The sequence below is a fragment of the Rutilus rutilus genome (assembly GCF_951802725.1).
Source record: "Rutilus rutilus genome assembly, chromosome: 1".
Taxonomy (NCBI): domain Eukaryota; kingdom Metazoa; phylum Chordata; class Actinopteri; order Cypriniformes; family Leuciscidae; genus Rutilus; species Rutilus rutilus.
Window position 1 is genome coordinate 15,789,653 of NC_140209.1, and position 58,571 is coordinate 15,848,223.

At 39.1% G+C, this 58,571-nt stretch overlaps 1 protein-coding gene across 6 annotated transcripts; it reads right to left on the bottom strand.

Annotated features, from left to right (window-relative positions):
- Positions 1-33,389: 33,389 nt before the first annotated feature.
- LOC311290936 (uncharacterized protein) lies at positions 33,390-58,188 on the bottom strand. 6 transcript variants are annotated; one of them, XM_084409728.1, is made up of 5 exons: positions 58,031-58,129; positions 48,403-48,698; positions 36,802-38,755; positions 34,790-35,141; positions 33,390-33,889 (listed from the first exon to the last, which is right to left on the bottom strand). In XM_084409728.1, the coding sequence occupies exons 2-4, from the start codon at positions 48,458-48,460 to the stop codon at positions 35,123-35,125; spliced, it is 2,031 nt and encodes a 676-aa protein (XP_084265854.1). In that variant the 5' UTR covers positions 48,461-48,698; positions 58,031-58,129; the 3' UTR covers positions 33,390-33,889; positions 34,790-35,122. The 6 variants fall into 6 exon arrangements, with proteins under 6 accessions (XP_084265854.1, XP_084265851.1, XP_084265855.1 ...); XM_084409725.1 differs by lacking the exon at positions 34,790-35,141 and having other exon boundaries at positions 58,031-58,188; XM_084409729.1 differs by lacking the exon at positions 34,790-35,141 and having other exon boundaries at positions 36,802-38,691; positions 48,399-48,698.
- Between the last annotated feature and the right edge of the window lie 383 nt (positions 58,189-58,571).

Here is a 58,571-nt window from a genome sequence, read left to right on the forward strand (position 1 = left end):
GCACATCAACTGACCACAGGGGTTCCTCAGGGTTCAGTTCTTGGTCCCCTCCTCTTCCCAATCTACACCACATCACTGGAACACATCATACAGGCACACGGTTTCTCCTACCACTGCTATACTGATGACACACAGCTCTTCCTGCACGTATCTCAAGCATGGGATAGCACGTATCTCTCTCGGCACGTATCTCTCGGCATGGATGAAGGAACATCACCTGCAGCTCAACCTGGCAAAGACTGAGCTTCTTGTCCTCCCTGTCAATCCGTCTCTACAACACAACTTCACTATCCAGCTAGATTCATCATCAATCACCCCATCAAGGTCGGTCAGAAATCTTGGGAGTAATATTTGATGACCAGCTGACCTTCACAGATCACATTTCAAAGACAGCTCGATCATGCAGGTTTGCACTGCACAACATCAGGAAGATCAGGCCTTTCCTAACTGAGCATGCAACACAACTTCTCGTCCAGGCCCTGGTCATTTCTAGGCTTGATTACTGCAATGCTCTTCTGACTGGACTTCCATCATGTGCAACTAAACCTCTACAGATGATCCAGAATGCTGCAGCTCGTCTTGTCTTCAACGAGCCCAAGAGGGCCCACGTCACTCCTCTGTTCATCTCTCTGCACTGGCTACCGCACGCATCAAGTTCAAGCCATTGACGCTTGCTTACAGATCTATCACAGGCTCAGCTCCCTCCTACCTTCACTCACTCCTACGAGCCTACATCCCTACCAGAAGCCTACGATCAGTCAATGAATGACGGCTCGTGGTACCATCACAGCGAGCCACAAAATCACTCTCCAGAACATTCTCATTCACAGTTCCATGCTGGTGGAATGATCTCCTCACCCTCATCCGTTGTTAGGGAATGCAGAATCCCTAACAACATTTAAAAGATAGCTGAAAACCCATCTCTTCCATGAGCACTTAACCTCATAAAAAAAATACTTCTTGCATTGTTTTTGCTTCTTCACGATGACTTGCTTAATTTAGTCCTCTTTTGTAAGACGCTTTGGATAAAGGCGTCTGCTAAATGTAATTGTATCTTCAGTACGGATGGTCTTTAGTCTCAAATTTTTCTGATAATTAGAAGCTTGATCCTGTAAGAGTGTATCTGGACTATGACAGTAATTAACACACATCTACACACATTTACAACCACCAACACTCACTGAAATCTCTGACCAAGATCAACTAATATTGATAATCCTTTTTTTTTTAAAGGTACACTGTGTAGGAATTTCTCCCATCTAGCGGTGAAAATATATTTTGCATTCAAACGAATAGTGCTCTCCAGTGCCTCGCTTTTTCAAATGCGTGTTGCAACTATGGTAGCCGTTATGTACCAAGAAGCTATGCCAACATGTCTTCCAATAGCACTTCATCGAGTTTAACTATACATGTTCTACTGTTATGCTGCCTATATAATGAATTACACAACCAAGCAATGAAAAAAAGCTTGTGATTTAGTCCGTAACATTGACTTACCCGTCGAGAAGAAAGCAGGCAACTTCAGCGTCCCTTTCAAAGTTTTTCTCCTTCATTAGCCCTTTCCACCTGGGAAAAGCTATCCCGATATTTACCCTCGTTTTTTTTTATTTGCCGGTCACGTTTCCTTTTAAATTAATTGTTTTGCTTTCTTGGTGACAAGGATTTCTTCTCCTGTGGCTCTGCATAACTATGGTCCTGCATTATGAAGTACCATGCAGTGCAGCCTTTCAAATTTGCCAGGGAAGTGACTTCTCGCTGATCTCCTCCCCCGTTTCAGCTGGTTTCAGTCACGTGATGCTGGCTCTGAACGAAAACTAGGGCTGTGACGCTGGCAGTCTTTTAACACGGTGGTGGTAATTGACCAACTACCGGCGGTGGTGCGGTAGATTGTTTAAAAAAAAAAAGATATATATATATATATATGTATATGTGTGGGTGTGTGTGTGTGTGTGTGTGTGTGTGTGTGTGTGTGTGTGTGTGTGTGTGTGTGTGTGTGTGTGTTTGAGTAAAAAAAGTGTTTATTTGAGCAATTCTGTCAATGAAACAACACACTAAAGCCTGTAAAGCATTGAAACACACAGCAGTAAATACTGGTAACTTAAATAATATAGGGTAATAAAGTTAAATCTATTTTTTTTTTTAAACGTTCGTTTTATATTTCACACAAAGACGCATGATATAGCCTACAGCTCTGTGCTTTGAGAGGGATGTGAGACACAAGCAGGAAAGAGACGCCATCGATCTCTTTTCTGATAAAGGTATGAAGAGCAAATTTTATCTTCCACAAGGGCAAGGCATTTAGGCTATGTTTGATATTGCGCTGCCAGAGAAAGCGAAACTAAAATCACCCGCGTGTGTGAAACGCGCTTTACAAATAAACTTGACGCACCTTACCATGTCTAATAACAAGCACAAACTGTGTTAAAAAGAATTTGACGTGCAAGTAAAAATGTAGCCTATCTGTCCTACAGCATTTTTCTACTTTACCACAGTAAAGGATATGAATATAATAGGCCTATTAAAAGCGAACCAATGAAGAAACGTTTATAATCCCCTTAGAAAATAGGTTAGACGTGAGTGAAGATTTTTGAAAAGAAACAAGAGATTCCATGCAGGGATGAGTCACGACTTTTGAATATTTGATTAGTTTATTTAATTATAGAATATCGAATAGGTTGTGCGATTATTCTCTAAAATAAAATCACCATGTTTTCGGTGCTGTTGCGGTGGTGACCTATAGAGTTCATGTAACCAGAGGGTGACACTGTCAATAACGCACATAACAGTCACAAAGAACCGGCAAAAGTTATGATTATGAATGTGTCAAATATAGCAAAGATACATTATAATTATTTATTAAAAAAGTGTTTTCTGTGTCAGTGTCGGCTGCTAAGATTAAGTTGACGATGCTGACTCGTGATCTTCGCAGTGAACGCGCCTATAGAGAGAAATGCACACTTCATACGGATTAGCCTACATAAGCAGAGAGTAGGCTAATTGGTTTATTTTCGTTTAAAATTGTTTTGTTTAAAAGTAGACAATTCAAGCTTTATACATGGAATAACTAATGGAATATTGTTAAATTCACTGATAATCAGGTGGCCAGATCGCAAAACAGAATTCAAAGCAGACAAAGCTTAAATTAATGGGCTTGCACACAACTCTCTGATTCGTCATGAATCCAAACGTTTCCATGGCTGCAATGTAACATTTAATTCCTAACCTATTATATATTTTGTAAACAAAGCTTTGTGCTTCACTCGTGTCATAATATTCATGTAAAACACAATTTTTACAACACAATTCACAATTTCACATACAAAAAAATTGTTTTGGCGGACCACCGCCGGTGCTACTTAGCGGTTAACAAGTTTACCGGCACAGCTCTAACGAGAACACGTTGTGGAAACGCGTTGAGCTAGGCTAGTGCTTTTTGGCCCTCTCTGCTATTATAATTTTTCAAAATGGCAGAACGACATGGAAGCTTCCTTGGATTCACCCGTTCAATGTAAATAAAGATAAGAAAGGATAAGTCAGATATAGGCAGAGGTAATTTTACACCAATGAGGACACATTTATGAATAAAGACATTGTTTTAGCTAATAAAATACTTAAAAAAAAAACTACACAGTGTACCTTTAAATAATGTGATGATGTGATTTCAGTGCCATTTTCTTAGATGCTTAAATGTTTTGGCATGATAAAGTAATGGAAATGTTTCTTTCTCTCTCAATGAAATAGATCCAAATGAAGCCATAATAAATGAATAAACTGATCTATATATACACTTAACTTGCTAATTTAGAATTAATTACTCCTCAGCTTTATTGAAATCTAGACGTCATCTAGAGCAGTGGTTCCCAAACCTGTCCTGCCGGCACCCCAACACTGCACATTTTCTTTGTCTCCCTAATCAAACACACCTGATTCAACTCATCAGCTCATTAACCCATGTGATAATGAGCTGATGAGTTGAATCAGGTGAATTTTAATATGTACAATGTAATTGATGTATAGTTTAATATCTTCTTGTTAATATGTTCTTTCTATCTTTTTTGTCTTTTATTTTTCAGTTTACAGCTAATCACTGTTAACTCTTATTTTCTAATTTGTATTCTGATGACATTGAACACATTGTTAATACATTTTGTATACAAAGTCATCTCTGTTCTTTTTGCAATAAAAAAAGTGCTTACTTCCTCGTTATCATGCATCACATGAAAAAAAAAAAGAGGAGTAAAATGAGTCTCTGATCCAAAAACCACAATAGATGGCACTAATTCATCACATAACCTTCACCATACCTCGAGATTGGCATGGGGAACTGTCCATAAGATCATCTCTCTGCAAATCAAACCAGCTATTAGGCTAACTGAAATAAAACCATGCCAATCTCTAGGTATGTTGATTTGGAGACCTCTCTCAATCAGGACTCTGAGGTAGTCAGTCAGGTCAAACCCAGCCAAGTCCATTTTTACTGCTGCTAGATCCTATGTATGATCTGTAGTTCTGTAACACTCAGAGGTGTCAAGTAACGAAGTACAAATACTTTGTTACCTTACTTAAGTAGACATTTTGGCTATCTATACTTTACTGGAGTAATTATTTTTCAGACAACTTTTTACTTCTACTCCTTACATTTTGACGCAATTATCTGTACTTTCTACTCCTTACATTTTAAAAATAGCCTCGTTACTCCTATTTAATTTCGGCTTGTTTTCATTCCGGCTTGTCGTCGTTAAAAAAAAACAATAAAAAATTGGCCAATTACACAAACGGTTTAGATCTGATTCCCGACAAAGAGAGAGAGAGAGAATTATTTAATTTTTCCTTACATTACTTTTACTTTTACTTTTATACTTTAACCCTTGTGTGGTGTTCATATTTTTGTTACTCAGCCAGTGTTTGTGGGTCTGGTGGACCCGCTGCATTTTTGAGTTTTTAATTCAACACAATCAAAAATGTTATGTTAAAATACTCAACAGATGTTTACTTCATCCCAATTACAAGCAATATAAACAGCATATATGGTCAATATTTTCTCTTTACCTTTGTTAGATCACATTTAAGAATTGCAACCTTGTGTGGGAATGGAAGGAGTAGAAGCACAAAACTCACTCTTGCACTCTTTCACACTTACACATAATCTCTCTCTCACACGCACACACACACCCACAACACACACACACACACACACACACACACACAGACACACACAAAACACACACCCACACACACACACTCACTTGGATATGTGGTGTACGGTCACTCTCCATAGGCATAATGGTTTTTCTAATGTACAAACTGTATGATATATCCCCCTACACTAAAGGGGGTCGCACACCGGACGCGCAGCTCAGCGCCGCGCCGCGCAGCGCCACGTCTTTTAAATTCGAACACATTATTCTCTATGAGAGTACACACACCAGCGGCGCCTTTCGGCATCTGTCCGCGGCGCCCAGCAATGGCTCAGGACCGTGTTCAAAATCCATATAAAAGAACATACACACACTAACAGCAGGCCCTGACAGTAGGAGGACAGAGTAAAGGTACACAGGACCTACAATTTCCACTTTTATTAGCCAGTGGACCCGAACATCCTGTGTGTAATATAAATGTGTAGGGGGGGTGTACAGTGTGTTTTCATTAAAAATGTGTTCTGATATATATTCCTCACAGAAAATGTTTTAGCAATTCAGAAAAACTGTAATAAGAACTTCTGACGACTTCAGATGAATGACTGAAATAAAGTAAATCTGGTTAGCAATAAGTGAAGCTGGTAATGATGTTTGTGGAGTTGTTTAATTCTACTCTGCTGAGATCTTCACAGATTTAATGTCTTCCTTTATCTTCAGTTGATTTAATATTTTTTTTTCTGTTCTTCTTGTTTCTCTTTCCTTCAGTGATTCTGCTTGTTAACAGCAGGTGTTCATCAGTGTCTGAATTAACTCACTTGTTTTTATTCACTCAAGTGAATGAGGGTATAGGGTGTGATTTGGAACACATCCTCGGAGTGTTGAGTTTGAGCTGTTAATTCATGGTATATTGCTGTAGGCTACTTTCTCGAAAATGACACATCACCCAGAATGCATTGTTTTCTACGGTATATTGCTGTTTTAACGGAAAACAGCATGCTACTGTCAGAATTTGGCCCTTTTTACAACAATTTTTACAGTGTAGATTCCTGAACACTTCAGTACCAGCCCTGCTCCAACACACCTGCCTTTCATTTTCAAGTAAACTCAACTCACAAAGCTAGTTATTATCGGTAGTGATGTTCCGTATGACACTGAAGCTTTGATGCGCGTATCACGCAAGCAAAACAATTTCTAGTGAAGCCCCGTATCGGGGTGTGCATTGGTTTAGTAGAGTCACGTGATCGATGACAAACGAAGCCTCACTTTCTCTCCAGTCACGTCCGTGTTTCGCTTTGGGTGTCAGAAGGCTCGAATTCCAGATCGAGTCATTGTTGCCTCAGTCTGGTTGATGGGTTTGTGAGGAGAGTGCTGTACTTTGAAAGTTAATCAATATATTACATTTAAATAAGCAAAATTTATTTTTCACTACTTAGGCTGTTATTTTTGTTGTTGTGTCTTTTTGTTTTTGTAAAATATTTGTGCTTTTTTGTGATTTTAGGTAATTTGGTGTTGGTATTTGGGTTTAGGGTGGGATTAGGGGAGAGGGGATAGGGTGTTGGTGTCTGGTGAAGGGTTTGTATTTAGAGCAATGGCAATAGCCAAAAATGTGTTGTGTGTTGTGGTTGCTTCATCTGCCAGAGCTTCTAACACAGGCTTCTGGCTACTTTATTTTAAATAAGCACCAGATGGCACTGTTCTCGACACTCTCGAAGCTTTGAATCTTTTCCCGGAACAGTTAGGGGAAAGCCTCAGTGATTCATGAGGCTTCATTTCCCCATCCCTAATTACCGGTGGAACAGCATTGTGATGGAAACAAGTAAAACATGTAAACTGACACATTCCTTTTGCACGTTTTCTTCTGACACACATAACTCTTTGTTCCTTTTTGAGAGATTTTGTGAGATTTTGAGTCCAACTTGGTATCCACTTTATAAATAACATTTCTGAAAAGATTATGTCCACATAGGATGTTTACTGTTACTAGTCTTTAATGGCATTAAACACAAAATATGCCAGACTGTTAGCAGGAAATTGCAGACAGATTCATAAACACAAATTTTCAACGCTAGAAATAAAAGGTACATTATTCACGATAAGAATAGATCTGGTTATAATAATCATGATTTTAAAACCATTTGAGTATTTGATTAAAATCTGCTGATAAAATGCATAAGTATTTAGTATTTCAGGTGTATAAAGCTCATCATTCAGCAACAGAATTAGATGATAGGTTTTGTAACACCACTGTGGTTTGTTCATTATATAAATAACAGCATGTGTACAGCAAACACTTTGCTATTGAAGGATATATTTTACTATGGCAACAAGTGATCTGCGAACTTGAGCAAAAATGAGCGGCATCATTTATTAAAAGAAACTAAAACTGTAAAGAGCATATTATTGCAACACCAGTACATATACATAGTAGTGGGTGTGTGAGATTCAAGCATGACTGAGGAAGTGTGGTTGAGGAATCGGCTTATTATATAAGGCTGTTCTTTCACCAACAAGAAAATACTGTTGTGAACTTCAAAGGTAATACATTTTTCTAATGTCAAATAATAATTTGTTTTTATGCAATGATCTTGTGTTAATGAATTTTATTAACAGTTTTCCTCAAGGCATCCAAAGACAGACATTTAAAACATTTACTTATAAAACTTAAAAACTAAGACTGAATGTGTCCTGTGTCTGTTTGTATGTGAATCAGAGCCAGAACCAGGACACGAATTGGCATATATATTCTGTTTTAAAATAAAAATGTTGATTCCTCTAATCAATTCCTTTGTGTGCATTTTAATGTTTTATTTAAAAAAAAAACACAAAAGAGAAAGTTTATGTGGTACATTTAAAGAGTGTACACATAAAGCTGCCTCTCATGTAGTGCACAAATACTAAATTGAATTCTTCTTGGACTTGAACGGATAAATACACATAGACTTATGTCAAAATATATTCCTTAAAACAGTCAGTTTTGTCTCAAGTGAATGTAAACAGTTAATAAATAAAAAAACGTATCAGGTAACATACTGTAAAGTAGATTATGGATAGGAACTACACAATTAACAGTAAATTACTGAACATTTCAGAACAATTTTTACAGTGTACATTTTATAAAATCTAATACAAATATAAGACTTGAAGTTTTACATGTCAAACAAATGGTTTAAAATCTTTACACTAGAAGAGTTTCGTTTTATCCTGAACTAGCTGCAATAGTTAAATGTTTACAGTCATTCAGTACAAAGTATTGTAGAGAAAGACAAACACAACACAAAAAGCACAGTGTATCTTTTCATGGTGAGTAAAATTTAAGGAAATCATATATTTGGATAGACTTATTTAGATAATAACATAAGATGGTGGTTTGTATTTATGTTTATAAAATGACTTGACACATTAATGTTTTAAGTTTTTAATCCAGGAAAATGTATTTGAAAAAAATTGTCTGAAGTTTAAAATCATTGGTTACCCGCACGCCAATCACATAACGTTTGGTAATGGCGTGTGTTATGCGCAGGCTCAGCTGCATCAAACTTCCACTGTAAACACATGTATGATGCGAAAGCAAAATCATCGAGTGAAATACCGGAGTGAACATGGCTGTGCGCGACTTTTGCAGATTATGTGAAGTAAATCTACGCATCCACGGTACAATCTGCGTCTACGTCACGGCTCTCAGCCCGCCCTCAGTTCGTTGATTGGCCGGTTCTTTTCAGGCCGGAGGAAAACAGAAAGGCATTGCATTGCATTGCATTGGCGCCGCGGATGGCTGCCTCGGTGTTGAGCTCTCCAGTTGTTACACTGTTTTTGTTAGTTTGTCCTGTTTTATGTTTGTCATTCGCTATCAGTTATACCAGGGACGAACTGCTGAACATTCGGCAGTGCACACCAACTGATCACCAACCAGTTTTTGATTCTTCTGGCGTTTTGCGGAACATTGTCGTCGGTTGTGCCGCTGCACTGTGGAAACAGTATAAGACGCGCAGGTGTGGGAAGCGAGCCGGCACACTCGTTAAGCTCAGGCAGCGCGGATTCAGAACGGCGCTGCCTAGCATCCATCTGGCGAATGTCCGCTCTCTCCCTAACAAAATGGACGAACTACTTCTGCTCTCACGCAAAAACAAGGACTTTACCAACTCTGCTGCTCTGTGTTTCACGGAAACCTGGCTGAACGAAGCCATTCCGGACAGCGCGTTACATCTACCGGACTTTCAGCTGTTCAGAGCGGATCGCGATATGGAGTCAACGGGGAAAACGCGCGGTGGTGGGACATGCTTTTACATCAACAGAAGGTGGTGTACTGATGTAACTGTGTTAAGGAAGATGTGCTGTCCTGATGTGGAAGTGCTTTTCATTAACTGTAAGCCGTTCTACTCGCCGCGGGAGTTTTCCTCGCTCGTTCTCATCAGTGTTTACATTCCACCGCAAGCACACGTGAGTACGGCGCTGCAACAGCTGGCTGATCTGATCACAGAAACAGAACAACAACACCCGGACTCTGTTCTTATCATTCTCGGAGACTTTAATCAGGCAAAACTCACACGTGAACTGCCTAAATTCAAACAGCACATTACATGCCCCACCAGAGACAATAATATTTTGGACCATTGCTACACCACAACAAAGGATGCATATCGCTCCGTCGCCAGAGCAGCTCTAGGACTTTCCGATCACTGCCTGGTTCATCTTCTACCAACTTACAGGCAAAAACTTAAAACTGCTAAGCCAGTAATAAGGACTGTAAAGAGATGGACCAACGACACAGAGCAGGTTTTACAAGCCTGTTTTGAATGCACTGACTGGAGTGTTTTTGAAGCTGCTGCCAGCGATCTGGACGAGCTCACAGAGACTGTAACATCATACATCAGTTTCTGTGAGGATTTATGCATCCCTACCAGGACTTACTTATCATTCAACAATGATAAACCATGGTTCACACCAAAACTCAGACAGCTTCGTCAGGTCAAAGAAGATGCCTACAGGAGTGGGGATAGGATCTTGTATAATCAGGCCAGGAACACATTGACAAAGGAGATTGAAGTGGCTAAGAAGAGCTATGCCAAAAAGCTGGAAAACCAGTTTTCCTCCAACGACCCTGCATCAGTGTGGAAAGGCCTGAAAGACATTACCAACTACAAGACACCATCCCCCAGCATCGACAGCAATAAGCATCTTGCGAACGAGCTGAATGTCTTTTACTGTAGATTTGAGACCCCCGATCAGACACCCCATACCCGCCCTGACCATCTCTCTACACAGCCATCAACACCTCCAGCCATCCCCCTCCCCTCCCCCCCTGCACTTCAGATCAGTGAGGATAATGTGCGTCAGATCTTCAGGAAACAGAAGAGAAGGAAAGCACCAGGCCCAGACGGTGTTTCACCAGCCTGTCTGAAAACCTGCGCTGACCAGCTGGCCTCTATCTTCTCACTGATCTTCAACAGATCACTGGAGCAGTGCAAAGTCCCTTTCTGCTTTAAACGCTCCACCATCATCCCAATCCCGAAGAAACCAAAGATCACAGGACTCAATGACTACAGACCTGTTGCCTTAACATCTGTGGCCATGAAGTCATTCGAAAGACTGGTGTTAGCATATCTGAAGGACATCACTGGACCCTTGCTGGACCCCCTGCAGTTTGCCTACAGAGCAAACCGGTCTGTGGATGATGCGGTCAATATGGGACTGCATTACACCCTACAACATCTGGACAAACCAGGGACCTATGCAAGGATTCTGTTCGTGGACTTTAGTTCTGCCTTCAACACCATCGTCCCATCACTGCTCCAGACCAAACTGACCCAGCTCTCTGTCCCTAGCTCCGTCTGTCAATGGATCACAAGCTTTCTGACAGACAGACAACAGCTAGTCAGAATGGGCAAAATCACGTCCGACAGCCGCACCATCAGCACCGGTGCTCCACAGGGATGTGTTCTCTCACCACTGCTCTTCTCCCTGTACACAAATGACTGCACCTCTAAAGACACCTCTGTCAAGCTCCTGAAGTTTGCGGACGACACTACTGTTATCGGACTCATCCGGAACGGTGACGAGTCTGCGTACAGACAGGAGGTGGAGCAGCTGGCTCTTTGGTGCAGTTATAACAACCTGGAGCTGAACACGCTCAAAACAGTGGAGATGATCGTGGACTTCAGGAGAAACCCCCCTGCACTCCCTTCACTCACCATCATGGACAGCACTGTGACTGCAGTAGAGTCATTCAGGTTCCTGGGCACCACCATCTCTCAGGATCTGAAGTGGGACACTCACATAGACTCTATTGTGAAGAAAGCCCAACAGAGACTGTACTTCCTGCGTCAGCTGAGGAAATTCAACCTGCCACAGGAGCTGCTCGTACAGTTCTACTCAGCTGTCATCCAGTCCATCCTCTGCACTTCCATCACCGTCTGGTTCGGCTCTGCTACCAAAACCGACCTCCGTAGACTACAGCGGATAGTTCGGACTGCTGAGCGAATCACTGGCACTACCCTTCCCACACTCAAAGTACTGCACTCATCCAGAGTGAGTAAAAGGGCTCGCAAAATCACTCTGGACCCGTCACACCCAGCACACTTTCTGTTTGAACTGTTACCGTCTGGTCGACGCTACAGAGCACCGAGCACAAAAACAACCAGACACAGGAAAAGTTTCTTTCCCCAGGCCATCTACCTCATGAACACTTAAATGTTCCGCTACTGTGGAACAAACATGTGCAATACTTCCCTCAGACATTTCATTATAGCACCTTATAACTTTATATATATTTATAATTTATAATCTTTTTATTTTTATTTTATTTTTATTTTTTCTATTTTTTATTTATACCTATGTTACTTGTCTTGTCACTTTATATTGTATGTGTACTGGAGGCTACTGTCACCAAGACAAATTCCTCGTATGCGCAAGCATACTTGGCAATAAAGCTCTTTCTGATTCTGATTCTGATTCTGAAAGCTATGACGCTGTCTCAGACTGAGTACAGAACAGGGGGGTAATTGAGCGCTCGATTTCCGTACCACCCCCGGGCGCCGCCATTGGCTAGCGGACTCCCACCTGCTGTTAGCATCCCATTGACTCCCGTTTATTTTGCCGTCACTTTCACAGCGAATAACTTTACATCTGAGGCGTTTAAAGACTCCATTTGTCCATTATTTATTTCTAAATAAACACGACAATGTATAAAAGGCTCCATTACATTGTAGCTTACGTTATGGCCCCGTAGAAGCAATTTTTGAAAAAATATGCTAACGATTGCGTCATAACCACGCGACTCTCTGTCACACATAGAGAGATTACCGTATGGACAGGAGGAGAAGCTCGCGGGCAATCGGGGGGACGTGGAGGCAAAATGACAAAGTAATTAATCAGAATACCTACTACAAGTTTCTCCTGCTGCTAGCTCATGGACACCCCCTACTCACACTATCCGTCTCTGCAAGATTCGGAAGGGAATGATTCAGATTTCTCTCGGCACAGCTACTAGAAGACAGATGGGTTGCTCACGTCACATACGTCGTCAAGCTCAGTTTGAGTCTGCGCCAGGGTTCGAATTACGGGGGAGCTAAGGGGAGCTCGGCTCCCCTGAAAAGGACCTGGGCTCCCCTGAAAGCCTACTTTGAGACATTTAGGGGGAGCTCTAAAACACTGTCCATTTTTTGTGTCGCATATAGATTTTGATTTTCTGTACATTTCTTGTACATTCTGTACAAGGGAAAACTCCTTTTCTCGAGAATATTGAAGCCTTTATTTTAAAACGCATTGCAGCAGCACAGGTGAGAGCATCAGAGCTCGCGCGAGCGCGCTGATAGGCTGTGCTGAGGCAACTGCACAAACCAATGGCGAGAAAGCAGAAGCGCGCGATCCAATAGGAGCGCTTGGCGCCCTGCCAGACTCTGCACGCCAAATAGTAGAGTATAAATACAGAGAAAACTCGCCATATGACAGATCTAATCGACTGAAGCGAAAACACCTGACGTGAGAGAAATAGCACGGCAAGGCAACGCAGTACTCGTTCCCTTATCTCTAAGGGAACCGAGGTTACGTAAGTAACCAAGTACGTTCTGTACTGTTTACTGTAAACCTATTGTTTTAAATGCCCGAACATGCACCAAAAGCGTTAAAGTCAGTCAGGGAGGATCGGAAAATAGGGCTCCCCCGAAAGCCACTTTGTAATTCGAACCCTGGTCTGCGCAGTACGCTCGACCCCCAGGAAGTAAGAGTTCCTTATTGACTTCACTTGTCTCCGTTGAATCCAATGGGGTCGCTGTGTCCAGTTTATATACTGTCTATGGTACAGAAGCGAAATGAAATTGAGCGGAAGTACGAAGTCTGACATAGTCAGGCTAGCAAACAACATCATCTCACAAGGAATCGTGCAATCGGGAATTTAGCAAGAGGAATTCGTTCCCCACAAGGATTTCACCTCAGATTCATCTTAAACTTGAACACGAGATTTGCTGCATTGATCATAAGTTGCCTGATTTGGAAGTGACCTCAGTCTGCATTGCTGCTCGCATCGCTGCATTATTGACACAGGACTCGACGTGATTCATTCTCCATTAATCTCTGAAAGTCTTCACAAAGCTAAGCTTTTTAATGTTCATTGCTAAAATCTATCAGGGTTTTGGCAACATGCTTGTTGCTAATGCTATGGCTTGGGCTATTCTAACTTAGTCGTTTTCATTCAAATGCTCTTTCTAGGCTTATTCGATCATATTGGCTATGTGCGTTACTATGTGTTGTCATTGGCAACTGATCGCGTTGCACACGCTGTGCTTTTAGCGCTATGCAGCACAGATTCAAGCAGCTGCTTGATATGAATTAACAATTCATGGTGCAAACGGAAATATTCTGATGTGGCACAGCTTTAAAAAAAGACAGTAAACAGTCAAAATTCAGTTGAGTCACTTCGGACACGCTTGGTCTATCCTAGTTCTTGGAAACACGTAGTTCTTAAAGCTACAGTGTATTGTATACCGTGCTTTCATTTTAATGCATTTTTTTGCATTAAAGGGGCCATGTGTCATGTCTGGCAAAAAAAAATCAAGTCATACTCCACATTCCATACCAGATGGGGGCAGTATACCTCCAGAAAGTGAATTGGTCTACTCTAGAGTAACAAACGAGAAACGGCATAGTCTCTATGCTCCGCCCCTACCTTCTTAGCTGCATATATACAAGTTAAAATAGGGACAACATCTATTTAGAGTGTTACGTATGCTGCCCGACTGAAGCTAATTTAGCAGCATATCAAGTTCGATTTTCATTAGCAATACCACTTCTAGCTAAGTTATCATTAGTCACCAAAAAACATTCGGTCTCATTACACCTTGCAATGTTTTCCGTTACGTTTCGTGCGTCCAGGGTGTGTAAAGCAGAAGCAGCCTGGCCAGCGGCGGAGTATGCGCGATCCGTGAGTGCTGAAGACGTTCTGCACGGCTTTGATGGGTGCACAGGACGACACAAATGAGCGGCGACCGCTTCTTCCAGTGGCGGGAGCTTTTTCCTCAGCGCAGTCAACAGATAGAGCGTTACTAAAACTGTATACACCGCCGCCGACTTGAGCTGCAAAGAAGCTCTGGCCGCCCTGTCAAGGACGCTTGTCAAAAAGTACGGGGAAACTTGACCGCTCTGAATATAGTGAGTGAGTGCGCGCGCGCGGCCGGGGCTCGCTCTCGCTCTCTCTGCTAGTTCTTAGAGGCAGAAGAGCGCGTGCGCGCTTAAAATGTCATATTTTGGTATGATCGTTCACCCGCCAGTGTGGCGGATAGCCTTTTGAGATTTTATTTGTGCTTCAGAGCGCGTTTTTTCCCCTGCAGCGGATGGTGGTTGGGGTCTCTTGCCAAGGGCTTCAGCCAATCCTTCCGCTCTCTTCCCTGAACTGAAATGTAGTAGTGGGCTGTACTTTCCACATCAGGTTCAAGTACGCCCACAAACCGTGCGAGTTATTCGTGTATTGCATGTTTGGCTGGTGGTTATGTTGCCCGTATACCGCCTCCCATGGCCAAAACTGGTATTACGACACCTGTCGGGCCATGGCTAGTAATGCTAATGCTAATTAAGGTTGATATCTCTGCAGCACTATAACTTGACATTTTTTTAATGACATCATCGCCCTTATTTCTTCTCATTCTTTTGATGCGTGTAGCTCATTTTTGGGATATTTTTACCTCAATTTTTACACATGGCACCTTTAAGGTTAGGCTATCTAGTGGTTATTAAAAACTGCTTGCTTTAAAAGATGTTAGTTGCTATTAAAAACATGGTTATTTTACTTTTAAGGTTATTTAGCCCAGTCGTTATTTGGAACATGGCTGTGTTTTAGGCTTATACCTTGTGTCATTGTCACATGCTGTGCTAATTTTTTCAGGCATCAGTAATATGCTGTAATTTCAGCAACATTACTATCAGTACTGTATGGTGGTTGCTAGAGCAATGTTATCGAATATGTGTTTGTTACTTCGGCTTGTGCATACTGTCCTCAGCAACATGCTATAGTAATCAAGCGTTGTTTATGCTATCTGGTTGCATTGGAAAAATGCCTGTGCTTTATTCTATCTGATTATTGCAACATAATGTGTTTAAGTTACCACATGCTTGTGGCTAAAGCTATCTAGATATCGGTAACATACTTGTGCAAAATACACAGTACATTCACCGCAGAGGTCTGGTATTCAACAACACTAACAACATTGTAGCTTGATGGTCCTGTGAAGGAGTGTGGAATCATGGGAGTCGTCATTTTCACCGCCATAGCCAAAGGAATCCGTAGGACGGGAGCAGTAATCCTGTTCATTAATGAGGAAGCACACTGTATGTCATTGCTTAGCTGCGCACTGCACACTGCATCTGACTCAGAGCTAGAGGGTGTATGCTTCTCCGACTGGACTACACCTTTTTTAATACTAGTCCTATGGTTATACAAACATGCTAGTTGTATTAGTTTTCTTGTCGCTAGTCAGAGCTATTGCTGTAGGGTGTAGGCTTCCCCTGCCAAACTACACTAGTTTAGCAATAGTTCCGCGATTATACAGCATGCTTGTTGTATCAGATTTTGCTGCCGTTAGGGGTGTAAGCTTCCCCCAATAGATCCCATACAATTGTTAAATTGGCTACAGCAACACGCATGTTGCCATGTGTCCTTGCTTGCTCCAGCTTGGTGTGATGCTTCCCCAATTAGATTGGATCTATAGTGCTCAACATATGATGTTAACATCAGGATGTAACCATTCTATCAGCCTCAGTCGTGGTGGGGGTAGTGTGTACAAATTATAATAACAAAATGTGTGTATATATAATTTTTTTATAAACTTTCTCTTTTCTACAGAAGTAAACTACAACCAAGTATAACAAGGTTATGAATCATTGACAGGTGACAGTGTACGTAGTGCCCGTCAACAGATAACTTGTCTAGTGATTGGAATTTATTCAAACCTAAATAACGTATCAAACCTGACTTAATGTATCCAAGCATCAGCATCATGCTTGTTACATTAAACCATCCAGCTAATTCTAATTCAGTGTTGCTAATTTTGTGTGGACCAGAAGTTTCTACCAGGATTACTTCAGTATTGTGTACTTCAGTACTTATTTACAATGAAAAAGATAACTGAAAATTAAATCTCCATCTCTCATCTCTAGCTCACAGGCGTCACTCAAAGAAACTGGAACTTGACTGCGGATAATATACAACAAGCAAGCAGCTGATTCATTTTTATATCTAATTTTCACTTCTTCATTTCAGGTGGTATGTCATTCATTGCAATATGCATGTTTACTGCTAAACATTTCGGGTATTGACAACATGCTTGTTGCTATGGCTTATGTGGGTATTGGCAACATACTCGTTTAGGCCATCTAGGTAAGGGCAACATAATTGTTGCTTAAGGCTTTCTGGTATTGTTGGTAGCATGCTGTTGCTCAAGCTTTTCAGGTATTGGCAACATGCTTGTTGCCTTGGCTCACTCAGGTAACTACAAAAGCATCCAGATTGCGCTGTCAGTTGGTTTTGGGGGATATCGGCATATGGTTTTGTTTTGGGGGGTTATTGCTGCTCTCCCTGCTCTTATCCATGCTAGGCTGCATGGATGCGCAGGGAGTTCTCCCCCAGAACGGAACCATACCGCCAATTCAAACTGTATGCTAATTGTCAATCAAATTTGCCGGTAGTGGTCCTGACAGAAATCAAGTGTAGCGTTAGTTCTGGCAGGTCACGTTGTCAAGCTCGCATCAGCTGACCCTCAGCTGATCCACATCTACCTATAGGAATACGACGCCTGTCACTATATACATATATAAGCTCCTTCAGTATTATCAGCAGCTATCGTGTTTATCAGGAGCTAATTACCCTCCTCCATCCCCAGCTCCTCCTCTCGCCCACTCAGGATTTGACATTCTGATTCCCCTTGAATCAGAATAATTATCGAATAATGTTGTACTTTAAAATCTTGAATTAAATATATTTGCAAATTTTCATGTTGGTTCTGTTCTGTTTACCCCAAGGGGGATTATTGCTGATCTCCCTGCTCTTATCCATGCTAGGCTGCATGGATGCGCAGGGAGTTCACACCATGTGGTCACAATGTAAGCCATGTGAGTCACAGTGAGCTAAAAGTGTAACTCACAGCGCACTCACTGTGTGCTCATACGATGATCTCAATATGGGCTCATCCAAGATATAAATGTTATTGTTCTATAAATGTTTTGAGAGCATTATGTTATGTTCTTGTAATGTTTTCTGTAGATAATTTTATTTTTGTTACCAGAATGTTCTCCTAAAGGGAGGATAACACTCTCTAAAACATTTTAAACATGTTTAGTCCTAACATTGATAGAACATTATCCCTAACATTCTTATAAAGTTTTAGTGGGAAGTTTCCCAGCAGACACAGGACTGAACCTCTTAAAAGAGGTTTAGATGTCGAAGTTTGTTTGAAAGTAATAGTTTGGTTTGGTCATCATTGTGGTGATCGGTGTTTGATTTAGTTGGGCTCTTTGGCCTTGGCTATTTGATGTTAGTTTTTCTCTGGCTGCTATAAGTGTTTATTACAGCAAGAGAAAATGTGTTCAAGTATGCTGACTACTTGTTGATAATAAAGATATTGTTATAATGTAGCGGTCTGATTTCTTCCAGGGACTAATCTCTGGTATCAATTTTTCATGATCAAAACAATCCAGGATTTCTACAGCATGAGATCCTGCAATATTTCATCAACAAACCTGGAGTATTTTATATAAAAAACAAAAACTGTGCACAATAAAATTTAAACATCTTCAACGAGACACTCAAACCTCAAGAATCAGCACACGAATCTCAATAACGGTGACATGCTTCATACCGCAGTGCATTCTGGGTGCATCATACAAAACTCATCAGTGGCTACCAGAATGCATTGCGGTATGAAGCATGTCGGTGACATGAGATTCACGCACCGATTCTTGAGGTTTGAGTGCCTCTAAATAAAACAGTAATTCAAAATGTTTAGTGCTTTTTATTTTTATTTTTAATGTTCAACCAAAATCTGACGTCTGAGCGATGTTAGAGCTCACATCCAATAACATTTCTAGCTGGGTTGAGCTCATATTGTGGCCATAATCACACAGTGAGTACACTATAAGGTTACACTTTTAGCTCACTGTGAGATCAACGTGTTGACTGGGTTACCAAACTATAATTTGTTGATTACTTTTGCTGAAATTACAAAATATTTTTTCATATTACTGAATATTTTTCTAAATACTATTTCCTCTCAATTATTGTACACTGACACTTAAAGCAAAAATCATCCTAATTTTTGATTAAATATATATTTTTTTTACTTTATTTCCATTTCTGTTCATATGAACTGTCTATTACATTTGCAATCCTTTTATTTTTGTAATCCTTTTATTTTTAATATTTAACATGTTTGTGTGCTGCTGCGCATCCCTGTGTGTGTAATAAGTAGTGTATGCGCGTTGTGGACCCTCCTATAGGCGCACATTACTAATGCACCCTTTAAATAACAAATAAAAGTTTTAGTTGCCTCAAAATAGCAACACGCCAACAATGCACCTGAACACACCTTGTTTTCAGGTTGTATGATAGGGTTCTTCAACACACACACAGAAACAAGATGTGCACAAGTGTGGAGTGGATACATACCATTCATAATCATCCATGTGCAAACTTGAATGGATATGATCAGGCCAAACATTCAACGTTAACTTGAAATGTATGCCACGTTAAATGGAGTTGAATGGTCACAGCTAAAAATGTTAAATTACTCTTCACTTCATTCTCCTCTTCACAGAAAAAATGGGACATCTACACACCTCTCTCGTTTTGTTCCTCCTCTTCTTTTCACTGTGGCCGAGCAATGGGACAACTTTCTTGACTCATCTTGGGACGCGGTGTATTGAAGACTGCAAGATCAATTGGGGCGAGTTCAAGTGCAAGACTGATAAAGATGGAAAATGGCAAGAAATGTACTGTTCACCTCAGGAAAACATGGACTACTGGGGTAGGCAGTGCAGGGCTGACAGTACGTGTGGGAAGCATGGTCAAGACTACTATTGGTGCAGAATTGATACCTTTCATTGGGGATACTGTGGACTTGTGATGGACGAGAACCACTATGGATCTTATTATGGATCGCTGTGTTACGACCACTGTGACAAAAGAAATCCATTCTACTATTGGTGCCATACTGCACAGGGATGGGATTACTGCTCGCCATCAGAAAACACAGATTACAAGAACAAGCAGTGTAAAGAAGACAGTCCATGTGGAAAGCAAGGTCAAAACTACAACTGGTGCTGGCTGAAGGAGGGAAGCTGGGGTTACTGTGGGCTCGTGGAACCAAAGATGTTTCTCCACCGGACTAAATATCATTATGTTTGCACAGATGAGTGCCAGTATTATGAGAGTGGTGGTTACTACTGGTGCCACACTGCCAACAGCTGGGACTACTGCTCTCCAGAGGTAGATGTAACCTGTAAAGGCAAGCCCTGTCGCTCAGACCACTCCTGTGGCTTACATGGTTATAGATACAACTGGTGCTGGACCTCAAAGTCAGATTACGATTACTGTGGACCCATTGAATCTGGAGAGTGCACTTACATCACCTCTCGACATCGCAAGAGGAGAACCCCAAGTAACAAAATACTGATATGCACAAAGGAGGACAAAGGTATCAAGACAAAAACCACCTTTCATGCGGAGCCAGCGCCTAATGCAATCACTAATGGCAGTCGATGGAGAAACGAGGCGCAAAACTTAATCAGTCGCTGGGACAATAGGTACCTGGTGGTCCAGGCCCGCTCATACCTGATCCACTCTGATAATCTCTGTATCGACATGCAGGGCATCATCAGTCACAAAAATCAGAGATACTACAACCTGCAGATCCAGATGAGCGTGAACCGGAGGCCTGGTCAAAGCACCACTGTGTCTCAGATCATCGTGCCTCAGGCTCAGGTAATCCCACACCGCTACATCCGCAGAGCCTTCGTGGAGAGCTTTGAGCGCCGAGCTCGGGTTTTTATTTATATTTCAAGTGTAAATTAGTATTAGAGCCATGGGTCGCAAATGAGCAAAGTATGGCAGTTGGAATACAGTTGAAACTCCTGTAGCTTTTTTTTTGCTGTACAACACAAATATTGAGCAAAATAAACAAGCCATTTTTTTCCATGATAGATATCTTTATCTGTAGAACTATCCCCATGTAAAGTTTATTTGTAACTAGTGTTCAACGGTTATGTTTTTTTAAATGGCTGATACTGGCTATAAAATCTAGAGAGTAGAATGGTTGATTATTATAAATACAGATATTCATAATAAAGAAAATTTCAGCAAACATTTTAAGTTATAAAAAACGACAACAACTATTAATGCATAAGTTGTTTACTTTCTTTAATATGCCTATTGTTAGATTTTGGAAATGACAGTGGAAACCAGCTCTTTATATTTAACAGTTTATTAGCTAAGTGATCACGGTTTACAAATATTGTTCAATTAATCTGCCTATTGGTTTATCACTAATGTGCTAAATTATTCATCAGACTGTTAAGGTGAGACAATACAGGCAAAAACACAGCTTTTTCATGCATTTGTCAATTTTGAGATTTTGGGCTTTTTAGCTTTTCATAAAGTTTTTAGAGTCAGAAATCTCAAATTCAGCACTTACACCAAACTTTACAGTTTTATTCCTATCTATATTCTGGAGGGTTTTATATATATTCAAGAGGGGTTTGTATATAATTTGTCTGATTTTATACATTTTTATTCCAAAAAATTTCTATTCCTGGTGAATTTTTTTCTGGCTGTTGACAGTATTTTCTGATGTACGGAGTGATAAAAAGAGAAATACAAAAGCCCCACTTTAAAAAACGTTGACTCTAATATGTAATTTATTTAAATAACCTCAATTTGAACCTGGCTTTATCCAATGTTCAGATTGCTGTTCTAGCAATGAATGCAAATGAGTGCATATTTAATTAGATAATGTATCATTTGCATATTTAAACACAACATTTCAGAAAACTTGTAATATATATATATTTTTTGCAATTCTTAATGTAATCAATCGACTAGGGGAGTATGGTGATATCTAGTCATTTTTCTATTCACCTGGGGTGTCTTGTATGGAAGCTTGTTTCCGCCACTGAATAATAAAAAAATAATAACAATTGCGACTTTTTATCTCACAATTCTGACTTTTTTTCTTACAATTGCGATATATCAAGTCAGAATTGTGACTTTGTTTCTCAGAATTGCGAGATATAAAGTCTCAATACTGAGAAATAAAGTCGTAATTGCGAGATATAAAGTCGCAATTCTGAGAAATAAAGTCGCAATTTGGAGATATAAAGTCGCAATTGTGTGTTATAAAGTCATAATTGTGAGATATAAACTATTCTGAGGTATAAAAAAAAGTCTGTCTTTTTTCCCTTAGAATTGGACTTTATATCTCACAATTGTGAGTTTATTTCTTAATTCTTAATTCTGAGAAAAGATGTCAGAACTGCAAGATATAAACTGTCAGAATTGCGTGTTATAAAGTCAGAATTGCGAGAAAAAAAGGTCAGAATTCTGACTTTATAACACGCAATTGCGACTTTATTTCACGCAATTCTGACTTTATATCTTGCAATTCTGAGAAATAAAGTCAGAATTGTGAGATGTAAACTCGCAATTGTGAGATAAAAAGTCGCAATTATCTTTTAAAATGTTTTATTTTGTGGCGGAAACAAGCTTCCATAATCTTTACTTAAAGATGCAATAGCTGATCTGGGAAATGCTAACTTTAGCCTGATAGCATTGAAAGCAAAACACATGAATGTGTACAGACCAGAATGGTCTTGTGTCTGCCCAAATCCGGCCCACATCTGGCACATGTGGAATACTGATTTGGCCCTCAGGCAGCGTGGAATGATCCGAGGTGTGGATCAGAAGGCCGCACCATTAGGCCACAGGAACTTACACTGAAGTCTTGATGGTTTTCGACCATAAGGGACGTGTAGGCTTGTCTTGCAGCTTCTTCCATGGACTTACCCCAGAGAACAGATGGGACATTTAGCTGTGTGTGGTTGTACTGCATTATCTCACTCAGGTAGGTGTTGCTGATATTGTCAGCTGTAGTCTCACGATAAAACCTAGTACTTGTAATTCGACCAGCCCTGTAGGTTTGCCAATCCTTTGAGCTTGATTGTTGTCATGTGACAAATTCCAGCCTTTCACATTGATGAGGTTGTAGTTTATTCTTCAGTCTGTGAAATGTGTCCTCACTTTTCACCTGCAATTCTTGTGGTGAGAGTTCCCTGAGTGTTCCATCAAATAAAGCAGTCAAGGGCTCTGGTAAGTTTGAGTGTTCCTCTGTATCAGCATCGGATGCTGTGTCTGTATCACTATTTTCTAGACTTGTCAGTACTGCAACACCAGGGGCTATAATCTGCAACTCTTTGATGTCATCATCTGTCAACACTGTGAAATGAGAACTAGACAATTATAACACTAAACATTTTTTTGTGTGTATCTAACACTCCCTCAATTTATATAATAATATATCATTTTAAATGGTTAGTGCACAATTAAAAACTTGGGAGGAGTAATGAAAATAAACAAAATGAACGTTTTGCAAAAGGAATCTTATCTATGCTCTGTCAACTATTACATGCCTGTGGCTCTGGCGGTGGCACTAGATCTACTCCTGACCATTTCTGGAAGCTGACTGTCTAGCCTGCCTGTCCTCTTTGGTTTGTGGAAGCTGATTTTCTTTAATGGGGCTGGTTCGACTTCTTTCCTGCTTAAAGGGTTAGTTCACCCAAAAATGAAAAATGATCACTCCTCCATAGGCTTCTAAGGGAATGAAACATGCTGACCCAGAAAGGGTATTAAAGACATCGTTAATATAGTCCAAGTGACTACAGTGGCTCATTCTTAAGTTATCAAGCGACGAGAATACTTTTTGTGCGCAAAAAAAACGACTTTATTCCACTATTCATTTCCTTCTCTCTTGGCCATGAGTGGATTCACGTAGTGTTTAAGCGTAGCGCTTCTGTGTTGTACGTCACACGTATCACACACATGACCAGCGTCAGCCAATAGTGAGCCTACGTGTGAAGTATAACCCAGAAGCGCTACGCTGTTACACTACATCAGGGGTCGGCAATAGGCGGCCCGCGGGCCAAAACTGGCCCGCCAGCAATATTTTCTGGCCCGCCGGATTATTTTGGAAGTCCGTTTTTTTTTTTTTTTTTTTTTTGAATCAGCCTATTTTTATTTTACAATAACGGTTTACAAATAGATCATTATTCTGCGCGTATCATTCGTTCAAAAAAAAAAAAAAAAAAAAAAAAATGAAAAACAACTTGTTTTTCCATTATTTATTTCCTGAACTAAAATGAAAAAAACGAATAACGACTCGGTTTCCGATTTTCTGATTGTGCGCTCAGATAAAAAAATAGAAAAAATTAATAACAGGTTTAGACGAAATTTAATGTTGAACTTTAATTTAACACCTAGCAGACATATACCAATTAAATCATTTTAAACAGATCAAGTACTATTGTGGTAACAGATTACAGCCATTGTAATAAGGGTGTGAATAGCAATGCTCTCCTGTAAGTCTCATTCGCATACAATCCGACTTTTGAACTTTTTTTCATTATTATTTATTCGGGTATAACACACTGATAATTAATATGTATTACCTGATAAAAAAAATATTTGCACTAAATTCTGTACAAAACTCCACTACTTGACTCCCTACATCTGACAATTTTGGGTTCAAACACGCGCTGCACACCACACATACTTAACAGTGTTAAATTTGAAAAATACTGTTCGATAGAACTGCTTTGTTACCACAGTTATCTGCGTGCTTCCTGCGATGAAGTTCCACATTTGCGGCTATCCAACACGAAAATGCATGCAGCAAATAAGCCGTTCACAATATTTTCTTCTGATAACTCCACATTTCTCCCACACACTGGACTTGACTTTTGATGACTGTCGACAACTTTACAATCTCCACTAGCTACTCTTTTCTTCAACTCCTCAGCATCCATCTCGACAACTGCAGCAGATCGCGCGCGCGGTTATGATGAATTTTTAAAAGTTAAAGTAAGGTTATAGATTCCTGGGCAGGCGTGGCACAAATAAACTGATGTGGATTTTAAATTATTTTATAAACTTGAAATACAGTCATATTTTTGTAGATGTGTTCCTAAAAATATGCACATATTTTTACGTTTGAATGTGATTGTTTTAAACCCGTGTTTCCCCCGAGTCCGACCCGACCCGCAGCGGTATCCGACACAGTTGGATATTTTTCACCCGTTTGAGCAAAATTTGCGGGTGACCCGTCGGGTACCCGAACCCGTGCAGGACTCTATTTTAAAATATATAGACAGTAGCGGTCAGAACTCTGGTGTACCTATACTTTGGACGAAGCGGGCGGTCTGACTGACAATTGCCCACTCCCGACATGTTTTGACAGCGCATCCGCACTTCATTTCTGACCACCTGTAAGTTACACCTAGCTCTGAGGAGCTGTTTGGTACTGAAACCATTGTAAGTCAACAACATTATTTTTTTGCAAGGATGTTTGAAATAGTTTGGCAGAAAATAGCCAACTTCATTTGTCAGTAGGGCAATATGGTTTTCATTTATGTTGCTTGAGTGATTTGATATTTATTTGTTATTTATATTTCATTATTTTTTCTGTGACATTTTTTCTCTGCTGACAGTACAATGTTAAAATAATATTTATATTGACACGAACACAATTTTTGTATAGCATTTATAATTGTTATAGGCTACTTAATCTCTCTCTTTCCGTTAGAGACATTTGAATGTGAGATTCTGGAAATGAGATCTAAATTTTGCGGACCCTCAGGTCGGGATATAAAGCGGGTGAATACAGAGTGTATTTTAAGCGGTTTAATTTGTATCCCTACTCCGTGTAGCTGGCCCGCCACCTACTGGCTAAAAAAAATATTGGCCCGCAGCCAAAGTTATTTGCCGACCCCTGCACTACATGAATCCACGCGAGGCCAAGAGAGAAGGAAATGAATAGTGGAATAAAGTCGGGTTTTTTTATACATTTTTTTTTTTAATACAAAAAGTATTCTCGTCGCTTGATAAACATATGGTTGAGCCACTGTAGTCACTTGGACTATATTAACGATGTCTTTAATACCTTTTCTGGGCCAGCAAGTTTCATTCCCTTAGAAGCCTATAGAGGAGTGAGACAGCTCTCAGATTTAATAAAAAAATATCTTAACTTGTTTTCCGAAGTTGAACGAAGGTCTTACGGGATTGGAACAACATGAGGGTGAGTAATTACTGACAGAATTTTCATTTTTGGGTGAACTAACCCTTTAAGTCTTTCCACTTGCACTCTCCAGAAGTGACTGCTGATTTCTCTGTCCATCCCATTCTAACACAGATTTCGATTTTGAATAAAATTGCAGGTGCATGATTGCAGCATGACCCAAGCCTGAAATTAAATCACATATAATTTACATGTCAAACCATTATCCTTCATGAAATTAACACTTGCTCTCAGCAAATGGGTCTGCAGGTAAGACATAGCTACAAACTAAATACTAAATACTACTAACATGCCTACTATGATTTTTTTTTTAAAGTTGGCTACTATGTATGCCTGTTCTAACCGTGTGCTATGTGTCTTAATGACATGTCTGAGTGCGTGATGAGGTAAAAAAACAAAAAAACAACTGACACGATTTCCACGCTAATTGGTGAAATGACAGACACACGTTTAGTTTAGCAGTAGCTTTTCTAGGGAAATAAAACCATCAAGTCAAGGAAATCAGTCTACAGTGCATCTGTCTCCAATGATAAACACTTAACGTTACTCTGCCATGCAGGTGCAATTTGCAGTATGGATGTAGCCTTCCCGCTTGTTGATCACAACCCAGGCTTGGTACTGTACATTGAGGTGTTTTTCCCTTGGCGCTGGCTCGGTAAAACCTCCGCTTTTAACACACAAAAGTCATCGCCTATATCGCTATATAAAACCGTCTGGACATTCCCACAGACTACGTAATTATAAGCATCTAGCGATTTGTACACAGTAAATTCACCAGTGTTAAATTAACACTGCTCAGAGCACATATGGTCCCACTCTACATGGTGTTAAAGTAACACTGAAGCAGTGTTAAAGTTAATGAGACAATTAAGTGATTAATTGAGTGATGATTGAGCATTATTGAAGACACCTGATGTTAACAAGCAGAATCACTGAAGGAGAAAATCTCAAATTGTAAGCCACCGTTATGGCGATCAATGTTTGCTTTAGTTGGGCTCTTGACCCTTAAATTATTAACTTTAACTTTTGTTTGGCTGCTGTATCTGACTTACAACTGCCAGATGAACAAAGAAAAAAAGTGATCTGATGGTGTTGGTTATGTTATGACAATCATCATTTGAACTTTATGTTTTTGATTTATGTTGTTGATTACAGCATAATTGTGATTCTGCATAAATATCCAGAATTTTAGATATAATATAAAAGATTTCTTAAAAGTTTTTTTTTTTTAAAGAAAATCTTTATTTTAGGCACACACAGACATAAAGATTCAGTCTATGCATCTCAACAATGGTGACACTTGGGAAAAGTAAATTACATAGACAATTCAGATCATAATTTATTCATACCGCAATGCATGATGGGAGCCATTAATGAGTTGTGATTGGTGGCAGCCACTGCAACATGCTTTATTATTGTCACCATTGTTGAGATTCACAGGCTGATTATTGATGTCTGTGTTTCTAAATAAATATATTTGAAAGTGTTTTGATCAGAACAATGTTTTTTAAATATATTGGATTATAAGAAAATTGTTGATAATCATATGCTGTAAAATCACAAAGCTGTTGCTAACAAGTTATACCAAAATCTCAATAAGTTTCATTTTTCAGATCAAAGCATGATTATGTCAAAACATAACCAACACTATCAGATCACACTTTTCCTTTGTTCATTTGACTGCTATAAATTAACAACAGCAGACAAACAAAGTCTAAAGTTAATAATATACAGTAAGGGTCAAGAGCCCAACTAAAGCAAACACCCATCACCATTACGGTGGCTTACAATTTGTGATTTTCTCCTTCAGTTATTCTGCTTGTTAACATCAGGTGTCTTCAATAATGATCAATCATCACTCAATTGATCACTTAATTATCTCATTAACTTTAACACTGCTTCAGTGTTATTTTAACACCATGTAGAGTGGGACCATATGTGTTCTGAGCAGTTTTAATTTAACACTGGGGAATTTACTGTGTAGGCTCTTAGTTTTTCTTGCATGTACACACTCGGCTTGTCCACCAGATAGCTGTATATGGTGGGCCAGTGAATATCTGGCCACTTGCTGACGTTGTCTACCCATTCTGTTATGAGCTCGAGATCAGGCAGACAGTTGCCATTAACTAAAACAAGTTTGTTATGGTTCTGTTCCCGTTCCTGTGGTGGCAAAGACAGTGCATAACTTGACACAATATGCCGGTCTATTAGCCGTGCCATTTTTCTGACCCCATTCTGCGCACGCACCTAACCTAGCATTCGAATGTTTACAAACATTGAAGGGGTCTATACTGGAGTCCCTAATCATGCAGATTTTGACTACTTGCTCTTAGTAGTACTGTAAAGTAAGAAAGACATGTCCCTTACCCCGGAAATGTACATTTCTTAGAATTAATAAACAATTAACACTTAGTGTTCATGGCACAAACATGTTAATGGTTTGTAATATGAATTTTACTACATTAAGTTAATTCTATTAACTGATCCAAATATTCATAATCAATTATAACATGTTATAACATGTAAAATTCGGAAAGATCCTCCGCTATACCTTTAAGCTACCAGAGGTTTAATATTTACATTTCATATTTGGTGTTTCGGATGATTTTGTGACTTCAGCTCAAAAATATTTGACTTAATTTGTTATAAATTTAATTGATATTTTTTGGCAAATAAATGTAAGTTTACCATTAACAAACCATTTTTTTCTGTTTTTGAAAGAATTTAAAATATATCTTACTACAAGTAGGCCTACATCTTCAGTACATATGAAAGCAAGTATTTGTAAGAATTTGTACAATGTAATTGATGTATAGTTTAATATCTTGTTGGTTGGTTTGGGGGAAAATTGACACAGACGCTATCTATCTATCTCTATCTATCTATCTATCTCTATCTATCTATCTGTCACATAAATTGGTTGTCTGGGAGGGTAATGGTTTGTAAAAGTTAAAAAATGTTAACATAAGACATCTCTTTAAAAAAATAAATAAACATATTTAAATCTTTTTAAAATTGACTTTTGCAAATAACCTTTGTTAAATTTATAGAAGTATTTGTTAATATTAATGGACCAGAGCTTAAATAGTTTTATTTTTTAACTAACAACTAAAAAAAGATTAATAAATACTAACCAATATATATATAAATTTTAAATGGGCTTTTTTTATGAGAAGTTTTTATTTCTATGATGCATTTATTGGAGAGAATAATCCTGTCAGACGCACCACTGCTGTGAACGCGCGTTCACGTAAACACAATTTAAACAATGTATTATTCAATACATTACTTCTATATAATTATATATTAAGTTGCTCAAGCAAGTGGTAAAATATTTAACCATGTACTTATATTAAAATCTTTTGTATTTAAATTTTAATACAATAAATCTTGCATGTCACAAAGAACTTGTTTTTCCACCTCCACGAATAAGACGAGTGTTGTTCATTATGTTGCCTTGTTGAGGTAAATTGTAGTTTTCCTTGCTTTAACTCAGTCTTAAAGTGAAAAAAGTAGTAATTAATTAAATAAATTTATGGTGAGATTACTACATTTTATTTAATTAATCGCACTTATGGTGAAATTACTACATTTTCAGGTCAATCGGTGTTCATTTTGACCACGAAACATGCGCTGTCACTTTAATTCAGCGTTTGCAGCACAGCAGAAATAGACTCGGTGCAGAAACGATCTCTGCACTGCTGTATACGCACCGCAACTGGAACAGATCGATCATCGACGGACTGCATCCTCGTGCAGTGTGAAAGCTCTGTTAACATGGGTACGGAAAAAAAAATACTCACCGCAAACGAAATATATGTGAAACGGGCGTTAGACTTGGAGCAGGAGAGCTACTCCGGCTGCTACTCGCACTCGCAGTAGAGTGAGTATTGTGTTGCCATCTTCAGTTCAGCGACACATTTCCAGCCGCGCGCTCTCTGTCCGCTAGTGCTCAACTGTTATGTGACGCAAGTGTTTGTTTGTGTGTGAGTGTGCGCTCTCATTGGGATAATTGTAAACACAGACAGAAAAGACATGCCATCGTGGAAATAAGATAAATAACATATTACTTAAGGGCCATTTAGGTTTTTTTTTATAAAATAACAAATTGTAATCTGTCGCTATAAAGAAAATCAAATCAAATTTACTTGACCTCCAAGGGGGGCGGGGGGAGCCGTTAGGAGGGCGGGGCGCCCCCCTTATATAATGGTAGGGGAAACACTGCTAAGTATGGAAGCCCGTTTCCGCCACATTGAGTAAAAAAAAAAAATTCTTTAAGTCATAATAATGAGAAACTTTCTCATAATAATGAGAAACTTTCTCGTAATAATGACTTAACATCTCGTAATAATGAGAAACTTTCTCGTAATAATGACTTAACATCTCGTAATAATGAGAAACTTTCTCATAATAATGACTTAACATCTCGTAATAATGAGAAACTTTCTCATAATAATGACTTAACATCTCATAATAATGAGAAACTTTCTCGTAATAATGACTTAACATCTCGTAATAATGAGAAATTTTCTCATAATAATGACTTAACATCTCGTAATAATGAGAAACTTTCTCATAATAATGACTTAACATCTCGTAATAATGAGAAACTTTCTCAAAATAATGACTTAACATCTCGAAATAATGAGAAACTTTCTCAAAATAATGACTTAACATCTCGTAATAATGAGAAACTTTCTCGAAATAATGACTTAACATCTCGTAATAATGAGAAACTTTCTCGTAATAATGACTTATTTTCTCGCATGCGCAAAGCAGCGGAGCAGAAGAGAGTGCCACACTAGCGACATCCCCTGGTCAAAGCCGTGTAAATGCATCACAGCAAACATGGCACGCTCTGCAAAACAGTTGTTTTCATTAAAGTCAGTTTGATCTACTAAGTGCAATCTGTAGTATCATTAAATAACATCATCAGTAGGCCTATATCTTCCATACTTTTCCATGCGCACGATAAGGTGTGAAAGTGGAATGCAGAAGCAGGACGGTTACCATGGTAACGAAGGACGCCTGCTTGTGCGCACTGATGGAAATTGTTACATGAATTTACAAAACTATCAGATTAAAGATGGAATATTACATTTATTCGTCAAGTTTAAGTGTAACACATGTGTGTTAATATAACACGTATTTTGCAGATGCTTCTAGGATATTTGATGTGCAGGTTCATCTGGAAGATATCAATACAGAAATCACGTTTAAGATGTTTATGACTTTGGGGACATTTACACATAAGTGGGCAGTGGAATGGGGGAAAACGCAAGGTCGAGACGTGTTTTTAAAAGCTGAACTTCTTTTCAATTGAGCGCCGCGTTTTTAGAACGCCGTGTCATGCGCGCGACGCTGCAGAAGAGCGAGCGCAACGTCCGCTAGTGTGCGTTTGCCTAGAAAAGCAATGAAAAAGCGCGTTCTGTATGAACGGACCCTTACACAGATTTCCAGATGAAGTGTTCTTAAACAGATTTGGAAAGGTGTGCTGTCTTATCATTCCTCCATCTATTTGAAATGCATGGATCACACTTGTGTTGCTGCTTGTTCATACACAAAAATACACATTAATATTACAAATGAATAAAAGACAATCTATGGAAGCCTGTCTCATATACTGATCATTTATCATTAATGTTATTCACTGCAGAGCGTGCCATGTTTGCTGTGATGCATTTACACGTCTTTGACCAGGGGATGTCGCTAGTGTGGCACGCCCTTCTGCTCCGCTGCTTTGCGCATGCGTAGAAGTGCGAGAAAATAAGTCATTATTACGAGAAAGTTTCTCATTATTACGAGATGTTAAGTCATTATTTCGAGAAAGTTTCTCATTATTACGAGATGTTAAGTCATTATTTTGAGAAAGTTTCTCATTATTTCGAGAAAGTTTCTCATTATTACGAGATGTTAAGTCATTATTTCGAGAAAGTTTCTCATTATTACGAGATGTTAAGTCATTATTTCGAGAAAGTTTCTCATTATTACGAGATGTTAAGTCATTATTTCGAGAAAGTTTCTCATTATTACGAGATGTTAAGTCATTATTTTGAGAAAGTTTCTCATTATTACGAGATGTTAAGTCATTATTATGAGAAAGTTTCTCATTATTATGAGATGTTAAGTCATTATTATGAGAAAGTTTCTCATTATTACGAGATGTTAAGTCATTATTACGAGAAAGTTTCTCATTATTATGAGATGTTAAGTCATTATTATGAGAAACTTTCTCATTATTACGAGATGTTAAGTCATTATTATGAGAAAGTTTCTCATTATTACGAGATGTTAAGTCATTATTATGAGAAAGTTTCTCATTATTATGACTTAAAGAATCTTTTTTTTTTTACTCAATGTGGCGGAAACGGGCTTCCATAGCTAAGTCATTATGATGAATGGAGAAGAAGTGTTTTCCATTCATCAGTGTTTTACATCGAGCACATCAGTGTTCAACTGGTTCTTATAAATGTCAATTCATATGATGGTTTGTGTGTGTCAATTGAAAACAAAATACCATTTTGAGAAGAAATAACATTGTTTTGAATGTGAAGTTTCATTTTGCAGGAGAATTGAGGGGTTTTGCCCATTGTGTGTGTTTTTTTGGATTTGTGTGTAGAGTTCTGAGAATATGAGGCATGCTTTCAGAAAATGTGTGTAAACAATCGAGAAAAACTGTAATTCGAAAGGCCAAGGGAACTTTATGTATAGTATCCATGAAATAACTGGCTTTTAAAAATAAAAATCTGCCTGCCTCTATGGGAATTTAACATGGGGTGTCCAGACTTATGCACTCTGTATTTTAAGGAACAAAATTTAAGATACACTATTCATTCAAAAAAAAAAAAAAAAAAAAATGGTGTCCTTAAAGGTTGGAGTTTTCCTCATTTTTTTTATTAAGGCATTAAGATCAAATTCCAAATGATGATTTTTTTTTTTTTCATGGGTGTGTTCACTTATGCTAAGCACTGTATGTAGGGCCCAAACATAAACTCAAGCTCAGGGGCCTCAGACCCCTCAGTCCTGCCCTGATTCTATTTATTTGTGCTATTGTTTGCAACTTGTTCATTTGTTCTTTTTACTTGCACTGTTTGCTTGTTTTTATATTTATAAAAAAATACTTATATTTTGTATTTTTTTTTTTTTTTTTGGTGGGTCCAGTGAATTTTCTTTGCAGGGCAAGTAAAAATCTGAACCAGAATGAACCTGTAGAAAAGCTCAATTGTGACAGCAGTCTCATTCAATGTCAGTCATGTGTGGGTGAAATATAGTTTAGTTAGGCATTTAAAAGCTCTATTGAGAAATTTAAAACATGGAAAGTTTAAAAAGCAATCATATCAGGATACTTCATAACTTCATGACTTTCAGAACTAAAATTATTCCTGATTCAAGCAGAATCTGCAGAAAATAAAAAAGGACATTAACAATGAGATGTTGATAAAGGGAGTAAAGTGTTTAATCAATCATTATATGAAGAAAATACAAACATTAAGTAAAACTGAAAGAGATTGAGACAGATTTCTCTCTTTACTGACTTACAAGAGCCAAAACATCTCAAGAGAAGAAAAGTGTCCAGTTTCAAAGATACATGTAAGTATATCTTGCATTTCCAAGAGTAGAAGTGGAAGAGAAACTAGATGTAAAAACAATGAAGAACGAGTAAAAAAATATCAGATTCATGTCTCTCTTAACAGTGTTATGGCCTCTTCTTCAGCTCCTGAACTTTGTCTTCAAAAGGTTTTTCCAGTGTGAATTTCCTGGTGCTCTTTCAGTTCATCTGTAGTGAAGGACTTTCTGCATTTCGCTTCTTCCCAGTGTGAACTCTCATGTGAATCTTCAGACTTGATTTTCATGTGAAGCGTTTCTTACACTGAGGGCAGGAGACATATTCATTGCCTTCTGCTTTTCCTTTCTTGTTCACGTCCATCAGGTCTAAAAGAAACATTAAAGGAGAACTCCGGTCAATTTTAACATTGAGCTCATTTTTTGTACATTTGGAGTGCTGTCAATACAGAGAACAACGACAAAAATCGGTGTTGCCTACACCGAGTTATTCTATTTTTAAAATTTGCACCCTGTTGACTTCAATAGGGCAAGTACTAAACCTGCTTTTAGCCTCTTAACATCCTTGATGTGTCATTACAAGTGCACAGAAAATGTGAGTGATTCCTTCTGAGTAAACACGAGTGGATCTGACTGCAGTAGATGTGAAAGAAATGTATAAAAATGATGTTATTTAAGCCAGCGCAAATACCTTTGTTTACATCCTGTTTTCGGGTGAAGCCCAAAGTAGTCGATTGCCGAGTTCACGCGCATAGGTTTAGTACCTATGATCACGCGCGTGAACTCGGCAATCGACTACTTTGGGCTTCAGAGAGAGAGAGAGAGAGAGAGAGAGAGAGAGAGAGAGAGAGAGAGAGAGAGAGAGAGAGAGAAAGAGAGAGAGAGACGAGGAAAACAAACAAGCATGCAAATGGAATTATCGCGGCCGGAAAAATGATTGAGCTAATTTTTTTTTAGCGTGCGACTAATTGATTTATTGACTATCGCGACAGGCCTATGGAAGACATACAAGACCACTGATAATCTCCCTTGATCTGGGGCTCTACGCCGCCAGGGACTCAAATCCTGCAGTGCCAGACGTGTCCCCCTGCTTAAGCCAGTACATGTCCGGGCCCGTCTGAAGTTTCCTAGAGAGCATTTGGATTATCCAGATCCATTGGGAGAATGTCATATGGTCAGATGAAACCAAAATAGAACATTTTGGTAAAAACTCAACTCATCGGGTTTGGAGGAGAAAGAATGCTGAGTTGCATCCAAAGAACACCATACCTACTTTGAAGCATGGGGTTGGAAACATCATGCTTTGGGGCTGTTTTTCTGCAAAGTGACCAGGGCGATTGATCCGTGTAAAGGAAAGAATAAATGGGGCCATGATTTGGAGTGAAAACCTCCTTCCATCAGCAAGGGCATTGAAGATGAAACGTGGCTGGGTCTTTCAGCATGACAATGATCCCAAACACACCGCCCGGGCAAAGAAGGAGTGGCTTCGTAAGAAGCATTTCAAGGTCCTGGAGTGGCCTAGCCAGTCTCCAGATCTCAACCCCATAGAAAATCTTTGGAGGGAGTTGAAAGTCCATGTTGCCCAGCGACAGGCCCAAAACATCACTGCTCTAGAGGAGATCTGCATGGAGGAATGGGCCAAAATACCAGCAACAGTGTATGAAAACCTTGAAGACTTACAGAAAACTTTTGACCTCTGTCATTGCCAACAAAGGGTATATAACAAAGTATTGAGATAAAGGTTTGTTATAGGGGTGTGACGATAACCGCATCACCGCAATATCGCGTTGATGAGATGCCTACCGCGGTGTGAGGTCATCACCGCACGTTTTTTTTTTTTTTTTTTTTGCTGAAAGTTACAGGAGTGCATATGGTGTGTGATATGAACTATAAACATTAATATTTTGCTTATAATTTACTGTATTCTGCGAGTCCCATGTTCAAGGGCTTCTGGAGAAAAAAAAAAAACGCTTCCTGTGCAAGGGAGGGAGTCGAGGGACAGTCCATTAAACATAGCCTATGGGGGATTTATTTTTTTGTGTGTGTCTGATTATTATTAATTAACTGCTAGGTTTAGTGATGTTTACAGATAATGTTCAATTAAATACAAACAAACACAGGAATAAAAGACAAGCATAACGTAAACAGTTGGAGTTAGATTTTAATTGCAAGTAGCGATCTCTCTTATGGTATAGGAAATAACAGTTGACGGCGCTAGCCGAATGATTAAAAAAATAGCCACGAATCTAGTGTCTAAGCCAAATACTGTGTCGCCTTTGAGGCAGGTGACAATTAAGGGGAAGCCGGTGAATTTGGACAAGGCGCACAAAAGTATCCGTCTCGTGAGGAAATACCACTAACCAATAACTAGACCACATCTTAGAAAAACTAACCGTCCTGTGGCGTTTGCAGGACTTAAGTGCAGCACACCTACCTTAGGTCGGCGACACACTGCTGCGTGGCGTGTCCGTTTTTATTTCGGCTCCCATGTTAACAGGTTAGAGCTTGAGAGCGTGAGACGCGCTTCTCAGTTGCGACACGAGCCGCGCTGAAAACGGGTGCATGCCAGAAATAGAACCAACGCTTATTTTTCACGCGACACGCAAGCCTGTTGGAAGCGTTTCCTGGCAAAATTTAATAGGAAAAGATGTTTGTATGTCATTTTGACATTAATACATATTAATAAATTACATTTTGATGTTTGAAAGTTAAGGTTTTGACATAAATGTAGATATAAATGTAATTTAAAAAAAATATCGATTTTCAAATATTGCACCTGTCAATACAGAACGAAATATTCTGTAGCCTATTTTGCCGTCAATACTGCCGAGTGCCGACGCTGTCTTTGCTGCTATATATTTATGTTTAACAAGTAGCCTAGGCCTTCCACAACTCTCTCCCCATATGTCGAATATATCACCAATGAGGCGTATATGTCAGCAGCAGCGCTGTTTCTGGTGTGCAAAGACATAGAAAAAGCCGGTTAACCGACAAACCGCGATATTTGTTGCTTCTTCACCGCGGTAAGAAAAAATCCCATACCGTCACAGCCCTAGTTTGTTATTGACCAAATACTTATTTTCCACCAAAATTTGCAAATAAATTCATTAAAAATCCTACAGTGTTATTTTCTGGATTTTTTTTTCTCATTTTGTCTCTCATAGTTGAAGTGTACCCATGATGAAAATTACAGGCCTCACTCATCATTTTAAGTGGGAGAACTTGCACAATTGGTGGCTGACTGAATACTTTTTTGCTCAGCATAAAGATGAACAACTTACCGTGATCTCAGACTGCGGTGATGTGGTTTCTCCACTGCATGGATCTTCATGTGTCGCTTCAGGTGAGTTTTAATAGAGAAACTCTTTCCACACTGATCACACACGTGCAGCTTCTCTCTTCTGTGGATCCTCTCATGTGTTTTCAGAGATGATGACTGAATGAATCTCGTGTCACAGTGTGAACACTTGTAAGGTTTTTCTCCAGTGTGGATCCTCTCGTGCTTTTTCAGAGTTGATGAATCAATGAATCTCTTGTCACAGTGTGAACACTTGTGCGGCTTCTCTCCAGTGTGGATCATCTCATGGGTTTTCAAAGATGATGACCGACCGAATCTCTTGTCACAGTGTGAACACTTGTAAGGTTTTTCTCCAGTGTGGATGCTCTCATGCATTTTCAGATGTGATGATCGACCAAATCTCTTGTCACAGTGTGAACACTTGTAAGGTTTTTCTCCAGTGTGGATCCTCTCATGTGTTTTCAAATTTGATGACATACTGAATCTCTTGTCACAGTGTGAACACTTGTAAGGTTTCTCTCCAGTGTGGATCCTCTCATGCATGTTCAGACTTGCTAAAATACTGAATCTCTTGTCACAGTGTGAACACTTGTAAGGTTTTTCTCCAGTGTGAATCCTCTCATGCATGTTCAGACTATTTGAATGACTGAATCTCTTGTTGCAGTGTGAACACTTGTAAGGTTTTTCTCCAGTGTGGATCCTCTCATGTATTTTCAGACTTCCTATTTGACTGAATCTCGTGTCACAGTGTGAACACTTGTAAGGTTTTTCTCCAGTGTGGATCCTCTCATGCGTGTTCAGATTTGTTAAATTACGGAATCTTGTGTCACAGTGTGAACACTTGTAAGGTTTTTCTCCAGTGTGGATCCTCTCATGGATTTTCAGAGCTGATGATTGACTGAATTTCTTGTCACAGTGTGAACACTTGTAAGGTTTTTCTCCAGTGTGAATTCTCTGGTGCAGTTTCAAACAGTTCGAAGTAGCAAAAGTCTTTTCACACTCAAAGCACATGTACTCTCTCACATCAGCATGAGTTTTCTGATGTCTAAGTAAACTTTGCAGCAGTGAAAAACTCTTTCCACACACAGAACATGAGTGTGGCTTCTCCTTCGTATGAACTGTCAGGTGTTTTTTCAGGGTTGATGCAGAGATAAATGTTTTCCCACAATGATCACATGGGAACGGCTTCTCTCCGGTGTGGATCCTCATGTGAAATTTAAGGTATGAAGAGTGACTGAAACTTTTCCCACATTGATTGCATGGGAACGGCTTCTCTCCGGTGTGAACTCTCATGTGAACATTAAGGCCTGCTAATTGCCTGTAACTATTCCCACATTGATTGCATGTGAACGGCTTCTCTCCGGTGTGAACTCTCATGTGAACCTCAAGAGCTGTTTTTCTTGAGAATCTCTGTTCACACTGATCACACATGAACGGCTTCTCTCCGGTGTGGATCCGCATGTGAACATAAAGGTGTCCCAATTGACTGAAACTATACCCACATTGATTGCATGTGAACGGCTTCTCTCCGGTGTGGATCCTCATGTGAACATCGAGACCATGTTTGCGTGAGAAACTCTTCCCACACTGAGTGCAGGTTGTAGATTTCTTGGCTCTTCTTTTCTTTAAAGTTGTCTTTTTAGTCTTTGAGCGACTCAAAGGTTTTTCTCCAGGTTTGACATGATGTTCCTCCTCCTCTTCACTCAGTTCTTCTCTCTCCTCCTCCACTTCTCTCAGTTCTTCACTCTCCTCCTCCTCCACTTCACTCAGTTCTTCACTCTCCTCCTCTTCACTCAGTTCTTCACTCTCCTCCTCTTCACTCAGTTCTTCACTCTCCTCGTCTTCACTCAGTTCTTCACTCTCCTCCTCTTCACTCAGTTCTTCACTCTCCTCCTCTTCTCTCAGTTCTTCACTCTCCTCGTTCTCTTCCATCTGGTCTGAAATCAAAGAAAAACAAATTTTCAAATTTTCTAAATAATCTACTTAATTAAAAGAGAGAAATATGGAGTGAATGGAGATAAAAATTATACCAGATGTAACAGACAACTGCTTTAAAATATTACATTAATTTGTCTTTTTATAAATGAATTAAATGTCCCTGAAACTTTCCATGAGTGAGATACACTGATCTTCCAGTTATTATTTTGTAAACATTATAGGCACAAATCCCATGTTTCTGTTGTGAGAACTATTAAATATATTTGATCAATGACACAATTATCTTACATGATATGAACATTAAAATACACAATACTGACATATTTTGACACCAAATTTTAGATTGATATTCAATTACGTTAAAAACTACTAAAACGTTTAAATTATTAAGGGCCGTTCACACTAAACTTCTACTTCCATTAACTTCACACACATGTGAAAGTGTGACAAGAAACAAGTGTAGCAAATTAGCTATATGAAATAATAATCAATAATAACTGGTTATAATTGATTATGAATATTTAGATCAGTAAATATAATTAACTTTATGTCGTCATTTAATATTACAATCAATTAACCTGTTTGTCCCGTGAACACTCTGTTAATTGCTTATTAATTCTAAGACATTTACATTTCTGGGGCATGGGAAATGTCTTTCTTACTTTACAGTACTACTAAGAGCAAAAAGTCAAGATCTATATGATAATTGACTCCAGATATGAGCTTGAGACACAGACAACTTTATGTGTGACATGAACAAGATTTTAGTAACTAGTCTAAGCACTTAAACATACACACACACACATACATGCATGCATGCATACATACAGTTTACCAGGGGAAAGAGAGCTGAAGCAGAATAAAGGAAAGCAAGAAGTTATAGCATTGTTTGAATTTCAGCAGATCAACAGCCTTGAGCAAACCATCAGTTTAGTTCTAACACGCCTTTCTTTAAAAAGGAGTAAGGACACTTAATGTATCAAATTGTAACACTTTCCCTCTTACATTTATGCTGGGGTGCCAGACATATGTATACTGTCAAAATTTCCTTCTTGTTAGGGTTGTTAGTCACATCAAGAAGGAGAGTGAACACAGGACACATGTAATCAATTCATTAACATGAATCCTTAATTTTGTAAGAGTAAACCCAAAGAAAAACCAACTACTACAACTCAAAATGCACATATTTTAGTATATTCACCATGTCAGAGTACCAATTTTATCAAACCACACATCACCATTTGAATAATAATAAACATACACAAACCCAATAGAAACAACACAGCAAACAAAGCATGTTTCATTCATATCAAAACCCTCTTCACATAGTTCAAATAGTCTTGCTTTCGATTTCAAATGATTGTTTAAAGGAGAGATTAAGAGAAACAGTCAAAGTCATTTAGTCCATCATGGTTTCCACAATGTATAAGGGCAGTGAAGAAACCATCAAGTCAGATAATCCCGCAATAACCGCTCTTGATTAAAATATCCTATTACTCATGCTCCACTGCTTTACACGAGTTAACGATCAGCTCCGTCTTCACTCAGATACTTCAAATACCTTTGGAAGAGAACGCTTCATTCCCGTAGACTCTCTTGATGATAACTGGAACTCCATCCACACCGCAATCGCTCCCTTCGATTACCACAACAAACAGCAAGGTGTTCCGTAAGCCCGTTGCTTACTAGTAGATTCAAAAAGCCTGTTTTATACTTCTGCGTCGAACTCACGCCGTAGCTACGTTGTAGGCTGTGTGTAGCGCGCGTACCCTTCAGCGTACCATAACGTAAACCTCTCCAAAAATGTAACAACGCATCAACTCTAAGCGGACACAAGCGCTGTGATTGGTTTGCTAGAACCCCTCCCTCGGGTTTCACATGCTCCCTCTGCAAGTGTAATTGCGTGTCAACGCGGACAACGACGCAGAAGTATTTATAAAGATAAAAAAGATAAAAATAAAATATACTTTAATATCCCCCAGGGGGGGAAACCAACGCGTTGCCTACAGCGTAGAGGCTCCGGCGTGAGTTCAACGCAGAAGTATAATGGAGACTTAAGGCAGATTAAATCCATTCATCGACGTAATCAACTTCCCATCGGCAGAGTAAAGATGAGCCTGCACTAGGGCTGTAGCTATCGATTATTTTAGTAATCGAGTATTCTACGGATTATTCCATCGATTAATCGGATAAAAAAATTGTGGTAATAAAAATAAATCCAAGTGAACAACAGCCTTTAAAATTACTTAAAGACAAATAGGTAACACTTTACAATATGGTTCATTAGTTACTAAGAATGAACAATATTTATTTCTACAGCATTTATTAATCTTAGTTCATGTTAATTTCAACATTTGCTAATACATTATTAAAATTAAAGGTTGTATTTGTTAACATTATTTGTAATGAACTAACATGAACAAACAATGAACAGCTATGTTTGTATGAACAAATGTTAGTTACAGATGTAGCTATTGTTCATTGTTAGTTCATGTTGATTAATACATTAATGTTAACTAATGAGCCTTATTGTAGTGTTACCCAAATAACAATAACAAGCAATAATTATTGGTTCAAATAAAGTATCAAAGTAATCATATGGGTTTTATTGAACAACGCTGTTAAAATACACCATGTAAAATATATGATAACTAATAAACATAACATTTAATTCAAATGTCAACTTAATCTTTCATATTTGGTCGCTTCTGTACGATAGAAATGCAACGGCTGCCGTAATTTCTTGAAAAGAACATGTGCACGTCAAAACATGCAAGCAGTGCAAGGGTTAAGCTTTTATTTTGAAATCGCGATGAACAACAATTCGCACATGAGAATATATGCGATTGCGAATATATTTCTGAATATATTCAGAAACATACTTATGTAGTCTCCTGTGTTGGCGAAGGTTTATAAATGAGCTGCGTTACGAATCTTGTGAAACGGCGCAGACTGCGTGCAGATGAACGTTATAAGCCACACAAACTCACAGCACGCAAAGATGGAGTTTGAGAAACCCGAGACGCTCCACGCATATAAATGATGACAGTAAATTACTATGAAACACGCATCCGGGGTTTTGCGTTCCTTTTATTGGAAACTTAAACAAACAGCACACGCAGAGACTGAGTATGTGTGGAGCAGCGTTTACTGTGAACGGAGCTGAGGTACTTTTAACACAATCTGCACGCATGTAAATAATTAAACCGTCATGCTTCTCTGTGGGAGAAAAAAAAACAGCGCAAATATTTATTTAACTTAATCTTAGCCTTTGTGATTTCACGATATCATGATTGTAAACAGTTAAATATATCGCGTAGCCTTAGAAAACTGTGTAATAATGCGGTTCATGGACTCTCGTCTGTGGAATGCGCCACTTCTGGTATTTTGCCGGTTACTCGACACGGGTAAATTGCAATCGAGGATTTTTTTAAATCGAGTACTCGACTTTAATCTAGGAATCGTTACAGCCCTAGCCTGCACACAACCTGAACCTATTTGTTCAACCCGGCCATCACTCTTTTCAGCTTAGCCAATGCGTACGTCATCTTGCATCCGGTATTCCCAATCCGAAATGTGAGACAATCTAATCCAGAAAATCACATTAAATTACAACAACTGTTGGCACAATTATTAGAAAGTGGAAGAAGTTCAAGATGACGGTCAATCTCCCTCGGTCTGGGGCACCATGCAAGATCTCACCTCGTGGGGCATCAATGATCATGAGGAAGGTGAGGGATCAGCCCAGAACTACACGGCAGGACCTGGTCAATGACCTGAACAGAGCTGGGACCACAGTCTCAAAGAAAACCATTAGTAACACACTAAGCCGTCATGGATTAAAATCCTGCAGCGCACGAGGTCCCCCTGCTCAAGCCAGCACATGTCCAGGCCCGTCTGAAGTTTGCCAATGACCATCTGGATGATCCAGAGGAGGAATGGGAGAAGGTCATGTGGTCTGATGAGACAAAAATAGAGCTTTCTGGTCTAAACTCCACTCAACTCCACTCACCATGTTTGGAGGAAGGAGGATGAGTACAATCCCAATAACACCATCCCAACCGTGAAGCATGGAGGTGGAAACATCATTCTTTGGGAATGCTTTTCTGCAAAGGGGACAGGACGACTGCACCGTATTGAGGGGAGGATGGATGGGGCCATGTATCGCAAGATCTTGGCCAACAACCTCCTTCCCTCAGTAAGAGCATTGAAGATGGGTCTTCCAGCATGACAACGACTCGAATCACACAGCCAGGGCAACTAAGGAGTGGCTCTGTAAGAAGCATCTCAAGGTCCTGGAGTGGCCTAGTCAGTCTCCAGACCTGAGCCCAATAGAAAATCTTTGGAGGGAGCTGAAAGTCCATATTGCCTAGTGACAGCCCTGAAACCTGAAGGATCTGGAGAAGGTCTGTATGGAGGAGTGGGCCAAAATCCCTGCTGCAGTGTGTGCAAACCTGATCAAGAACTACAGGAAACATATGATCTCTGTAATTGCAAACAAAGGTTTCTGTACCAAATATTAAGTTCTGCTTTTCTGGTGTATCAAATACTTATGTCATGCAATGAAATGCAAATTAATTACTTAATCACACAATGTGATTTTCTGGATTTTTGTTTTAGATTCCGTCACTCACAGTTGAAGAGTACCTATGATACAAATTACAGACTTCTACATGCTTTGTAAGTGGGAAAACCTGCAAAATCGGCAGTGTATCAAATACTTGTTCTCCCCACTGTATAAACTCTTGAAGCTACAGATTTTCTGAAGTGATCGCAATGTTCACAATGACCATGTAGTGTAAGTGTAAGAATTCTGGTTTGATATTTTTAACTGTGTTTCTGTAGATGTTCAGTGTGGATGTTGTGTGTGGGGGGATGTCCTGTTTTGTGCTGTATTGAATGGAAAATTCTAAATACAATTGTATACAAACAAGGGACTTTTTTTAAAAGAAGTCGTCGATAATGATGGCGTGTGTTTGCGGGGAGTATCTGGACCTTTTTTATCTATTTGTGGACACAACTTCAGCAGCTCAGTCCCAAATTGTGATTTGGCACTCTTCCTCATGTAACCGTCTTTGTCAACCAAGAAGAATGCAGAGTTGGTGATCTCATGCTGGAGTAGCTCCTCAACTGTGAACTGTAACTGGCAATTCCTGTATGTTGCTTAATAGGTTGACTGTTTTTTAGCCATTTTCTTTATATCAAATCAGAATGCTTACACTCTTCTATGACCTTATAATCATGGTCATTGTGAACATTGTGATCACCTCAGAAAATCTGTAGCTTCAAGAGTTTATATGTACACATATGTAATGAGATATTGCCTACTTTTCATATTTTATTTTTAAAGTAAAAATGCAATACAAAAAGTATTTGTCTGAATATGAAGACTAAACTGGTAGAAATGTATGAGGATATCTATAAAGGGAAGAAAAATTCCCATTCACCTGTAGTGTGATAATAGTGTCATAGGTTGTGGTCATTTTCAGGACTTTCATCCCAGGTAGAGATTTTGGCACACATCCCACGTTGTTCAATGAGGTCATATTAGTCTATAACAGTTGAGATATTCTCCGCTAAATTAAGTGCATACAAATCTTACCCAGGACCTCTACTAAAGAGAGAGGAGATCTTTAAAGCGAGAAGATGTCACACCCTCTGAAGGTGTGTGAGCCAATAAGAAGCGTTTTCCTCTGGAGGAAAAATTCTTAACGACCCATTGTTCAAGCAGGCCTTTGAACATGTAATTTGATTAGATGTTTAACACATGAATCTTTAAGATGCTTATAATACTAATGCGTCAAAGTTAGCCAAATGTAATGTAAATTAACAAATGGGAGACGAAGATTGAATGGGATTAAAGCCTGAAACTTTAGTCCCAAAAGTTTACAAGAATACAAAGGCCAAACCACATAGAAGGAAAATCATTAGATGAGAAAATTAGATACATGTTTATATATTTCTCAAGTGGTTATATATAGAATATATAACATGGTGTAAAATACTCAGCAAGATTTAAGTGAGACTCTCTGGAAATTATTTTGGGTCGTAAAACTCTTATCAGTCTCTGTGTGTCCTGTAACAGGACACCGGGTTCTCTCAGTGTGTTAGCTTCATTTGTGATGTTAGTTTTGGGGGAAGTTTCACAGGCCTTTGTTGGGAGAGTGAGTTTGCTGGATTATTCATTAAATAAATTAATAATTTGTATGTGTCTGATTGGTCCAGATGCTACTCAAGATCAAGTGAATTTCACTGCGAGAAAGAACACAAATGTTTGCAGTAAAGCGGAGTAGATTGTAAATTTCTACATTTTGGAATGATTATTATTTGTTATACATGTTTGTAAAAATATGCACAAAATTTAGGTCAAATTCTGGTAAAATTGTTACAAATTGTAAACCATATCTGGGTTTCCCGCAGCACTTTGGAACTAAGGCGGCCGCCTAAGCAACACACGCCTGCCGCCTTAACTACGTCGTCAAAAAAATAAAAATAAAAAAATAATAATAATTGTTACATCGCATCATAAATTAGCGTCAATTCATCCTTCGCAGGGAGTTTGATTGACATGCGATCTGAGTCTGACCAATCAAAATCCACCATTTTTGTCCGACAAAGCAGTCAGGAGAGTTAGATTAAGGTCGGTGGATTTGACCTTGGCTTTAACTGAGGCAATCTGTCACGACCGTTTAAAGAGCCACAAAACGGTAGGCCTATTTATTGTTTAATTTTCTTTGACTGCCCAAATTTGAAAGTTGAGACTTTGTTTCATATTAAATATTACCTGCTCGGTCCTGTCTGTCTGTCAACGCGCTGTCAGTGTCCTCTATTTTTCACTGCTTGAGAACATGGGTTGAATCCGAAAGTTAAAAAAAAAACTAATTAAAAATCTAAATATGACTAAAACTAAATACATTTTTAAATAACACTCCAGGTCTTCGCATTTCAAGCCTGAAAGAGAACTCGATACTGACGCGCGTCTTTTCTGTGGGTCGTGTCGTGTGTGTGTGTGTCTGTGTATTAGGCAGGACTACAGCGCGGTCTGTCTTGTTGCGCTTGAATGGTTAAACAGGGTTTATACAGAGATTCTTAAATTGAATTTACTACCTTTTTACACCTATTTTACTACCATCACAATATTTTTACTACCAACACGGCTTCAAACTTCAACTGTAGCAGTGTTAAGTGTTAAGTAAAGTGACAAGTAAAGACATGAAATATCTTTCCAAAATGAATTAATAACATATTTAATCACAATTTAATGAGGCAATTATAACTTAATTTCAACACTGGGAGGGAGAGATAGAGAACCAGAGATATTTTATAAAATATCTTTTTCCAAAACATTATTAATCCATCCAGATTTTTTTTTCAAAACGCTATAAATCCATCCATATTTTTTTCCAAAACGCTATTAATCCATCCATATTTTTTTCCAAAACGCTATGAATCCATCCATATTGTTTTCCCCAAAAATTGACGGTTTGTCTTTTTAAAAAGTATTTTGTCTTTTATTTCGTGTCTGCATTTGAGGAAAAACATGTAGCCTAACCGTTCGTTCTCCATTAATGATGTTTTTAAAACTTTCACAGAGACATCAAACAGAAAACACAAAGCCTCTCTTTGAAACGAAATTATTTTTGTATTAATTTTATCTTAATTTTAATCCATGTTTCATTATTTTGTATAATCACAACACGTTCAGACATGAACCGAAACTCAGCGTATAGGTAGCCTAGGCTACTTGCCTCACAGACCTAAACAAATTAGAAATATCCTATATCTATTATCTACAGAAAGCTTGAAATTTCTACTTTTAAACAGAACCATTCAAAACTAAATAAAATAGGCTATAGGCTAATCCGTAAGAAATGCATTTTTCTCCGGCGCGTTCACTACTGCGAAGATCGCGAGTCAGTGTCAACTTCATCTTTGCAGCTGACACAGAAACACTTGTTTATTAATAAACGATTAAAATGTCATAATATATTTTTTTACAGCGTTTAGGTGCCGTTTATATGAACGCGTCACCACTGCATGAGAGAGAGAAAGAGACACACACACACACACACACGCAAGGTCTCTCCCTCTCTGCCGTGCGCTCGCTACACGGTTTGCATGCGCGCTTTTGCTCGCTCGCTCGCTCTAGATTCGCAGATTTGAACTAATTTCCAGGCATCATAACATTACAAAAGGCAATTGTAATATTTTTTTATTACTATTTTGGTATGATGAACATTCACCCGCCAGTGTGGCGGATAGCCTTTTGAGATTTAGCCCTACTCGCCAAACGGAAAATCTAACCGCATGTGGCGCTTGGCGGGTGTTAATTTCGGACCCTGGCTGTGGGCCAGTAAAAACTGGGCCGTAGTTTGGACACCCATGATATAGACCCAGTTAGATGGTGCTTCGAAAATGTACTACCTCGTCAGATGACGTTTACTACTTTTTACTACTTTTTACTGGCCTTAATTTGGCATAATTTAATTTACATCCTTTTACAACCCCGCAGAAACCCTGTAAAAGCATTCACATTAATAAGAGCGTGATCATACAGCGCTATCGTCAACGTGGTGACAGGAAAAAAACGGATACTGCGTAATTAATTTTAACGCTTTAAACTTTTTTTTTTTTTTTTTTTTTGCGGTACCACAGTGTGCAAGTGATGAAACCGGTGTTGCGACTGAACACCGTGTAACACAGGTAACACCGACTATCGTAGCAAGCCTACCGCAAGCCTTCTAATCTTACCTTCTTATACTGTCTATGGATCTTACTCATGCTTTTCATATACTAATCAACAGATGAAATAAAAAAAATATAATAATTTAAAAATAAATATGAAACTAAATCGTTTTCTTTAATGACTGGGCTACAACACATATGCCTATAGAGCTGGTAAGTCCCGCCCCTTCCGTAAAACCCCGCTGGACCTCAAAGTTGAAAAACCGTCAATGCAAGTGAATGGGAGAAAATAATTATTTTCTGGTCCCGTTTGAATTATGCCATGAATGTGAACATATGTTGTCTGTGAATTTTTTATATAATCTTTCATGTTACAAGTTTGACAGTATATGGTATGATTCGTCGGCTAGCAGTTGTGGAAAAGACATAACGAGAAAGACTACATGTCGCCTATGTGACGTCACCCCATAAAGTTGACTTACCCGTGGTTTTCGCCAACCTCAACGATTTTGTCCTCTGCCTGAAAGAAGGCGGTGAAGTGCACCAAAGACACAGTCATGTTTAGCGGGATCCGTGAGCTAGAGCCGTGTGCTAGTGGTGGTGACGTTTCAAACGCGTCGAAAGCAGCGAAGAGTTGTAGTCCACAAAGTGCTCTCACACAAAGTCTAACCGTATCAAACTTCTACCCGCTAAATTGTATCATTCTTTACACGAAAAGTTCTATAAAAAATTCACAGACAACATATGTTCACATTCATGGCAAAATTCAAACGGGACCAGAAAATAATTATTTTCTCCCATTCACTTGCATTGACGGTTTTTCAACTTTGAGGTCCAGGGGGATTAGCGGAAGGGGCGGGACTTACCAGCTCTATAGGAGAAATTTAATGTTGGAGCGAACAATCCCCAACCCCCCATGATGTTCTTCAGCATCATGAATGAATGAAGAATAAACACCAACCTCTTTGTTCTTCAGGATCTTCAGTGTGTTTCATTCTGCAGGGTTCTGGATCACTCATGTTCTCACTGTCCTCTTTAATAAACTCAGTCTTTGCAGATTTCAGCTCTTCCTGATGCTCTGATGCTCGTCTTCACTTGTAGCTGATGGGAATTTACAGCATTTATTGGAGAATTGCAGTGGGAGGAGCTTCACTGGTGATGTAATTACAGTGGGAGGAGCTTCACTGATGATGAATTACAGTGGGAGGAGCTTCACTGATGATGTGACTGCTGTGGGAGGAGCTGATCTGCCAAAATCTAAAATATATCAGTTACAGAGTTTGTTTTTAGGCTCATGGACAACAGAATATAATAATGTAAATTCTCCCAAATATAAATAATGGTAAGAAAAAGAGAAAGAAAAGAAAAAAGAGTTATAAGCATAAACAGAAGTAAATCTACAGATTTGTCACTATCAAATCCCCTCAGTCTGCTGACACCAATGAAATGAGCTTCAAGTGTCAATTTAAATGAGGTGAAAACAGGAACTATTGTCATGAAATAAAGAGTGTTTTCAGCAGATCTGTTAATATTGATGAGCCTCAGACTATCAACACTCATTCAACAAGCCATTCAGGATCATCAGCAGATCATATTATTCTGAGTGTTTGCTATATTGATAGACAATAGTGTTTTTCACAATGTAACATGGATAGATCATCAATAATAAAACAAAATTAGGGATGCACCGAATATTCGGCCACCGAAAATTTTCGGCCGAAAATGGCCCAAAAGTGCATTTTCGGTTTTCGGCCGAAAGACTTTTATCACCGAAACAATACGGCCGAAATGTTGTGATGACGCAAACAGCAGACACCGCGACCTGCACGTGCTTGTCTGAAGCAACATTACATATCTGCGGTGTGGACGTATTTAAATATATCTAAGAGTGACCCACGGACAGCGATTTTCAAAACACAGACATCCCAAGTCTTCCGGAAGTTCCGGGAGTCTCCCGCGTATTGATACCGGCTCCCTAATGCCCGCAAATTAGTTTAAATCTCCCGGAATCGCGAGCGAGCATGAGCGCGCATACGTAGCGCGCGCGGCAGAGAGAGGGAGCGAGAGACCTTTGCGTGTGTGTGCAGAGCAGCCGTCATTTCTCAGAGGTTTACCTGAGCTGTTTATGGTTTTTGCAACTCACGTCCATGAGCATATAACTGCAGATATTATTTTGGGCTATGGCAGTATTGACCTAAATGCACTTTGTTTTTATGAGAGAACATTTCATTTTTAAACCTTTCTCCAGGCCAGTAGGCTTTTACATTATTATTTAATGTACACATGAGTGGGGTCAAGTTAAACATTTAATTTTATACTTTGCAAATGCTAAATAAATATTTGCATAAAATTTTAATGGATTTATTCTTTGAAACTTTAATATTAATTTATGCAATTGCAATGCCTTGATTTTAGTAAACTTAGTACACAGTCATAGCCATAAATGCAATGGTACTAACAATAATTGGCATAATTTCTTTCGGTGTTTCGGTTTTCGGCCTTGGTTTCCTCTTTTTCGGTTTTCGGTTTCGGCCAAGAATTTTCATTTCGGTGCATCCCTAAACAAAATAATTTAATAAATAGGCCTAACCTATCTTTATGAAGCTCTACAGGCAAAAAACTACAACACCATAATATGTGAATCTAAATATAGTTTGACTTTATAAAAACTAGGGCTGCACATTTTCAAGTTTTTCATTAACCGTTAACCGAGGCCCTTAGCGGTTAATACTCGGTTAACCATAGTGTGCGCGCCGCAACCCCGAGATATTTGCGGGTGGGACATGTCCCCACCACTTTTGAAACATCTTGCGGCACGAATGTACCAATACAAATAAAAAAAAAACTCCAGTTAACTAGCAGAGCATTCGTTTTTTAAATAAGAGGCGATCTAGGAATAAAAAGCTGTACGAGAATAGTCGGCCTTCACTGAAGAGCTATCTTCACAGGTAAGAAAAACAGTTTGATAATTATTATTAATTCGTGGCCACGAAATAATTCACCTGAATATTCACCAATTCACAAAAATAGGTCTTTAGCATTCACTAATTAATAGTATCAAACTGTTTTTGGCCACGTTGTAGGCTAATTCGTTAAATCAAAATGAGGGAGGGAATTACTCCAACGTGTCCACCATTTATTAAAACGAGTGAACAAATAAGTCGTCGTAACAACTAATTATTTAGATCAGTGGACAGGGCGCATAAGAACAAACAGAGAGAGAGAGCTCCGGTGTCGTGCCGAATTTTGACCCCCGCCGAATTATTACCCCCCTAGTATTGGTAGGTTTAGGATTAGTTGTGGGGGAGGGGCTAGGATTAGGGGTGGGGTTAGGATTAGGCAATCAGGTACTGACTTCAATGAGGGGGGTAATAATTTGGCAGGGGGTCGAAATTCGGCACAACACCGGCCGCGCGCACACTCTTACCCAGGGCTCCAGACTGCGACCAAATGGTCGCATTTTGCGACCAAAATTTGAGAATGTGCGACTGAATTTTACACCCAGTCGCACATGTGCGACCAGTAATTTATTTTTTTATTTTTTCACGTTAAACGTGGAAGGGGCGCGAATGTGTGGCAGGCCAATGAGTGTGAGAAGAAAAGGGAATGGCCACTGTAACTGGCTAATGTGTGGAGGGGGAGGGTCCTAGAGATAATCGAGCGCGCGTAAACGTCAGTGGGAAGGAGACGGAGACAAATATCAATGTCACGGACAGACACTAGGGGTGTCAAAATTAATCGTTTCTACGATGCATCGCGATGCAGACGAGGACGATTCGGTATCGGTTCAGTAATAGACCATAACGATTATAATGTACGGACTTTTCTGACGTCATTTGTCACGTACGTGCATTGTGACGGAAGCATACAATGGCAGAGGGAGGCGAGACGCGAGTGCGAGAATATTAAAAATGCTCCAACTACTTTAAAAGCCGACATCTGGGCACGTTTCGGCTTTTAGGAACAACCTGGTAAGCACGACCTGCAGAAGACACTCGCTGTACTGTGCGCTCATGTCACACACAAATAGAATATGCAGGAGGTAGGCTAATACCAATAACTTCATAAACCACGTTAGCCGTTTTCACCCCAAGCTGTTAACGCCTGGCAGAGTCAGAGAGATGCGCGGATGAGCTCCAACGCCGAATCCGCAGCCAAAAATAAACAGTCCACCCGCCCCAATAATATTCTCTGATTTAAGTATCCGCACCCGATGGTCAAATTACAATTATTCTGTGTTGTTACGCGTGATTATAAATGGATGATCGTCACCAGGGCCGGCCCGCGGCATAGGCGGTATAGGCAAATGCTAAGGGCGCCACTCATCCATAGGGGCGCCAGAATGAGTGAACGAGTGAATCTTTTTTTTTTTTTTACATTTTTTTTTTTTATAATAGGCTACTATTTTAAAACCATTAATTCGAAATACTACCAAATAAAGCAAAAAAAAAAAAAAAAAAAGTCCGGCTCTTCAATCTTCCCCCGCCCATCGAGTGCTTGAAGTGCGTCAGAAACAGAGCGCGCGCGCGATCAGTTGTTGGTAATTTGTTGTGTAGCGTGCCAGACGCCGCATCCAATGTAGACACTAGACAGCACTGCTTTTGTTAACACACAGCTCGTAGAAACGGGCCTGGCAGCTCGCGCCAGTTCTAGACACGGTGAAAGTTTCCTGATTGTGACGGAAGGCCGAATTTACATGACACATTATAAATGAGCAGTCTGCGATAGATACAGTGCCAAAAAGAAGAGAAGAGGATAAAGACTGAGGTAAAGAGATGTAGTGAATGAACAATTTATTGCATAGGAGTAAGATACTATAATTTCATGGCAGTTATTTTTACCTTAAACTTAATGTTAGCAGTTGTTCTGAGTTCTGAGTCCCCAGACTGTGATTTTGTACAATCATGTCAGTTTTAAGACGCATTTTTTATTATCACTTTTTTATTAATGTTTTACTCTACAGTTGTGCAGTTTTGGGGGGATACAGTACAGGCCAAAAGTTTGGAAACATTACTATTTTTAATGTTTTTGAAAGAAGTTTCTTCTGCTCATCAAGCCTGCATTTATTTGATCAAAAATACAGAAAAAAAATTAATATTGTGATATATTATTACAATTTAAAATAATTTGTTTTCAATTTATTATACTTTAAATTATCATTTATTTCTGTGATGCAAAGCTGAATTTTCAGCATCATTACTCCATTCTTCAGTGTCACGTGACATCCGGTCTATCACATGATCCTTTAGAAATCATTCTAATATGATGATTTATTATGAGTGTTGGAAACAGTTCTGCTGTAATGTGTGTGTGTGTGTGTGTGTTTGTGTGTGTGTGTGTGTGTGTATATATATGCTAAATCATGAACACAATGACAGGGTGAAATGGGCTGTGATGCATGGGGCGCCAGGTAAAATCTTGCCTAGGGCAGCAAATTGGTCAGGGCCGGCCCTGATCGTCACCTTCAACAGCGGACTCGGCGACGGTTGATGCGCGGATCTTTAATGGTAACATAATAGCCTACACTGATTAATGAGCGCTGCTTTTAAATGAACATTTTTGTAAAACAAAATTTATTTGACAGATTTTCCTTTTCTTAATGGCATAAACAAGCTTTACTCCCTTGAAACTTTAACTGGAATGTCACTGTTTCTGTCACTGCGACTTCCCAAGCACACACACACGTGCGCACACATCACTTTTGAAGAGAAATTTAAAATTGAGGATGCAGTGCATCGCGATGCATTGTGATATCGAATTGAACTGAATCGATGACATGATAATCGTAATCGAACCGAACCGTGAGACCAGTGTAGGTTCACACCCCTAACAGACACAGTCGGATGATGATGATTCAGAGTCAGAGGTTTGTAAGGTGATAAAGGCCTGAACCCACTATTTTCGGGAAGACTGGCTACGAGAATTCAGCTGGTTGAGGTACTGTAAGGAGATGAACTCCATGAGCTACGAATGTGGCAGTCGCTACCCCAGAACTGCGGGGAAAACGAAGTTTGCAGACAGTGCAGGCACTTCGCAGTTTAAACACTCAATCTCAGCCTCAAGCATAGTGTGCCGTGACATGTTAATAAATAAAAACAAAATGAAAGTGGAAAAAAAACTGCGCTACTCAGCACTCATTCTGCTTCACAGACCGTTTAATAGTTCGAACCAATAATAGACAGAGCTCCTCTCGCCAGTCGCGGGCCGATCTCGATTACGCGAAACATCGAGGAGATCCAGTGAAGAAATCCATTGAGTTCGCGACAGAATAACATTGCTGCGAGATCAAGTGAGAAACATTCAGATTTGACGCAGAATTCTCTGTTATAAACCATATAAGATCAAACAGCGCTGACGTGGAAACCAGGAGAAACATGTGCAATGAGCGAACAAGTTATAGAAGGCTTTAGGTCCACAGATCAGCAACATTCACCTTGGATTTAATGTAGTAACAACTGTAACTATGGTATACTGTGGTTATAACAGTAGCCTACACATATTTTTCCAGCACTTCAAAACTATATTATCATATTTAAATGTTATTTTTTTAATGTGTTGACCAAAACATTTTTTGTTCTTCCTTTAAAGATTGTACCTATTTATAAAACTAAAAGTTTCAAGAAGTAGGAAAACTCACACTTATTTAAAAAAAAAAAAAAGATAAAGATTAAATTACTATTGTAAACATAGCTGCAGAGGACGCTTACTGGCTATTTCCACTCCCTAATATCTATTTTGTCACTCATTTTGCTTTTGAATTAATATTAAGACATTATGAATGATAATAATTAAAGTTAACTTTATCTATACACCTCAAATTAAGCTCAGTGCTTTGTCATCCCACAGTGCTACCAAATACGTTCTGTAGAACTTAGTGCCGCTGCCCTCAAATGTTAGTCTGGAGCCCTGTGAACTTAAAATAAAACTGCACATTGTAATTTCTGTACGTTAAGGCTATTTATTATCAAAGCATTTGTCAGTAATAGTTATTTTGGGGGAAAATGTGAATAATTGCATTGCAAGGTGATTTAAGGTGTGCCCCTAAATTTTCTGCTTGCGCTCCTAAAATTTTAAGTCAGGGGCTACAGCGCTCCTAATAAAAAAAGTTAGTCTGGAGCCCTGTTACCGCCTTCAAACAACACGAGCGCTGTATTGCTCTCTCTCCCTCGCGCATATCAACACAATAGTAAAAGGTCGAAAGACCAATTGTGTTTTATAGATTAGTAGTTTGTTCATATAAAGTGTTTGATTAGCAAGTACATGTTTAGGAAATGCATAATACAAATTGTATGGGTTAATGTAACGGTAAACGGACTCTGCGGGTAAAACTGTTGTGATGAAACTGCGCATGCGCGGGGTGAAACTGTAAAAAAAAATATTACAACTAAATTCAATGCACGCCATTGACTGAGGCTGTCTCACTCCTCAATAGGCTTCTAAGTGAATGAAACTTGCTGGCCCAGAAAATGTATTAAATATAGTCCAAATGACTACAGTGGCTCAAAAGTTTATAAAGCGACGAGAATATTTTGTGCGCAAAAAAAAAAAAAAAAAAAAAAAAACGACATTTTCTTCTTTCTGGGCCTCGAGTTTTTCCACATAGTATTTTAGCGTAGCACGTATGTGTTGTACGTCACATGTAGGGTTGGGTATCGAGAACCGGTTCCATTTTAGAACCGGTAACAAATTCCCAAAAAACGGGTATTCGATAAGACGCACGCATTTCGATTCCTCTTATCGATTCCTGACTATCCGTTATTTCAAATGTAGGCGCGCGGCAAGCACGTTCATAATAGAAGCGACATGGGCCGTGGGCGCGACGAGCATACGGTGCGTGGCACTCGTTTTTGCAGGCGCGCGCCTATGCCTCATCGAGATGAAAATCTCAACTTTTCAGAATGGCGCAAGCGGTGCGCAGGTCAAGTGACAAAAACCAACCGACCTTTCTGTAACATCAAACGCTCGGCTGAACAGCTGATCATATCTGAACAGGGCGGGTTTTTATTTCTGAATGGTTGGGTTGCATAGCAACGACAGACGCCACGGGAACGCAAGCGCTTGTGGAAAGAAGGAGAAAGCGCCGTGGCCGTGCTTTTCCATGCATTTTTAGACGCGATATGTGAACGGTCCCTAATTCAGGAATCTATGTGGCTTAAAAAAAAAAAAAAAGATTTTTGCCACACTGCTGGAGTAATAATGTAATCAACACCTTTAAATATGAAGAGACTCCTTTCACTTTAGCCATTTTAAGCAATAACCAATAAAATTGGCAAGAATAAAAGGTAGAAATATTTTTTCTTCAAGTATTTGACCTTTTTTTTCTCCCTCCAAAAAATATTGGAATCGGAAACAAGAATCGATAAGAACCGGATTCGATAAGCAGAATCGGAATCGCTAAAAATGAAACGATACCCAACCCTAGTCACATGTAGGCTCACTATTGGCCGATGTTGGTCATGTGTGTGATGCGTGGTGCAACACAGAAGCGCTGCGCAAATTTACTACGTGAAAAAACGAGGCCCAGAGAGAAGGAAATGAAAAGTGGAATAAAGTTGTTATTTTTTTATACACAAAGTATTCTTGTCGCTTTATAAACTTAAGATTGAGCCACTGTAGTCACTTGGACTATATTAACAATCTCTTTAATAACTTTTCTGGGCCAGCAAGTTATAATGTCTTAGAAGCCTATTGAGGAGTGAAACAGCTCTCAGATTTAATCAAAAATATCTTAATTTGTGATGCGAAGATGAACAAAGGTTGGTCTTACGGGGTTGGAACAACATGAGGGTGAGTAATTAGGCTACTGACAGAATTTTCATTTTTGGGTGAACTAACCCTTTAAGGCAACAGCCTCTTTTTGGGTGATTTCACTCTGGCCGAGAATCGCCCAGTGTTCCCATGGACTTCCATACAATTTTTTTTTTTTTTTTTTTTTTAACTGCAGGCACTGAAATGCATTCTCTATGGGTTCTTGTTGGGCTAGCACTAATGTGCTTTCGTCATCATATGTAACCTTAACTTGTGCAGTGATTGGTGGAAACAAATATACCTCTATTAATAATCTTTAAGATGAAGTGCAATAATCAATTCTCATTTATACGAACCGATATCGATTCTTAAATCGATTAGTCATCCTGTTTGCAGTTGATGAATGAATAAAACATTGTAGCGCACATCACATCCAATAAAACACAATAATCTTTATGCTTTGTTACTATTGATATGAAACAAAGTCTCAGATTTCAAATTACATCCAATTAATTTTCTTAAGAAATTCAAAAACAAACAATATCGTTTTGACGCTGTGGTGTGAGATCGCTCTGGCTCAGCTCAAGAGAAGCAGCAGCACATGATCTTCTCTTCCACCTATAATACTAGTTACAGCGCGAAATAAACATGAATGAGCATCTGAAAGTGTGTTAGAAGATAGAGTACAACTTATTGAAATCTGTATCATGTCACATGGAATCGCTCAATCAGTGTTTCAACCGTGGAAAAACGTAAACAATGTCATGTAACGTCACATTTACCTCAGAAAAACCATATCCAGTGACCGTTAGCTCGTTAAGGCCCGTTCACACCAAGCACGATAACTATAAAGATAACGATAAAGATAACTATATGCGTCCACACCAACGACCGATAACGGTCTTTTTATTCTAAGCACGCGCGCGCCCGCGCTGCGGTTTCAAAGTAGCGAAAATGGATTACCTGCTAGAATGGATTCTGATTGGCTGTCAGTGTTTTATCGTTCGACAGCTGGAAAAAAATCGTTCTGAAAGTGATCCCAACGATATCGTTCCTCATATCTTTATCGTTATAGTTGTGGTGTGAACTCTATTCTTTAATATGGAGAACGATTTTTTTAATTATATCTTTATCGTTATCTTTATAGTTATCGTCCTTGGTGTGAACGGGCCTTTAGTCAGCAAGAAAAATTAACTCTAGAGAGAAGCATTTTGTTAAATATATGCACCATATTACATATTCATTATAATTTTTAATGTTCTGCTATATTTAATGCATGTTTGAATAAATCTGGCACGTTTTTATGACAGTCACCATTTAAATGTTTATAGGCTATAACTTTATTATAATAAAAATAAACAAAAGTGTAATTTAAGTGTTAATATACAAATCAGTTCATTTTTACCTCCAATAATATAGGCTAATGAAGCTTAGTAGGCTACAAACACTCCCATAGTTTACAGCATTAGTTAAGAGATTTGTTTTTCTTGAGAAAATGTGCCATGTATTATACCTGATATCTAAAAAAAATTGTGTCAATACCCAGCCCTAACATTCTACATCTGTAAATGTTAGAAAGTCAAGCAAATATTTCCATTTTGCGGTCAGGAGTGGACGAGCTTCTGCAGGCTAAACTTCCGTGAAAGAGCACCGAACAGACGGAATGCTCGCTGCTGCTGCACTAAATGTTTATTTCAGTAGGAAGACGCCAGAAAAGACGCACAAGTATTGCTATGATCGATGAAAACAGTATAGAAATGAGTCTGTCGCTTAATCAAACTGTATAAAGTGTGTTTGAAGGTTGTGTAAATATGAGAAATACCGTGAACTGCTCTCCTCACCTCAGAAGACTCAACGCTGAAACTCCATGAGGGAAAAAACGGCGCGAGCGGGCGGTGACGTCATCGGCATCCAAAGCACGCGCGCACGGGACACCCCCGCAGCCAATGAGGGCCACGCAGATTCACTCTGCTTCTTCTTCTTCGTCTTCTTGCTTTACGGCGGATCGCAGACTTATAAGTGCATTACCGCCACCTATCTTTGAAATGGACCATTTACACTCTACATACAACCTCACAACTCAACTTCAAACACCTGGCTTCTCTTCTCTCTCCTCCACCCTCCCATAGTCTTCATAGAGTTTAGATTCACATATTTACTAGTAGCATTCGATTAGTACTATTTAAGAACTGAAGTGACTCCAGTCCAGTTACTAAATGTGAAAGGAACTTTTTTTTAAATGAAGCACAAAAATAGGAAGAATTATGCTGATAGAGCATCCTGTATTTTATTGTATTTTAATGACTATTTAACTGTGTAGAATAATACATAAACAGACGTATTCAATACATCAAAGGTTGTTAAATACATACATATCCTAAA

What these genes read in the sequence shown, in the direction of transcription:
- LOC311290936 (XM_084409725.1), bottom strand. Translation starts at nt 48,460, where the DNA reads ATGAGTGATCCAGAACCCTGCAGAATGAAACACACTGAAGATCCTGAA. An exon ending in AGATCCTGAAGAACAAAGAG is followed by an intron (nt 38,756 to 48,402) that starts GTTGGTGTTTAT and finishes CTTTGATTTCAG; the next exon opens with ACCAGATGGAAGAGAACGAG. An exon ending in CACCGCAGTCTGAGATCACG is followed by an intron (nt 33,890 to 36,801) that starts GTAAGTTGTTCA and finishes TGTTTCTTTTAG; the next exon opens with ACCTGATGGACGTGAACAAG.